The sequence below is a fragment of the Tasmannia lanceolata genome, unplaced genomic scaffold, assembly GCF_043159265.1.
Source record: "Tasmannia lanceolata isolate RefF3 unplaced genomic scaffold, GAP_Taslan_0.1 ptg000008l, whole genome shotgun sequence".
Taxonomy (NCBI): domain Eukaryota; kingdom Viridiplantae; phylum Streptophyta; class Magnoliopsida; order Canellales; family Winteraceae; genus Tasmannia; species Tasmannia lanceolata.
In genome coordinates this window covers 11,648,649-11,720,737 of record NW_027518685.1, presented here as the reverse complement: position 1 = coordinate 11,720,737, position 72,089 = coordinate 11,648,649, and the positions used below count along the sequence as shown (strand labels likewise).

Here is a 72,089-nt window from a genome sequence, read left to right as displayed (position 1 = left end):
AAAGGGTGCACAACAGCCCACACGAAGGCTCCAAAACAGCCCACACACAACCTACACAACTGCCCACACAAAGGCTGAAAAACAGCCCACACAGGTTATGCGGTAGTCTGAAGCTCCATCGTCTATGTAGGCTCCGAATCAGGCTACCCATAGGCTACACGACAGCTTACACAAAGGTTTTGAAATATCCCACACAAAGGCTTCACAAAAACCACACTAAGGCATAATAGTCTTCACAGTGAGGCATAGTAGCACACAGAAATGATTCAGTCTCTATACATCAAGACTGTACCATAGTTCACAAGGAAGGCTTCACAATAATCCAAGATAGCTCACACAACTTCATAGTCCACATAGGACAGCACAACCAACCCAATTTTCAGTAGATCAGCCACAAATAGTGAATAGGGCAGCACACTAGCTACTCCACACGAAGCCACAAACTAGGGCAGAAAGATAACATCACCTCAAGAGAGGCAGCCATTGCTCACGGTAGCACAATAGTCTACACAAATGCACAGTAGCCTTACAATCCACAAGAATAGTAGCTGTCCAAACGAAAGAAAGCAGTCAAGAAAGAAGTGCTTAGAATCCACACTCTGCCATCAAGAAAGAGCACAACCCTTCTCACAATTCCCTCCAAGCTTGGTGATCTATTGGATTGTCTTGGGTGTTTCCCTCCAAGCTTGGTGACCTATTGGACACAATAGTCTACACAAATGCACAGTAGCATTACAATCCACAAGAATAGTAGCTGTCCAAACGAAAGAAAGCAGTCCAGAAAGAAGTGCTTAGAATCCACACTCTGCCATCAAGAAAGAGCACAACCCTTCTCACAATTCCCTCCAAGCTTGTTGATCTATTGGATTGGCTTGGGTGTTTCTCTCCAAGCTTGGTGATCTATTGGAATTGGATTGATGGTCCTTGGTCCCATGGCGTAAGAAAGGGAGGATCCTCTGAAACGTGGTTCTGCTAGCCACACTGTGGGTCTTATGGAAGGAGAGGAACCTAAGAATCTTCAGAGGCAGTGTAAAAAGTGGCCATTATATTTTCTTGATAGTTATAGCTCTAATCATTTCATTGGTTAGGATCCTCCCAAGCTTCAGGTTTGTAGCTGCTTACGATCTATCAAATGGTAGGAAGGAGATCTGCAATAGTGCAGAGTAGGGGATAACGATCTCTCAGGAATGGGTTCCTCCAGATACAGGTCACCTGAAGCTCAACTTTGACGGGTCTAGTATGGGTAATATGGGGCCAGCTGGAGTCGGGGGTGTTCTTAGAGATGATAATGGTGCGACATCATGGGCATTTTCGGGACCCATTGGGATCAATTACTCCAATGAGGCAGAGGTTAGAGCAGTTCTACAAGTCATTAGATTGTTGAAGAGGAACCTTACGGACTTCGTGGTGGTAGAGGGCGACTCCCTTAACGTCATTTGGTGGCTTGAGGGGTCTCAAGCCTCCTATTGGAGATTTGCCTCTCCTGGATGAAATTCAGGACTAGGTTACAGGTTCTTCTATTCCTTTTAATCATGTAAGGAGATCGGTAAATAGTGTCGCCGATAGGCTTTCCAGGGCTGGGGTCTCTAAGGAGGGCCTAGAATTGTTTGATTATCTCCCCCCTTGATTACGATTTGGCACTTGGATTTTTCGACTCCTTTTTTTCCAGAACCTTATATCTTGTTTGTTTTACCTTTTACTATTTGTATTGACCTCGGTCGCAGGCTCCCCTGCTTTGCTCCTTTAATAAAATTGTTTGCCGTTGAGAAACAAAAAGGAATTAAGATATTGATAATTGAATGAATTGGATGTTTGCGTTTGATAAATTATTAAAACTTGTAGGTCCTTTCCTGGTTTTGAATCAAAACAATTGAGTTCCTACATCAAAAATGTGATTCTAGAGTGGATAGAGATATCTAGGCTGCATCATCCTTTTCCTTTTGGTCTGCAGTGCAAGAGGTGTTAAGCATTTCTATATCAACACGGCAGTACAAAAGCAGTTATTTATTCTGAAAACCTCCTTTGTTTTATTTTTTATTCTAGGCTTCAGTATTATGCTGAATATTCTAAAAGCACTACAGTTGGGTTCACATTCTCAGTTTAGGCACATGCTAGGTTACAAGTATTTGTACAGCTGTACAGGTGAATAGCTCCAAGATATTCTTAATTTTTATTTTTGCGCATGTTCATTTCGTGGGTAGTACCAGTATCTCATGGTAAACCCTACAAATATTGTGAAGATTTCATCATCTTTGTGGAAATTATTGCAAAAATGTCATGTGTATGGTATTATTATGGATCCACAAGCTGTCAATCTTGTCATACAATTTCAGCTGTGAGACGTGGATTATTTGATTATTCTGCTCACTTACCTTCAACGCTGAAGCCATACCAGTATCTCTTAGTAATCCCTACAAATATTGTGAAGATTTCAATGTATTTGAGAAATTTCTTGCAAAAGTGTCCATGTGTATGGTACTACCAACCCACAAGCTTTGAAGCTTTTCGTTCAGTTTAAGCAGTCAGACCTGTATTATTTTAGGTTTCTGCTCACATTCCTGTAACCATTCACCTTCAATATTGAAACCATACTTGTGGGATATCCATTGTACTTTCAATGTTCTGTTCTTCAGTTCTTCCGTTATTAGGGAAATTTCAATTTGCATTATCTAATATTTTTCTGATTTTCCATCTTTTACATTTCAGGATATCTCAGTGGATCCATCTGGTCACATCACTCATGATGAAAGAGACCACAGGCCTACTGATCGGGTTCATTACTTTTCCAGAAACTTGGATTCTTCTCGTCAAATTCAACCTGCTTATTCGAGTTTATCATTCTCTCTCTCAAGATTCAGTTCTGAAACCAATGCTTCTGACTGTCTTGATAGTGGACTCTCATCCGACATTATCAAATGTGATCCACCATGGAATCCAGCAGATCTGGAAAACTCTCATTCTGAAGCCAGAGGAAATGCTATGATGAGGTACAAGGAAAAGAAGAAGGTCCGCATGTAAGTACCACACTTCCCTCTTAACCTATGCTTTTGCCAGAATCGTAGAACCCTCTCTGAATTGAAAGCCAACAACTACCACTAAATGTCTTACATAGTACTGTTTATGAATGATGATAATATTAAAAGGACGCAACAAGACCGAGGAGTTCTTGTTGTTTCTCTGTTCTGCCCCTTTGAGGAGTGTTGTATTGCTGTTTCTCTATTCTGTTACTGGAGTTTATTTGAATTACTGAATTCTATTTGTCACCAAGATTTTATGAGGCAAAACTATTCCTTATTTGCCAACCCAGGAAGTACTTGGGATGATTGAAATTGCAAAACTTTCACTGTTGCAACATGATTTTAAGTTCCTTCACCAAGGACTTGGTTTTGTTTCGAGTTTTATGGTTTAAATCAAAGTCTTAACTTCATTTACTCTCGGTTTCTCACAACAGAAGAAACCTTGTCTAATAAAGGATACTCCCAAGTTTACAAAAATGAATATTTCCTTATCTTGGATAGTTAGAAGTAGGACAGAAGATCAATGCGGAAAAAAGCATAGTGAAATAATGACCTCATGAGTAGAAATCTTCGTCATGATAACAGTTTCTTAATGTGTTTGACTGAATTTATGCATATCTTCATAAATTATATACGTTTTATTTTCTTGCGGAATTGAAATGGGCTTTTACTAGATTTTAGTATCTTTCTGGTCATTTCCTTAGAAACCTCACTTATATAAGGTTTTCAATACTCCTAGTATTAAGATGTCAGGCCAATGCCAAAGGATATCACAAGCCCAAAAGTGAGGCTGCATTATACCACAACAGTCTTGCTACTACAACATAACAGGTAACCATTTGTAAGGACTGATGTAGTGAGATTAATGCTCACTTGCTTTGTTTATTTGTCTTCTATTTCAGTTGCAACTTTCATGGTTTTGACTTTTGAGTATCTCCTTCTCATGGTATGTCCGTTTCCATGAAAGAAACCTGGATCACTTCCAGCAAAAAATAGAAGGAACCAAGACTAAGGATGCCAGGATGGTGGTCTTCCCACATGCACCTTCTAAATTATCTCTTTCTATGTAGTAGCTATCAGTAGACATGCGTGAGGCATGAGAGAAGTTCTGAAATGACTTTCTAAATTTTAGTGACAGGCCTTCTTAAGGAATCTGTGGATATTAGTGACAGGCCTTCTTAGTATGTATCCTGCAAGACTGATTTTTTTTTTTTTTTTTTTTTTTTGAGAATGGTAACTGATATATTTGCATTAAAAATAGCCAAAACATTTGCAAGGAGAAAAAGCGTCCTTCCATACAAATGTAAGCTACTGATCCCACCCTGCTAGCCTTAGTTCGTAATTACATGGCATTTCTACATGCCCGCCCAAACAGCTTCAATGTTAGATAAGAATGGTTTCCATCACAGTCTTTTCTGCTCCGGCCTTTCCAAACCTGTCCACTTGGTTATTAGCTGATCGCTTCATATTCACGAACTCGGGATGAATGACCAAGCAAAAATCAATTCTGAATGCAAGACAGATTTCACTACAAAAAATAATATCTTTGGTATACACATATATAATGATCATTGCAGTGGAGAACATGTACTCTAGTCATTTCACAGTGATCTGAACTATCATTCGAATTTTTGAAATGTCAGTTATTTCAGTAGTTTCAATATGAGATGTACGCATGTATGTGTCTCTCTCATTCAGAACTCATCTAATGATGATTTGCATCTCCCTCTATTTTTAGGTATGATAAAAGAATCCGCTATGCTTCTCGTAAAGCCAGAGCTGATGTACGGAAGCGTGTGAAAGGCCGTTTTGTCAAGGCAGAGGGAGGGTACGAATCCGACGCCATAGAAGTAGCCAGAAGCAATTGAATAATTTCATCCCTTCTTTGATTTCCTCCTCAAGTTTGTATCGTACATAATCTATATTTAATTATCATCCCTTCCTCTTTCGTGTCGTATATAATCTACTCAACATTGATCAGCCGCAGTTTAATTGGTTTAGTTGATCTGCGCTCTATTTTATAACTGCAAGTCATCTTAATTATTTTTATTTTTGCCTTTACATACATATAATCGATGATATTCTTCTAATGTAAACTGTTGCAGAGTGAAAGGCTGCTTCTTAATAAAACATAGTGTATTCGAGTGTTTTAAGGGAAGCTAGAATTGCTTGAGCTCTAATTGTACGTACATCTTCAAGAACGCACTTCTATACTGGATCTCTAAACAATGATTCAAGGTTAGGAAATTAAACTTGTGCAATGTCCTTTTTAAAGGAGTTAACCTTGGAACGACCAATGGCTTTTTACCACAGAGTCCGGATTGCATTAGTAATGTCGAGGATTGTTTTTCAATTTTGAGGATTGATTGTAAGTCCAAAACTGATTATTGGTCTCAAAATTAAGCATAAATTCAAGTATAGTAGTCAGTTTTTGGACTCAAAATCCAAAACAAACAGGGCCTTAATTTTGAATCCTATAATCAGTTTTGGTCTCAATGCATACTCAAAATCCAAAACTCAGTTGGGCCATGCTAGTCTAATCCAAGAGCCAAACGGGTGCCTAATTTGAACAGGTTTTGTGATCATCGAGAGGATATATCCATGAAATTAAAAATCTTAATCTTGATCTTGTAGAGCATCATAAGGCAACACACATTGTCTTTATCCCATCCTGAACAGATGATGCATGGAGAAAACATGATTAGAAAGATCAAGGGTACAAGTTTTCTTGGAGGAACTTTAAATGAGGGTGGATGGATGAGTTAGGACCATCCGATCAAGGTGTTCTTAACAGCATTTGGCAGGACTTATTTTTGCGGTTCAGATCAACAGATCTAATCATCTACACGAGGCAGAAATGGACCCCATTGATCTCTTTAAGAAAGGAAAATAGTAATCCCCATTTCCTTTAGCATTTCCCATATGATCAATGCCATTGTCAATTTCTTCTTGGAAATTGACAATAAATCAGCCCACAAAGTTCCAAAAGAAAATCTCTGAGGCCCCACACCTTGTTAGGGTGTGTCATTATTGTGTCTTCAGTTGATTCAGTGAGCCATTTCAAGTATGGGCTACACTAATGTCCCTGTGGAAGGATTAATTATCTGAAATGCTTAATTATAAAGCTGGGGCTCTAGTCATGTCCCATGGAATACTTACCATTGCCATTCACAATCAATGATTAGATGACTAAGATCGTCTTTGATTATGCGTCCAATAAGTGTCGTCTAGGGTCAAGGGAGGAGCGTAAAGATGACCCTTATAAAAAAAAATTATAAGAATAGTATTTTAAGGGGAGTGATAAATCGACTCCCCATGTGTCTATCTCTCTGTAACCCAGAGGAGAGAGAAAGACACATGGGGAGTCGATTTATCAATTTGGGGAGTCGATTTATCACAGCCCTATTTTAATTAAGAATAAAGAGTTCATGGTAAACACCCAATTAGTGATTATATGTAAAATGATTGATAGTTGTTAGTTTAGTTTTGATACACCAAACACTTGAGATTTCATGGAATTGATGGGAGAGCTGTATGAGTTAGTTATAGTTTTGACAAGGAAGCAACTTTCTCCTTTTCTCTAGACATGATAGCCCTCCAAAGTAGAGAGAGAGCATGAATACAAGCCTTAAAAAACCATCTCTTAAATCTCATCATAGCAAGAGAGGAACCACCACACCACCATCCAACCTTCCAAGCAAAGCAAACAAAACCATTTCCTCTTTCTTTCTTTCTTTCTTTCTAACCGAAGACTCACGTGTGCCCTCACCTTTTCAATTTACAAAACTGAATTTCAGACAAATAGAAAACAAAGAAGAGAGAATGGCAAAATAATAAAATAAAATAAAATTTCCACTGTAACTTTTTAGATTTTCCAAATTGACATTCTAAAGGATGAGGCTATCACCAATTCACCCCATTATTGGAATGACCAAACTAACCTCGACAATGACAACTATTACTATAATTTGATTTTGTTTTTTTGGAATGTGGGTCAGGTTTAGACCAACCCTAACCCCACTCAAGGTAGGATTACCTCAACCTGACTCAACCCAAGCCTTGCGTCGAGGAGGGTCAACCTTAACCAACCTACCTATAAGTCTCTCAACCCTAGCCCAACTCGTCTAACTAACCCGAGTTTTCATATCGGGTCGGGTTGAGTTCAGGCTGGCCCAGAGCAAAAACACATAAGAATACGATAAAATTAGGGAGACAGAGTTGGTTTCGAGTTGGGGTTGCCCGTATCTTAACCCCCAACCCAACCTGAAATTAAATTGGGTTGGCTTTTCTCAAACCTAATTAACCCCAGCCCAAGCTAAGGAATTCCAACAGAAAACAATGAGAAATCAAGCTGACCCTGGGTACAAAAATCAACGACTTGAAGACATCTTGGATGTGTTTTTTGACATGCTTGATCAAAGGTCTAGAATCATCCATTCGGAGTGGGGCCAAGTGAAACATGCCACATTTGTGCCACCAAAAAACATTCATGGACCCAGTCACCCTGCAGCCGTTTTGGTAACTCAGGCTCTTTATCTCTTAACACTATCACATGCCCGTGGAATGTGATCCTCGGACAGGTCCTTTTGTTACGATTTTATTTCATTGATTTTAGGTCCTACGTGGCTACTACCCTGATTCTAAATATATTTTTCCTCTGCCTCGCCCATGTGCACGTTAAAGCAAGAGAAAAAATACACCCACAGTTTCGATTAATTACAAAACCACCACACAGAATTTTCCATAGACCATATAGTGGACTATTTTCAAAATGTACTATACTGCCTGCACCATAGGATGATCCAAACCGTCCATTTGATTGGCTACAACATAAGTAGGCCGTACCCAAAAAATCATTTCCATAGGATGGTCCTAGCCGTTCAATCTATTTAGGAGGGTTAGGATCATCCTATGGAAATATTTTATTGGGCACAACCTATTTATGTTGTAATCCATCAAATGGATGGTTTGGATCATCCTATGGTGTAGCCATACAGTTTTTTTTCGAAAAATACTAAACCATAAGCATTCGGGCTTACACCGTATAAAGACTCATTAAATTGGTGTCTCATGATCAGAGTGAGAGTGAGGGTGCCACTATCAAAATAAAGGAGTTCCTATATCCTTCATTTCAACGGTTTTTCTCGAAAATAGTCACTTTAACTGACCATAATGCCCTCAGTAAATCATCTCAAGAGCATGTAAGAAGGAAGGGGTATTAATGGAAAGAAAGGAAGTATTCCATTGGTACAGTTAGTTACACCATGTCAGACAAGTGCCACGTCAGCTCGAGTCGTGCCTGACGCTCCTATTCCGTTAGAATTTTTGAACTGTTTTTAAGTCCGGTTTCCTTTTACGCGAGTAGGGTTTCTTCCTCTGCATATAAAAAGCCAACACAAGTTACATTTCATGAATCTCTTTCTCTCTCTATCTTCTTTCTCTCCTTCTCCCCGCTCTCTTTCTCTCTCTAAACAAGCAAACGCCTCTTCTTTGTTTCTTGATTCAGGTAAGATTTGGAAAATCTCTATACATAAGCTTCTTCATTACTCTTTTTGATTTAAGATTACTTATCTTCTTCATTCTAGCTTATTTTCATTGCCTCTGCATTGTAAATGTAATGTGACATTAAACATTTCCTTGAGTATACTGAAAACCTAGATCTAAACGTTATTTCTGTAGTCTTTTCAAAGATTACTAGTTCAATGTAATGTATCACATAACTAGCATTTCCTTGAATTTGAATGTATATATCCTGAAATTTTAGATCTAAACTTGTCTGTTGTAGTGCATTTTTCTGTAAAGAGAAGATATTTTTTTCTTGAATCGTGGCTCTGTCTATAGATAATTCTAGCTCATTTACGGAATCTTAGATTGCAGTGTTAATCAGCTGAATCGGAAAACATTTAATTCCGTCTTGTGTATCTGAATTCCTCCAAATGAAATGTCTTGATTGTTTTATTGAAATTAGATGTATTAGTTTTCGTCGACTTTGATTAGCTTTTGATAATCTCACTGGATCTGTTTTTGCAAATATTATTAGAGAGATCTACTAAATTTTAACAAATTCCTTTGATTTAGGTTATTTCCTTTCATTACGAACTGAAAAAAAAATGAGATGTCATATTTCTACTTATTTTTTCTTTGATTTTATGTCGCTTTCAGGAACAAATGCAGAACGAGAACGGCTTCAGCAATGGAGGTACTGGTATCTCAACAGCAATGCTGTCTCAAAATCAACGGATCACATTATTACCTCAAATGATCTCCAGCGGCAGCGATCTCACCAGTCTCTATTCCTCAATCTTCGCTCAGAAAGAATCACTTCCTAACTCGGAATCGATTTCTCTAACACCGTCTTCATGCTCCTGTGACGAAGAAAACGCAAAGGATACAGAGAATAGCCTCTATCTTGCTCGAATAAGTTTGCAGTACAAGGAAATGGTAGAACGATACGGGATCTGCCTTTCTCATCTCCGCCAAACGGAGCAAGAAGCCGAGGCTCTCCGAGAGGAGAACGCGAAGCTTCGAATTGCAAACGTAGATCTCAGCAAGAGATTGAGCCTCTTGTCAATATCTGGAAAGCAAAGCTCTCTTCAGAACCGTATTGGATCTGCAAGTTTTCCGGCGCCTCTGTCGGTCATGAACGATTACCGGCGTTTCTGCATGAGAGATGTAAGACAAAATGACCGGCTTTCGTCGGAGCTTTCGGAGACGAGTCCTACTAGTGTCCTTGGTTTTGAAGAGAATCGGTTTGAAAGGAGGAATGTGGATCGGATTTCATTGCCGAAAAGTATATCTATTCGCTCGAGTGGGTTTCTGAAGGGCGGTCTCTCTGCCGGGAACAAAGCGAGCTCCAGTCGGACTAGTACTCGCCTCCGAGAAGCAAGTCCGGTAACCCTCGCATTTGTTAGCTTATTTATTTAAAGTTTATATTTGCGCCTAGTTATTTTAGGCTATTGATTTTTATTTCTACTATCATGTTTAGATATTTAGACAAACGCGTCTTTCTCTTTCCTTTTTTAATTTGCTACTGAGAGCTATTGATTAGTTAATAGGAGAGAAGGTGAGTTAGTGTCATTATCAAAACATGGCAGTGGCAATATCAGTATACTTTTTTCGGTTAAATTTCAAGCTTTGTATTTCTTCATTTTCTTGTGATCTATTTCGGTTAATATCCTTTTTCTACTGTTTTTTGTGTTTTGTAAGAGAGGATTAATGTATTCTAATTCTCCTTTTAAATATAATACACTGTAGCAACGTGTGTGTGTTCCTGGGGTGAAGAAAGAGGAAGAGGCTCTGGAGTTCGAGGTTTACAATCAAGGAATGATCAAGACCGAACTGTGCAACAAGTGGCAGGAAACCGGCACGTGTCCCTACGGAGAACACTGCCAGTTCGCACACGGCATCGGAGAGCTTCGGCCGGTGATTCGCCACCCGCGCTACAAGACCGAGGTCTGCCGGATGGTTCTCGCCGGCGACATGTGTCCTTACGGCCACCGTTGCCACTTCCGCCACGCCCTCACCGAGCAAGAGAAATTCGTGGGCCCTCAATAAATAAATTGCCTATTATTTTCCATGCTTCTGTGAATATAAAGAGAGAAAGGGAGAAGAAAAAGGGAGTAAGTTGGTAAGTTGCTGTGTATATAATACTAATAAGGTAGGAGGTGGATAGAGTCAGTGTCGTCAGGTAGAAGATATATCATCCCTCCAAATCCCAATTCCTGTTTCTTTGTTTTGATATAATATTTCTGATCTGATTCCTGAAGAGGGTAGGAGAGAGAGTGATGGCAGGGTCTGTCTCACTCACCTGCTTTTCTCGTTGCTTTTGTAATGAATGATGGTATTTGATACGGACACCTTAAGTAACATTCGATTGGAGAGGGAATCATTTCACATCTTTGCTCTCCCTATTATTTTATTCTAATGTTTTCTCCGTGTTTTGTTACGAGACTATAAGTAGTTGGTGCGGTGTGTGTTGGTGATGAGGGTGGAGATTGTGGGACCTACATTATTTAAAATATGAGCTCAAATGGTGGGCCTCAAGTGGTGTCGGTGGGACTGATCAGCCCATAAAAACGTGGTGTAAAATATAGGGTCCCCCATCCTAAGCATGGATTTGGGTGGAGATGGCCTGTGGGCCCACTCATAGGTGTAAACTGGTAGGCCTCATGTACATGCATGGGTTTGGGTAGGGATGGTTGGCCTTAACATATGCTACATACGCATGTTGTAAAATGATGGGCCTCACCTCATCAAAACTTGTGTTGTAAAATAGTAGGGGCCCCTATGCTATGCATGACGTGTTGAAAAATTCAGCAATTGATCCAAAAGTCAATTTTCCAAAATGGCAAAGTGATATATATTCAACCCCTGTTTTCCCAGGGTCAGCCCCCTCTAGTGTATTTATAACTACCATTTTACACTACAAGCAGGTGCCCCAAGGAAGACACAGGGGCGATTATAACATTTCCCTTTCCAAAATTGCTATATCTTGCCGCCATACATATAGAGGGTCGCGGATGGGCCTAGACCAAATTGGCTAACCAGACACAAATTTTAAATTGTAATCAAGCTGAGACGAATTTCAAGCCCATTTATTCTATGACAAAGTTGTCACCTGATTTCAATCATAATTGAGTGCTTTAGTATTGTAATATCATGGTTTTTCAATAAAAAAAATCAGGGTTTATTTATAAGGAAGTTTAGTTCAGCCTTCCATATTGTCATAAGTCATAAGTCATAACAGAGGAATAGTTCAATATGGTGCGACATCATTGTAAGACATTGGGAACCACTCCATACGACCCAGATCTCACCTTTGGATGATCCTAAAGGGCTGATTTTTCGGTATACACCCTATCCATGGAAGAGCCTTCCAAATGAATGCTTTGGATCCCCCAAAAATGTGATCCCCCATGATTTGTTCAGCCATGCACATATAGCTTATCTGTGCAGCTACACACAAACTATTTCCTCCATGTGTGTATATGTGTATGTATGTATATATGTACACATACATACATATCTATACTCTCTATACACACACGCACACTGACACACATTTTAAATATATAATTATATAAGGAACAACATCAACTTATTTTCGAGCCACACTAATGGGGATTTTCCAATTTTGTTCTAAAAGAGTGGTGAGTTAGTTGAATGGTACAAGGTGCAGAGAAGAATTTATTATAGATTAGTATGCAAAGCTTTCAACTCCATTATGTAGATGATAATTATTATTTGAGTAAGAGTAACCGTGTCTTGCAAAAGCAATACCAAAAATGAGCCATGTGGGTTCGGCTCTAAAAACCCGAACGCTTGTCCTGGGATAATTTCTCGTAGCGTAGGGTTCTAGAAAACACGACACGTCCTACCTGAGATAGTTTCTTAGGGAGGATGGGTTTTATGCAATTAGAAGGAAAAAGCAAGGTATGAGCGTGGGATATGCAATTCGATGCCTTTCAAGATTCCAATATATAGCGGAAGAACGACTACCAAGAATGTGCCCAACGAGAGAGAGAGAGAGAGAGAGAGAGAGAGAGAGAGAGAGAGAGAGAGAGAGAGAGAGAGAGAGGAAGGGGAGGGGAGGGAGGGGGGAAACTTTACACCCTTGCACTGATTCCGGCATACCAGGGGAGAGAATACGACGGCTTTTCAGTTTTGGACGCAACGACTAGGGTTTCCTAAGAGAAGAAGAAGGCGAGGAAGATTCATCGAGTTTTTTCTTATTGATCAGCGTGATTTTAGTCTTTTCCTCTCCAATTTAATGGATTTTTCAGTCCAAAAAAGTTCATTGTACACGACAGTTCAGCGGATTCCACGTCAGCGTCCCCATTTTCCGAAGTTATGCAACAAAATGCACAGAATTTCGAACTAAACCCTAAACCCTAACCGTGGAAAACCACCTATTTCCTTCCCCCCAAAAGTTAAGCAAATGAAAGCACCCTTAGTAAATCGGTTAGTAGGAAAGTAGTGAACTGTGAATCCAAATATTAACCAAGCGAACTGATGAACATGGTAACTATTCGAGCGAGCAAGCCCGCGCGTGTGTGTGTGTGAGAGAGAGAGAGAGAGGTTGTTAAAAATAGTAAAGAGCATTGAAGAGAGGGGAAGCTTTTTACCTGGATTTTAGCGCGAGGGTTGTCACTACAACATAGGAGAAGTTAAAGAGGGTAAAGAATATGGAATATGCTGACATGGTGCAGGCCATGCATGGTGTTGTTGACCACCAGTAACGCCACTTTTTCTTACTTGGCTGTTGCTCTTAAATGCCCTTTCCTATCTTTCCTACCCTCCCTTTTCAAACAAACTTCCTTTTTTAAGGTTACCATCTCTCTCTCTCTCTCTCTCTCTCTCTCTCTCTCTCTCTCTCTCTCTCTCTCTCTATCTATTTAAGGACTACCTTCTAACGTTTGTACGTTCATATGAGTAGAACCCTGTTTTCTCTTTTCTTCCTCTCCGTCCAAGAACAGCACTAGGAAAGAGTGATGGATCCAAACTACGCGCTGGGTTTCTCATCTTCTTCATCTTCTTTCACGTACATGCACAACTTCATGAATGTACCACTTCCCATGTTTCCCATACATAGCCACGAGGTGAGGCCCCTGTGAGAGAGAGAGAGAGAGATTTGGGAATTATAAATAGGAAAATGATATATTTGGCCCCATTTTTCTACTTGGGACAGCCCCCTCTAGTGTATTTATGACTACTCTTTTACACTAGGTGGGTCTGTCCGAAGTGAAAACGCGAGGGGAGGGGGGGGAATGTACCACTTCCCTTATAATTCGGAGAAATTTTATCATGAACGTATTCATCGTATGATGAAAGTACCCTTGATATTTGATCCCACAGCATCATCTTAAAAATTGTGCTGCCGTTGGATCAAATATCAAGGGCCGGATGATGAACCACTCGTTCATCGTACAATTTCTCAATCAATAAATGGTACACTGTTTTTGTGACAATGTATTATTCGTTTGCTTTCTTTTGTAACTGTTGAGTTCAATTTCTATTTTCAGTTTGGAGGGAGGGCTGCGAATTGTCGCATTAACATGATGGAGTTTGAAAGACAGTATATGCAGATGTTCTGGCAACATCAAATGGTAGAAGTGGATCGAATCTCAGGTTTTCCTTTTTATTAACATCTTTTGGCCATTTTTGAAATAAATTTTGGATTTTTTCCTATTATTAGGAGCATGCTTGATGATTTCTATAGAAAACATTAGCACTTTTCTATTTATTTTTTATTCCAAATAAGATGCAAGCTTACTATTTAATCCGAAATCCACAAACCGTAAATTTTTCCCTTTTGTCTTCTCAACCTTAGGAAAGTCCAATTTGCGGGGAAATAAACTAAGGTGGAGATTGTTGGGATAGTGTCATTTCCTACGCATGTGGGATTCTTCATGACTTGGGCATGGACTATTTTATTGTTAATTTCATAGTTGAATTAGGAAATAAGAAGAGAGTTTTGCCACTTGTATCCTAGTTTTGGACTAGAAAAGAGGAAAATTAGATCAGGTTTTCTAGTTAGACTAAAAGAGAGATGGAGAGTAGGTGAAGTGTCTTGGTTGTATCTTTTTTGGGTAAGATGGGATCAAACCTAGGACCTTAAGATTGAGATACAAAGCCTCCTCAACAATTGAGCTAGAGGCCCAACCCCTAGCTGTCTCCTAATCTGAATAGGAGAGATAGATAGACCTAACTCTAGAAAAGGAGAGCAAAACCCACGACCATGTGATTGGTGGGCGGTGAGAGAAAAAAGAGAGTTTTCCTTGGGAATTTCTCATGTGGTGAGAAATTGAGAGAGGCCGGGGTCTCTCTGTATGCTTTTATGTATGGTCTTGGCACAGGGAAAAGAGAAAAGGTTGTGGTTTGTGGGTTTCGCGTTAATCTGTTATAATCCTTGTATTTTGCTTTTTGCTCGTAAAGATCATGATCTCGCTTGTGGATGCGGGCATCTTGCCAAAACCACTTGGTGTATGCATTTTGTTCTTTGTTTCTTTCTACTATTCCGTTTCTTTGTGTGAGCGACCAAATCAGATATTGCCTGGTGAATTTCCTAATAGTATGTATGTGTAGGTCTTATAGTATCAATTATCTCAAGCTGCTTGTAAACAGGACTATTTTCTCATAATTCATGGAATTACAACAATACTGTAATATAGTGAAGTATGATAGAAATTTAAAACAATTTTCTCATACCAGAAGAAAAAAGAAGAAAAGAAAGGATATGATCATTTGAAGATTTTGGACCTAAGTCATGTCCCCGTTTGGATACAACTTGGATTTGGATTTGGAATGAAGTTGAATTTGAATTTCTAAATTCAAATCAAATTTGGATTTTAGCCGACACATTAATTCCAAATCATTCAAGTTAGTATAAGTTTTTTATTTATAAATTCATTTTGATAGAGGTTATTTATAAATTTAAATCCAACCTGTAATGAGTGAAAATGACAAAAATATCCCTAAGTTGTGGAAAATGACTAAAATACCCACATGATATAAAAATGATCAAAGTGTGCCATATCGGGTAAAATGACCAGAATACCCTTGAGTCATGAAAAATGACTAAAATACCCCCATGACATAAAAATGATCGAAATACGCCAATTAGGTAAAAATGACTCGGATACCTTGCATCATGGAAAATGACCGAAATACCCTTATATCAAGTAAAAATAACCAAAATACCCCTAAGTCATAGAAAGTGACTAAAATACCCTTATGACATCAAAATTGATAAAATATCATATAGGGTAAAAATTACTAGAATTCCCCGAGTCATGGAAATATTGGGTTAAAAATTACCAAAATACCAGTCATGGAAAATAAATAAAATATCCCCATGATATAAAAATGATCAAAATAGCTCATATCGTGTAAAAATGACCAGAATACCCCTAAGTCATGAAAAATGACCAAAATGCCCCTAGTCATGGAAAATGGCTAAAATACCCTCGTAACATAAAATGATCCAAATAACACATATCGCGTCATAATGACCGAATAATCCTAAGTCATGGAAAATGACAAAAAATACCCCTTATATTAGGTAAAATGACCAAATGCCCTTGAGTCGGCAAAAATGACTAAAATACCCCTATAACATAAATATGATCAAAATACCGCATATTGGGTTAAAATGACAAGAATACCCTGGGTCGTTGAAAATGACTAAAATATCACTTTGGTATAACTATCTAAATACCGCATATCGGGTAAAAATGACCAACATACCACTAGTCATCGAAAATAACTAAAATATCCCCATGACATAAAAATGATCAAATACCATATAATGGGTAAAACTGACCAGACCCTTGAGGTATGGAAAATAACTTAAATACCCCCATATATCGGGTAATTTGCGAAAAATACCCCGAGTCATGTGAAATGACTAACATACCTCTATGGTATAAAAAATGATTAAAATACAATATATCAGGTAAAAAAACAAAATACCACTGTGTCATGAAAAATGACCAAAATATCCCTAGTCATGGAAAATGATTAAATACCCCAAGACATAAAATTGAGCAAAATATGCCAATCGTGTAAAATGAGAGGAATAGCCCTTAGTCATGAAAAATGACTAAAATAACCCCCATGACATAAAAAAGATCAAAATACACTCACATCGGTTAAAATTACATAAATAACCCTAAGTTATGAAAAATGACTGAAATACCCCTATATCGGCTAAAGAATGTCCAAAATACCCTTGACTCATGGAAAATGACCTAAATTCCCCCATGATATAAAAAACGATCAAAATATGCCATATCAGGTAAAATGACCAAAATATCCCTAACATGAAAATGACCAAAATGCCCCTAGTTAAGAAAAATGACTAAAGTACCCGTGACATAAAAATGATCAAAATACCATTCATCAAGTCAAAATGACCAAAATACCCCTATAATAGGTAAAAATAACCAAAATACCCCTAAGTCGTGGACAATGAATAAAATACCCTCATAACTAGGGGAGGACATGGTTCCGGTTCGAACCGAGGAACCGAACCGAACCGGCACATATGGTTCGGTTCGGTTCCATATTTATATGGTTCGGTTCCGGTTATGATATCCTGGAACCGATGGAAATTCGGTTCGGTTCTGGGTTTGGGATCCCAGAACTGAAAACCGAACCGAGAACCGACCCTCACCTTAAAACCCAATGCCTCATCGCTTGATAAAATCACCCCACCCCCTTTTAATTCACCCCTCTTTAACGTGTTGCTTTGCCTTTAAATTTTTAATTCACCCCCCAAATTTGTGCTTGATTATTCCAATTTGTGCATGTTTGTAGGTCATATATAATTTTTGCATTGCCCAAATTTGTGCAAATTTGTGCCTGATTATTCCAAATTCGTGCATGTTAGTCTTTGTAGTTTATATATAAACAGGACCGAACCGATCATAAATACGATTAGGCAAAATATCTACATTTGGTGAAGGTTGGGTAAACCCAGAACCGAACCGATTATATATGGTTCTGGTTCGGTTCGGTTCCAAACATATATGGTTCGGTTCTGGTTCCAATTTCAGGGAACCGATTATATATGGTTCGGTTATGGGTATACCCCAAAACCGAACCGAACCATGTCCACCCCTACTCATAACATTAAAATGATTAAAATATCTCATATCGGGTACAATGACCAGATTACCCCTAGTTCGTGGGAAATGACTAAAATACTCCTATGGTATGAAAATGATCAAAATATGCCATTGGATTTGTGTTGGGCATATTTTAGTAATTTTTCATAGGGGCATCTTGGATTTGTAAGACTACAAATCCAAATCCAAAGAGCATCCAAACAAGAGATTTTTTAAATTTAGATTTGAAATCCAAATCTTTACATGGTCATCCAAACGGACTACTTATAAATTTGTAAATTTTAAATTTTGGATTTCGAATCCACAAATTTTTAAAATTCAAATGCAATTCCAAATCCAAATCCAAGATGTATCCAAACTGGCCTTAAGAGTTTAGACTAATCAAACTGATTTTGCATGTATTATTCTACAGAGTTTAGGCAGCATCAACTTCCACTTGCAAGGATCAAGAGGGTAATGAAAGCTGACGAAGATGTCAAGGTTTGTTTTGATGCATATAATTTTCGAGAGAGGGGTAACACGTGAGGGGGAGTGTTGTAGTATAAATGATTAAATAACACCAACTCTACCAGCTTAAGCTTTTAGACTAATTGGTTGTTTAAACATAGTATCAGAGCTAATGCCTCAAGGCAGGTCCTGAGTTCAAAACAGAACAACTCCTTGATTTTAAAAATCCATGTGTACTACCAACTCAAGAATAGGAGACACAGATGAGGGGGAGTGTTGAAGTATAAATAATTAAATAACACGATCTCTAACAGCTTTAAGCTTTTGGAGTAATTCGTCGTTTCATAGTTTTCTCTGACTATACATTGAGAGGGGTTTCATTGGGATCATTTTGGGCAAGTTTGGCAACCATGGAAAAATCTTCCAAGGAATATTAGTGGCAGGAGATGTTAGAAACGGGTGGAGAGATAGAGACTTGGGGGAGTGGGAGCGAGGGAAGCATAGAAAAATTGAAAAAATACATTTTTTCACTATTTTTTAGGGATTTCACATGCGCTCTCTCTCTCCTTACTTTCTTCACTCCTGTCCTCTCAAGACTCTCCTCTCCAGCTCACCTATAATTGGGCGGCCAACAAATATTCCACAAAATATTTTTTTTTCATGATAGCCAAACATGCTCTTGGCCCTTAGGCCATGTTTGGCAAGAATGAAATTCTTTTTCATGGAAGGGAGGGTGGAGGAGTAACTTGAGAGGGCATGACAGAGGAGAGTGTGAGAAGTAGCTAAAAAACGGGGAGAAAAAATTTACATTTTGAGTAGTCTTTTATCTATCTTGTTTTTTCAGCCTTTTCTTGCCCTCTTCTCACTCAGTCCCTCTCAGATCTCCCCCTCTCACACCATTCCTTACCATTGGGCAAGCTAACATTTCATGGGAAAAATTCATGGTTTCCAGACATTGGCTTAAAGTAAAATACTAATCCTTCTATTTGTTATATTATGGCTCAAAAATTTTCCATCAATAGATGATAAGCGCAGACGCGCCTGTTCTATTCTCGAAATCATGTGAGCTTTTTATTATGGACCTCACACTAAGATCATGGTTCCATGCGGAAGAAAAGAAGAGGCGAACTCTCCAAAGAAGCGATATTGCAACCACCATAAGCCGTGCAGTGGTTCTAGATTTCTTGCTCGACGTCGTTCCAATGGATGATGAAATTATGGTATATTCTATTTTCGTAACTCTTTGTTGTTAATCTTCTCTACTCTAATGCCACATATTAGATTAAAAAGAAATCCATCTAATAAAAAACATACGATAACTAACGAATAGTAGGAAAGATTATGGAGTCCACTATTCTATGAAATTAATTAAGAAGGCAACTAGAATTACAACAATTTAATGAGGATATTTTTTGGGAAGTGATACATCCGCCCCTTTTTTTTACTTGGGACAGCCACCTCTGGTGTATCTATGACTGCAGAGGAGTTTATTTACTTCACATGAGAAGGATCAAACGGCCTTGATCACCATGTACACTGGATTTGGCCGTCCCATGTAAAAAAGGGCGAGTTTATCATTTCCCTATTTTTTCGGTAGAAAATTCTTACTTCAAGGCTCCGTTTCGTTCATCGAAAATGTGCGTAGAATGAATGCTGTGCTCTGTTTTATACACACATTTTACGTCGAAAGCAACAGAGCTTAACTCGAATTACTAAAATTTAAGAAGTATATATATTTTTATGAACCTTAGAAATTCATACTTTAACTGGAATTAGTAAAATTTAATAAGGATTTTTTTAACCTTAGAAAATTCATCCTTTAACTGAAGCATATTGTCAATTACTGACCAATGGCGTAATGGATTATCTCAGAATGAAGAGGAGCTTCAAGGAAATTGGGTAGGGCATGAGTCTCTCCCTTGCAATGGAATGCATTTCAACGTGATGCATCCAAACCCCTTCAACCAAACTCTTCATGAGGTGAGTGCTCAACCCATATCAAGAAACTAAAGTTATAACATCATTTCTCAAAATCAATGGGCAGTTTCAAACAATTAGGCAGGAGAAGGGAATTGTAACAATTTGCAGAAATAAAAGATGCTATGGGATCTTTTGTTAAGGCCCTGTTTATTTGGATTTTGAGAAGCGATTGTGAGTCCGAAACTGATTGTTGAACCCACAATCGACTATCAAAATCCAAAGCAACCAAAATACCCTTATCTATTATAAGAGTCACAGCATTGAATCAAGTGTTCGATCACCCACCAACAACTAGTGAATAACTTAAGTTAATATATTTAAGATCAATAATTGGTACAGTACAAAGATGCTATGTATAGCATATCTTGTTAGCCTATATAATCAAATTGTATTTGGAAAATGATCTACCTCCGGCCATGATGGTCAGATTGACGATGCTTTGTGAACCACTTGATCCGACCGTTGAAGATGCTCCATTTTAGCATTGGACGTCGATTACTCGAAGGATCTTCCAATCTAGCCCTGTTTGCATGCTTAGATCAATGGGATCTTGGGTTTCACTTGGTAGATCAGAGACCAAGCAAAGAACCCCAATTCTACAATCTCTCCTTAATTCTCTTGCGCTTTAAGCAAAGACATGTATAGATTGAGATTAGGGTTAGTCTCCCAATGCAACACACTCTTGTTAAGTATGGACTTTTAATAGGACTTTAGATAATTTTAGATTAGCTAAAGGTGGCAATGCGGGCCACCTTAAGAGAGATATATCTAACATATCTATGATCTACAAATACACGAAATACATGGTGTAAATTTCAAATAATCTTATTGAAGTACATTCATTATCTTTTCAGGATAATGTGAGTAGGCAAACAGAAACTTCTCACCAGTTCATGGTTCAGCAGTCATTCTCCTCCTCCCATCACAGCTATGGAACTCCACAGGTGACTTTCAACATCCTTCACCAATGATGACTTATAAATGAATGAAATTTAATTCTTTGAGAGCTTTATTTGTCATGATATTTTGCAGTGATTAAGCAACCATAAATGATGGGATTCGAACGTGACTTCCTACCTCAAAGTGAAGAAATGGTTAGCCTTTCCAAGTGACCTAAAACTATCCTAAGAAACTCTTTGCAATAAGAAGCATAATGTTCATTTAGGAAGCTTTTTGCTATATAGACTTTTTTAAACTTATGGAAATGACAAATTCTGTGAAAGTATCAGTATGGATAAATAGTGTCTTAGTGTGTGTGTGTGTCTGTGTGTGTGTGTGAGAGAGAGAGAGAGAGAGAGAGAGAGAGAGAGAGAGAGAGAGAGAGAGAGAGAGAGAGAGAGAGAGATAGGGGTGGCAAAATTGGCCGAACCGAACCGGAACCGAGCTGAAACCTAACCGAAAATTTGGTTTCGGTTTGGTTAAACTAAACTGATTCAAATATTTCCAATGATTATGAGTTAGGGGTGGCAAAATTGGCCGAACTGAACCGAAACCGAACTGAAAATTCGGTTTCAGTTTGGTAAAACCAAACCGATTCAAATTTCAGTTCGGTTCAATTTCGGTTGGGGTCGAACCGAAACCGAACCATTGCCACCCCTCACGAGAGAGAGAGAGAGAGAGAGAGAGAGAGAGAGAGAGAGAGAGAGACATATTTTAAGTACGGTTGAGAATTGGTCTTCGATGACCTGACCATCTCCTTTGATGGAGAAATTCTTGATTTTATAAGGAAATAAGAAGTAATCGTTGAATCCACATGAAAAAGGTTCCACAAGGAAAAGATAAAAAAAATTGAAACTCATAATATCAATCAATAAAAGATGTAACTTTGATAACACTGCCTGACTTGTAATCCAAGGATAAACTGTATATCAAATCAAACTCTATCTTTAATCAAACTCTTATGTAGAATAACTAAGACCCTAATTTAAGTCAATTTAATATTACAAAAGGAATCTAAAAATCCAATAAACTCTTCTATATCAATGTTCTAGAAATAATTCTCCAAAATCCAAATCTTTTGATTCTTAACTATTATTTAAAACATATTGAGGACATTTTGTTAAAAAAAAGAAGAAGGGAAATGATATCTGCGCCAAGTGTTTCAATAAATATGCGCTCTACTTGTTTGTCGTGTAGTATTTAAAGGATTTAAAGAGGTTTTTCAGAACCGGAATATCCTCTGAAATCCCTTTAAATACTACACGACAAACAAGTGGAGCCCTTGTTTATCAAAACACCTTCGCGCAGATATCATTTCCCAAAAAAAATAAAGGGGGATAAAAGAGAGAAAAGCAAAACATAAAAGAAGGTGAAACAAACCTCTTTTGAAAAGGGCAAGTTAGTCAACCATTCCAGCCCTGAGTGCTCTTTTCTAAAACGAAAAAAGAAAAACGCAATGACCACTTCCAAAAGTAACTGGACATTTCGTACACCTCTTAAGCTCTTTCCTTATCAAATAGGAAAACTACGACAGCTTTTATGATACGATCCTTTCTTTTGCATGGTAAAATAATGAAGGGGAGCTGCTCATGTGTACAACCCTTTTGTATTGAAAGATAAAAGCCGCTTTTCTTTATTTTGAACTATTCATTGGCTTCAAACTTGTATCATTGGGAAATGCAGTATCCAATGACCAAGTTTAGAATAGAGGGGGTGTATCTACAAAAAGAAGAGGTATAGTAAGGGAAATCCCAACTAGGTTTTAGTAAGGGGGTCAACGGATACACTTCGGATCGGATCCATCTATGTCTTAGCCACCACTGATCCGTCCGGATCCCTCATCGGTCAAATCCTTTCTGATCTCTTATCGATCAGATCCTTTTTTGGAGTGGAGTCGTTTTTGCATCCTACTTTTGGAGTCTAGGTAACGACCTATTTTTTAATCGGACCTCCATCGGTAGGACTATTTTTTAATCGGACCTCCATCGGAGTGTCCTAACCCTACGTATGTTGTACACATTTAGGGATTAGGGTTAGGGAGGGAAAAGAGAAGAAACTCGAATGGAGATTCGTCATCAATCCTAAAGAAAAGAAAGAAAATAAAATATAATTGTCATTTTGAGTAAGGTTTTTTAATATTATGACAGTACACAAATATGAAGGACACATTTGGCTACCATGATTTTTTATTTTCATGACAAAATAAACTAGTGTATCTAAGTGGTGAGAAACGAGTAGTGCGGGTGAAGTGGCTAAAAAACACGAAAGAAAAATCAGGAAACTATTGTCTCCAAGTGGTGAGAAGTAGGATTGCAACTCGGGTCGGGCTTTTTGAACCCTACCTGACCCGAGATCAAGTCGGGCTTTTTATGAAAAAACCCAAGATTCATAAACCCAACCCTGCTCGATATAGTTTCTCATGTTGGGACTGGTTAGGTTGGGTATGTAATATTAGCTTAGTGTAGTGACTAATTTTCAAGGTTGTAGAACACAACAAATCTTCACAAACAAAATCCCTAAATGACATAATTTTAAGTCATCGAGTGCATATATTTAAGAAGGAAAATACTTTTTCATATAACAAACTTAATTAACTTAATGAAAGCAATTATATCAATATTATAGAAAATAATTTGGTATGCTATCCAAGAGATATTTAAGAATTTTATAATATGCCTACAAGAGTAGGGTCGGGTTACGGGTTTTTTTTTTTCTTTAAACCCAACTCGACTAGGGGTGAAACTCGGGTAGGCTTTGATCAGGTTGAGGCCAACCCTAGCCCAACCCGACATAGCATTCTCTCAACCCTAACCCAGCGCAACCCAACCCGAAGCGTCGGGTTGAGGATGGTCAACCCTAACCCAACCAACCTCTAAATCTCTCAACCCTAGCCCAACCAACTAACCCAAATCGGGTCGGGTTGAGTCAGGTTGGGTTCGGGTTCACCTAGGACCAAACAGAAAAATACAAGAAAAAAATGTAACCCAAAGAAAATGAAGATAAAATTAGAGGACGGAGGTCGAGTTGCCAAGGCCTGGTCCCTACCCCAACTTGAAATTAAATCAGGTTGACTTTCCCCAACCCTAACCCAATCCAACCCAAGGAAATGCCAGCCCGAGCCAAAATTGGGTTGAACCCGTCAGGTTCGGGGTTGAGCCCGACCCAAGTTGCACTCCTAGACTTGACCAGAGATTGGGTCGGGTTTTTCATCTCGAAACCTGACCCAACCCAAGATCCATGATTTCTAAACCCATTCCAAGTTATTTTCGGGTCAGGTTGGTGCGGTTTACCTGAACCAAGTTGCAACCCTAGTGAGAACTAGCTAAAAATCAAGAAACAAAATTTTTTTATCCAAAATAGGATCTACTTTTCCTGATTTTAAGCCACTTCTCACCCTCATCTCAACGTTGCCCTCTCAAATCACCACGTGGAAACAGTGACAAACCGAAATTAGTCTAGGTCACAATCCGAAACGCATTAAAATTCAGATCCTTTGATTTAGGGGAGCAACTTAAATGGGTCGATTTTTTGGAATTCCGGTTAAGCTTTTACCATAAAATCGGGTTAAGTCTGGGTTGACTCCAATTCTTTTTTTTTAGCAAGGGCTCAACCCAACCCGACCCGACCCAAGTAGCAGCCCTTCTTTGATTCCGATATGGGTCCTTCTAGGACCATCGACATCTCTGGACTCTGGGTAGGTTTTACAATTGCCCACGCTTCTGCATAATGTGATCATTCCACTTTGACTGGAGAAGATGATTGCTGAAGAACCCACCACCCCCTACTCGTACAGACTTTATTTTGACAACTTTCAATAGTAGTGGGTCCCAATACTCTAATCTTCCCCCAATCAGAATCCGACGGGCTTTCAAAATCACACATTATAGAATCTCGATGGGGGCGTTTCACATATAGCATTTATTAGTTCAACTTAGGACAAATATAATCGAGCCTTATAGTATCCAAAATTCATCATGAACTTTATAATATGAAAGACAGAAGCAAAATCTCAGCTACTTTCAAGGAATTATATTAAGGTGCATGGTATCCTTACAACTCGTAGAAGAAGCAAATACATGACACATGTAAGTAATGCATTCCCAGCAGCATGAAACATTGCAAAAACTAAGACGAGTCTGGACCTAACTGTGGCCACGAATGCGTCTCTTACATCTCATGTCTAATGAAACCAAAAACATAGGGGAAAAAAAAAACAAGAAGAAGATAAAACAACCCTTAATAAAAAGCATTTTTTTGTTTCTAGAATTGAAATCGGACCATCTTCCCTCTATTCCCCGCTACGCAATGTCGCTCTCCCGTTCCTTTCCAGCAGTAAACAGGAGAGCACCATTACAAAGCATGTTTCTTTTGAGCCTCAACGTTCCCAATATTTACGATATAACCGACCTCTTCTTCCTTTGTACCCATCACCCGAATGAGCAAACTTTTTCCGGTTAAGCTCCATCTTCACAGCCGGAAAATCTGACCCACAAGAGGAAATGAGGGTAAAAAGGAAGAGGAGAGTATTGGGAGGGGAAGGGAGAGGATACATGTAGATGTAGCCATCCATGTAGGGTCATATTTAAAGGTATAAGCGCTTTGCTTTTTGGTCTGTGTGTGTGGATTTTCAATGTTTGTGGGTAATACAAATCCCACTCACTCGGTTTTCAAACCACTTGTTGGGGAGAGATTCGAAGCCATTTTCAGGATTTTTAATTTGAACGCTGTAGACAAAAAGTTCCCATCGATCACCTCACTGTTACTGAATGTCTCTGATGGGGTATAAAAACAGCAGCCTATTAGCTGTCGACACGTGGCCCAATGATGGCCTACCGCAGACCCCGCGTCAGCAGGGGTAGTTTGGTAATTACAGCAGAGTAGGTGAGTTCGAACCTATCGCTGGCCGACACCTGCCCTGGAGTAATAACTCCTCAACTACCCCCGTTTTCCCCTATAAAAGGGCTTCCAAAGCTCATAAACAGGGTGATAACTTCTCACCCACCACTCTTAAACTCGCTCTGTACTCCTGCTCATACTGACTTGAGTGTCGAAGGGCCTGTCCGGAGTAACACTCCGGGTTGGTCTTCTGACCTCGTTTGCTCTTTACGCAGGGCTCAGCCACTCAGCTCCTTCACCTCGGTCTCTCGGGTCCTCTAGCTCAGCTCTTATATCACTATCATATCTGTTACCGATTTTAGGCCTAACAGTCTCTTTACAAACGCTTCACATTCAACGACTAATATTTAAGAGATTCAAAGTAAGGGCTGTCAAATGAACGGTTCAGATCTATAAGAAAGTTGGACCCACTATTATGTGTAATTTTTTTTTTTTTGTTGTTAAATAAGAACCGTCTATGTTCAAATAGGAAATTTACACGCTATTGGATGGTATGATCAGATGTTTTTTTGTGATATGAGATTCAAAGCAAGATCTATCTAATTGAAGGTTCAGATGTATCAAAGGTATGGTGGGATCCAGTGGGGTCCGCTTCTACATATTACCGAGTGTACGTCAGGGCAACGTCTCAATTGCGTCAAAATAAATCCCACTAAAATCTCAATTTCCAGTAAGAAGAGGAAATTGAAGCACCTCGTACATGACAAGAAATATGTAAAGAGATATATTCACCCGTTTTTTTTTACTTAGGACAGCTCCCTCTCTTCACTAGAGGGGGCTGTCCCAACTAGAAAATGGGGCGAACAGATCATTTACGATAAAATTCAACGCCGGCCTGTTGACGAGCAACTTGTGGGCCGTGGTGCATGCTTTGTCATAGGATCCCGTTTCGGTTGGGGTGGGTCAGTGGGGGTGAGAATGGGCTATCCACAAATAACTTGGACATAGTGAAAAAAGGAGATTTTATATGTCCAAGATTTTTCAAAAAATTCTGTACGGTCCACACCACAGGATGATCCAAACCGTCCATTTGAGGAATATGACACTTGGAAGCATGACTTGACTGTACTGTTTTGAAGAGACAGTTGTTTGTGGGGTGAGCCCACCTAGACTTAGAGGCAGAGCCGCAAAGCCAAGGGGCGCGCCCTGAGATTTGATATATTCACATTACTTAGAGATGATATATGCGTAGTTTAGTTTTGTTTCCATAAAATTGCCCTCCTAAACTCTCAGGAATTATTTTTCCCTAAACGTGAAGTATTTTTTTTCTTTTTCTGATGGGTAAGCTGGGGGTTTGGCGGAGACCTTATGGATTTATTTGATAAAGAGAAAGATGATACAATAACAGGCACATAAACCATCCCTAACTTGGAATATGTGAGAGAGGGAGGACCAAGACTCGGCACATAAGCCTAAGAAAAGGTGTGGCTCATGTTTTCACTTTTGTAGCAGAAGCTGTTTGTTGAGAATGTTGACAAAGTTTATGATAATATCAAAACACAGTTCTTTAATTTTTTTTTTATTGAGAAAGCAAAATCTAACCATTCTCTACCTCCCTAGAGCAAATTCCTAGCTCCACCCCTGCCCAGACCAGTGAAAGGACTGAAAGGCTACAAGAAACAAGCAACTAGAGTGAGAGTGGTGACACAAGGGCCACCCACAGAAGAGACGCCTATGGAAATGGTAACTTGGAACAAATAGAGTGAAATTTATGATACAGTAGGACCCAGAGCGTGGTGGGTTGTTAATCATGATCCTAATTAATTGGCTCAAAGGGCCTAGCCTTGTTCCACCGGTCCTAGGGCTTTTGATATATCGACCAGGTAACTAACGTTTGGTATCAAAGCCAAGATCACCTCTTGTGTTTGAGTCATGAAAGGGGTGACCTATGACAAGCGAAACGCAGTACGACTAGGGTGAGAGTGCCACATAGTGGAGCAGCTTAGGCAACATGGGAAAATACAATTGATGCGGAGGGACTTAACTTATAAGGACTTGGACACCCTCCCCTTAACGGCTAGCTGTTAATGGTGACTTCTACTTGAGTCCCTTGCGATAGGGTCCATTGATCTGGTAAGAAAACAAGCATAGCCCATTGCCATAAGTTCCACGTGATCCGATGATCCTAGTCCCAGAAAGCATCTTTAGGCAGCATCGATGTTTGTAGGCATTGACCTTGCCGATGAGGTGCCAATTCAGCATGAGACCAATACTATATGGGTTGCCCCATGATTGCCCTACATATCAACCGTTTGGATCACCCACATGAGTGCAATCTTGGACCCAAGGTTGATCAATAAGATTAATCCTGATGGTTATCAGTCACATACTCGATCCTATTATAATGTGTGTTAAAGTATAAAAGATTAAATAACGATCGATATCTCCAACAGCTTAAGCTTTTGGAGTAATTGGGTCCTTTCACATGTTATCAAAGCAATTGTCTTGGCTCAAAACTCCTTCATATTAAAAATCCATATGTAATGGCCAGCTCAAAAGAGGGGCCACATGTGACACTCCGTGGGCCAACCCTACAAAGAGGGATCACACATGAGGGGGAGTGTTAAAGTATAAAATATTAAATAACATGGCGATGATTTGTTCACTTGATTTGACGTCAAAAAGCATTAAAGTCTACCATGATTCACGTGACAAGGGGGCACATAATCTTATAGGGGAGACAGAAAAATCAACTCTTTAAATAATGCCATCTCCAACAGTTTAAGATTTTGGAGTAATTGGTTGTTTCACAATGTTCCGGTTTTCGGGCCCACAAATATGGCTGGCCACCACAAATCGGGCCTATTGCCCTTCACCCTACTCTTATCAGGTGAATCATCCTTCAACCTAGCAAGATGAAAGAGATGGAGAAGACGTCTTGGGCCCTTCAAGGCCAGTGAGCCCATTTTAAGATGAACTAAAATAAACACACACACCGGCGTCCGGTCTTCCCTTTTGCCCTCTTTTGTTGTTCCGTTCCAAAGAAAAAGCAAATTCGTATGAAAAAATCCGCAAATGATAGGAGCTTTTTTCTTTTTCTATGCTAGAGGGGAAAGTTTAACATATATTACTAACATAATTTAAAAGAATAACATAGGAGACACAACTGGAAAACCCTATCACATGATTGGCAGGCGCAAATGAGGTGAAGTCATGGACTCGGGAGCCGATGACCAGGGCTCGAATTTGCACTAGCCGTTGGCGCGGGTGGGGTGAACCGTGGCTCTCTTCCCACTAACACTCTAGGAACCCTATCTTCATCTGCAATTCAATCACCTACCAACATCAATTTCTATATCAAAACATAGAATCCAAGCTATCAATTAAGGAAAGAAGAACAAAACAAAGGAAAAAAAGAAAGATAACTAACCCTTTTGGAGATCTTCCACTACTATGTTTCTTGATTCGGTATAACACAGGAGTAGAGCAAAGAACAAGAGAGAGACAGCTGCCAAATTAATGGCCTTTGAAGAGCCCTTCATTTTTCTTTAGTGGTTTAGTACAAAGGATATGAGCTACACCATTTTATAGATCACAAAGTCGCATATAGCTGTTGTAAATGGGGCGTGCAATAACTTTGAAATCATTTTCACAAATGAATTTGATTTACAATCATAGCTTTGACATGGCCAATGGGCGTTATCTAGTAGTTTATGAACTTTCCAACAAGCAGGTGGGATGGTTGTGGAATTTATCTCTATGAAGAGGACAGACCATTGGCGTATGGACTGAGTATTCCTTTTAAGTGTGAAACCAAGAATGTTTGAACGAGGGATATGACTGAGAAACATCTAGAGGATTCGATGATTATCAAAATTGGGTGCAAGCAATTTTTAGACATGGCCCACCTTCCATGAGTAAATATTAATTTGTTACTCTTGTATACACTAGAGTGGGCCCACCCAAGGAGGGGCGAATATACCACTTCCCTTTTGTATTGCCTATTGTTGTCGGCACCGTAACTCAGAATCAGTTATCAAAATCCAAAACAAACAGGGGTCATTTTTTCAAAAATGATAAATTTTAGGGATACCATCATGAATTAAAGGTCCCTGTTAAATTAGTATTAGAGAGAGTCTGAGGGAGGGAAAAGTACGAAGGCAATCAAAATCCCGTGATTGAAGGGATAATTATAGATTTCAATAATCTCTTGATTGCAGGATAATTATAGATTTCAATAATCCCTTGATTGAAGGGATAATTATAGATTTCAATAATCTCTTCATTGCAGGATAATTACAAAGAGTGCGGCTAGGGAAACCAGTTACCTAACCTAGAGTGGAACCAAACAAATCCCTACATGCCACATGGCATCGGTGGGGCAGTTTTGTCATTTTAAGAAAAAAAGTAAAAAACAAAGGAACTAAGATAAAGCCAACTACTTGTTAAAGCCCTTAATTGCAGGGTTAATTAGCATTTATATCCAGAATTTATCCCTTGGTTGGAGAGATAATCAAAGCCTTTGATTACAAGCTAATTATAGCCTTTATTACAAAAAGATAAGGCAATGCCATTGCTCACCACTTACACATTATCTTTACCTCTGTTGTGTTATAGCATCACATATACCTAAATCATTCGCCCTATGTATAGTGGTGCCAATATCAAGTTGCCATTCAAGATCATATGGGTCTCTGATGAAGAGACTAGAGACTGGCACACAGAATAGAAATCATGTTCAAATCGATGTTAAGAGTCCATTTTCGTATGGTTCCTTTTGCCACATATTTTGATAGAACACCGTTCTATCAAAAAAGAAAAATAGGGAATAAGATGATAAGAAAATAGGGATAGAATGAGTTAATTCGAAGAAACTTAGGCCTCGAAGATGCAAACTGCACTAAATTTGATTATTCCTTGCTTAAAAAGCCATACGTCATCTACATTATATAGAAATTAGGGAAAGCAAAATATGGAAATAGAAATCAACAGAATAGGAAAAAGAAAATAAGGAAACCTAATATAAGATAGCAATAACATAAATAAGGAAAGCATCTTTGGAACTTTCCAAATTTCTTCTCTTTTCTCCTTTTCTTTCTTCTTACTCCCTCTTTTTTGCCTTTGTTTTTTGTCTTGTAATTAGTCACCATCATCAAGGGTTGAGGCCACTTCAATTGCAAACCGATCCCATCATGTCGTTCATCAAAGCTTCTTTGATGTATTTTTTTAGATTGATTCACGGATGGTTTCATGCGAGAATCTTTTCTATAGCGTTGAAAAGGTTGAGAGGCATGACAAATTTTTCGGAGTCGACGTTGTTGGACCCCTTTCTTTTTTGGCTTTTTTGGTTTTTCTTCTATCCGCCTTTTGATAAGTATTCCCGCCTGTTGGTAATTCACACGTAATTTTGATAAGTATTACGTTGGATTACGTTGGAAACTAGCCACTACGTTGGAATTCACACATAAAAGACAATTCCCCGGCAACGGTGCCAAAGACTTGTTTGTGATATTTTAAATAACCGCAAGTGCACGGATCGCGTGCAGATACGGGTCGAACTCAGGGAAGAGAATTGTAATTTCTTCCCCTATATTATTCGAAAAATAAACTTACGATATATTATTGCTTGGCATATACTCAGGATTTTTGTGGACAAAAACCTCGGAACCAACAATATATTGTAAATTTATTAACTAAATAGATATAATGGTCGAAAATAATGTAAAAAGGATTACCAAATTAACTCTTATATTTAGGCAAAGTGCACTAAGGTTCTAATGATCTCTTTTAACTACTTGTCTAATCTAATTAAAAAACTAAAATTCTAAGGGCTTAAGTTATTGAAAAAATTGTAAAAGTAATTTGAATAATGTAAAAACCTTAATTCAATATAAAAGATTACTTAGGGTTAGAATCCACCATGGGTTTTGGAATAGATTATTAATCAAACCAATTTTTGTATTGGATAGTGTATTTAATAAATCAAGTAAATGGGGAATAAGATCTATAAAATGTCATTGCCCATGAGTGAGTGATCAAATATACTACTCAATTTTGTATATTATATAATAAATTATATTTGTTTATCGACAATTACTTATACGGCAGGGGAAAGCCAGTGGCATAAGTGATTGAGATCCAACAAATACAAACCCTTACATAAGTTGTCATATAAGCTACTGGTTTTAATTACTTCTCTTTCTCCTTCCCCATGGCTTCATCTAAACCCTAAGTACAGTGGGTTTAGCTACTCATGGAGAAGGGGAAATAAACAAAGAAAAAGAAAGAGAGAGAGCCATTGAGAGAAAGTGAGAGAAGGGAGATGAAACAAAAATAACTCTCTTGAATTGAAACAAAAGTACATAAAGTTGGAACTAAAATAAAAGAAAACTTAGTCTTTTTCTCCTCAAGCTTTGGTCGAATCCTTGTCTCCTTCTTCAAGCTTTGTTGTCACCTTTGGATTAAATCTTAGACGGTGGATCGAGCCTTGGTTGAGAGGGAGAAAAAGAACTTGAAAAGAGAGCAAGAGAGAGTGTGCAGAGAACAAGAGAGCATAAAGAGAGTAGCGAGAGAGAGTAAAAGAGCCCAAGACAGAGTGTAAGAGGGGGTATATAAAAGAATGAGAGGTTGAAAAGAATTTCCAAATTTAGGCTTAGAGAAGCAAGGGTTGAATAGATAAGTTTTTGGAATCCAATTAGAGGGCGAGATGAAAAAGGTGCTAGAATGTTCTCTTCTCCTTGGATGGCCACACATTTTAAAACTTGGTTAGCAAGAGTTCTCAAATGAGCATTTTCCTAATTAAAGAATCACCAACGAGCATTCTTTCCTTCATGGTAAAAAAAATCACCAACATATATCAACGAGATGAGGGTAGTTGCTAAAAATAAGGAAATTGCAACTTATACATGCAGTCACTTTCTTTGTAATAGCAGGTTTCCAAGGTATCCATCTTAAAATAAGAAAGTCTACATGCATAGCGTTTCCTAAAAAAAATCCTAGAGAGAAAAAGTAGCAGGTTTCCATTCCACTTGCAATACCTGTTGATGGGGTGTGAAAACACCAGCCTCTCACAGGCCGCCACCTGTCCCAGAGTAGGTGAGCTGCAGCCTCTCACAGGCCGCCACCTATCCCAGAGTAGGTGAGCTGCAACCTCTCACAGGCCGCCACCTGTCCCAGAGTAGGTGAGCTGCAGCCACTCATAGGCCGCCACCTGTCCCAGAGTAGGTGAGCTGTAGCCTCTCACAGGCCGCCACCTGTCTCAGAGTAGGTGAGCTGCAGCCTCTCACAGGCCGCCACCTGTCCAGGACACCTCACCAGATTTTCCCTATAAATAGGGGATCAAAGCTCAGACCAATGGGTAATGAAAAATCCCTTCTCTCCCTAAAAACTCTTAGACATCTCCCCTTCACTCCTGCTCATACTGACTTGAGTGTCGAAGGGCTTGTCCGGAGTAAAACCCGGTCTGGTCTTCTGACCTCGCTTGCCTTGTGCAGGACTCAGCCCTCATAGCAGGACTCGTTCTCGACCACCTCACTCCTCGTTCATTCCGGTCCCTCAGGACTCAGCTCCCCTAGTCATCCAGCTCAGCTCTTACGTCACTGCTGTACCTGTTACCGATTTTAGGTCTAACAGATTGGCGCCATCCGTGGGACCCCAAAACTAAAAGCTGTCCTTACACATCCCACTCACAAAAATGGCAGGACGTAAGAGTACGCGGATGCCTACTGCGCGGGCGCGGACTACCCAAACCGCGCTACCCCGCAGGACCCAGAGCGAGCGAATTGCATCACTAGTAGTAGCAGCTTCTGCTACAGCAGAGCAGAGCCCGGCTCGCTCAGAACACCTGAACCCCCTGCCCACTCCGGAGCAAGTTCAAGCTCTATTTCAACAGATGACAGCTCTCGTCGGGCAGTACCAGCAACTGCTTCAGACGCCTTCACAACCTCCCCCAGAGGCTCCGCGATCTGTCCAAGGAAGGCCAGACGTCCACAGGGGAGAGTCGTCGCGCCATGGTGAGGATCGAACTCACCACTCCACTAGACAAGTCCATCACCCCACAGCGAGGCATGCCCAAACAGAGCCTCGTCACCGTGAAAGGTCGCGGTCCCGCTCCGCACAGAGGCGCCGTGCTCATGAAGATCGTGCGCCACCAGCGAAACGTCGACCTCGTCGTAGGAGTCGGGAGAGCCAATCCGGCTCCGCGGCGAGCCAGTCTGTGGAAAGGATCAGGTCCTTGGACCACAGGACGGATCCGCTACTACAGAGAATGGAGGAGATGGATCATCGGATAGAGGAACTGGCGAAGGACCAGAGCCGGCCCGTCTCCAGGGCGTTCTCAAGCAGGACGCCGTTCACTGATGATGTTCTGGGTGCCCCAGCACCCAGAGGGTTTAAAATGCCCGCCGTCCCTCAGTATGACGGCACTACAGACCCCGTGGACCACTTGGAGACATTCAGAACAATGATGCTCCTCCACGGAGCTTCCAATGGCTTTCTTTGCAGAGCATTTCCAACGACGCTAACTGGCGCGGCGAGAGACTGGTACTCTAGGATCAAACCGAACTCCATCAGTAATTTCGATGATTTCGGAGAGGATCTGGTACGCCACTTAATGAGCAGTCGCAAGCCGAAGAAAACGACAGCATCTCTGATGGCTTTGCGACAGGACGACAATGAGCCTCTGAAAGTGTTCGTCCGCCGTTTCAACAGGGAGGCACTTCAGGTGCCCAATCTAGATCCCTCAGCAGCTATGAATGCGCTCCTCGCGGGTGCCAGATCTAATGACTTCCGTCGGGCCGTAGCCCCGACAAAATCCGCACTCACTGGCAGATCTCATGGCCGGTGCAGAAGAGTACATAACGGTGGAACAAACACTGGCAGCTCTTAATTCAAATCGGAGGATAACCTCTGAAGAGAAGAATCTCCCTAAGCAGCGCAGGGAGGATAAACCTCCCAGGAGAGAGAAGTCTCCGCCTCCTCAGAGAAGAGAAGAAAACTTCACGCCTCTCAACACCTCCAGAAAGCACATACTGGCGGCGATCAGCGAAGAGGAGTTCGTGAAGTGGCCTGCGAGAATGATCTCCAAAGGGAATCGAAGAGATCCCTCAAAATACTGTCGCTTGCACAAGGACCACGGCCACGACACGGATGAGTGTTGGCAGCTCAAAGAGGAAATTGAGCAGCTGATCGGCCGCGGTTATTTGAAGAAGTACATTCGAACTGATGGCCGCAAACAAGAACGAAGAGAGAAGAGCCCCCGAGGCCGCAGTCCTCGAAGATCACAGCCGCCCCCTGCTCGCAACAAAACTCCTCAGCCGCCCAGTACGCAGCAGGAGGCACCCCGATCTCAGCCAAGGGGGGGTCATCGGTACAATAATGGGTGGACCAGCCGCCGGGGGCACATCCTCTGCCGCTCGCAAAGCATATGCACGGCGAGTTAACGCCGTGCACACAACCAGCAAAAAGACGAGAACGGAGAATGAGATCTCCTTCTCAGATGCGGATCTGGATAATCTTATCCTGCCCCACGACAATGCACTGGTTTTAACCATGCTCGTTGCCAACTGGGAGGTGAAGAAAATCCTCGTAGACAATGGGAGTTCAGCGGACATTCTATACTACCACGCCTTTGAGAAAATGATGATAGGCGATGACCGTCTGAAGCCGGCGAACTCAGATTTATTTGGCTTCTCCAGAGAGGTCGTGAAAGTAGTGGGGCAGATCAAGCTCCATGTTCTTGTCAGAGACCCACCTTGTCAAGCTTTCGCCATGGTCAACTTTCTGGTAGTAAGGGCCACTTCGGTCTATAATGCTATCTTGGGACGGCCTGGCCAGAACCTGATCCGTGCAGTAGCCTCGGCCTACCACCAAAAAATGAAGTTTATAACCCCCAATGGTGTGGGGGAAGTTCGAGGAGATCAGCCTCAATCCAGAGAGTGCTACGCAATGGCACTCAAAGGCAAAAATGCAGTGGAATCACTGCCAATTGAACTGCTCGATGTAAGGGACGAGCTCAGAGGGACTCAACCTGCTGAAGACCTCCTCTCCATCCCACTGTGCCCGGAGGACAGTGAGAAAGTCGCTCTGATCGGTTCCTCCCTCAGCAGCAGCATTCAACACCAGCTCACCAATTTTCTCCAGGACAATGCAGATGTCTTTGCATGGGTTCCTGCCGATATGCCCGGCATTGATCCAGAGATCAGCACACACAGGCTTGGTGTTGATTCAACCTGTAAACCGGTGAAGCAGAAGAGACGACATTTCGCTTTCGAAAGGCGGCAGGCAATAAAAGAAGAAGTGGAGAGGCTTCTGAAGGCTGACTTCATTCGCGAGATTCGATACCCGGACTGGTTGGCAAACGTAGTCCTAGTCAAGAAGACTAATGGAAAATGGAGGACCTGCGTTAACTTCACCGATCTGAACAAGGCTTGTCCTAAGGACAGCTATCCACTCCTGAAGATCGACCAACTCATTGACGCCACAGCGGGTCATGAACTGTTGAGCTTCATGGACGCCTTCTCCGGATATAATCAGATCAGGATGTACGAGTCGGATATACCAAAGACCTCCTTCTTCACAGATCAGGGGACTTACTGCTACCGAGTTATGCCCTTCGGCGTCAAAAACGCAGGAGCTACTTACCAAAGGCTTGTGAACAGACTTTTTCAGAACCAGATCGGCCGTATCATGGAAGTCTATGTGGACGATATGCTGGTCAAAAGTCGGAGTGCGCAGGACCATGTGTCTGATCTCAGAGAAACATTCCAGGTCCTGAAGAAGCACAACATGAAACTTAACCCCACCAAGTGCACCTTTGGTGTCACCTCGGGGAAGTTCTTAGGATTCATGGTGAGCCAGCGAGGGATAGAAGCAAACCCAGAAAAGATCAGAGCCGTGATGGAGCTTACTGCTCCAAAAACCATCAGGGAAGTCCAGCGGCTCACGGGAATGATAGCGGCATTGGGTTGCTTTATCTCCAAATCAGCGGAGAGGTGCCTGCCCTTTTTCAGCGCGGTCAAGGGACTCAAGACTGCGCCCTGGACGGAAGAATGCCAGATCGCATTCGAAGAGCTGAAAAGGTATCTGTCCTCCCCGCCATTATTAACAAAGCCGGAGCCGGGCGAGGAGCTATTTTTGTATCTCTCCATCAGCTCCACGGCTCTGGCAGCTGTCCTCGTCCGTGAAAAGCACCGCCAGCAAAAACCTATTTACTATGTCAGCAAGGTTCTTCACGACGCAGAAACAAGGTACCAGCGGGTCGAGAAATTGGCTTATGCGCTGGTAATGGCCGCCAGGAAGTTAAGGCCGTATTTCCAAGCTCACACTGTAAAGGTCTTGACTGATCAGCCACTTCGACAAGTTCTCCATCGACCAGATATCTCCGGGCGACTTGTGAAATGGGCCGTAGAGCTAAGCGAGTTCGATATTCAGTACGCACTCAGGCCAGCTATCAAGGCCCAAGTACTGGCAGATTTTGTAGCCGAGTGCACCATCCCCCAGCCGGTCGCCGACCCTGAAGCAGTGCAGCTCCCAGTTGTAGAGAAAGCAACTCCTGAAGAATGTATAGCAGAGGAAATTCAGACAGAAATTAGGCCACCGTCAGCCGAGCAGGACTCCATAACCAGCACACCGACTTGGGAAGTATATGTCGACGGATCTTCAAATAAAAACGGCTGTGGAGCCGGCCTCATCCTCACTGGGCCCAATGAGTTCACTGCGGATTACGCCCTGAGATTCGGATTCCGTGCATCAAACAATGAGGCAGAATATGAAGCCCTCCTTGCCGAAATGAGCCTAGCAATTCAGACTGGCGCCCAAAAATTAAAAGCATACTGCGACTCGCAGTTGGTAGCAAACCAGATCCAAGGGGTCTACGAAGCCCGAGACGAGCGTATGATTAAATACCTCGCCAAGGTTCGCCAACTTTCCAGCCGGTTTGCAAGTTTCGAGGTCATCAGAGTACCAAGAACAGAAAATGCCAAAGCTGACGTGCTGTCAAAACTAGCTGCCTCTGGATATACTACTCTCGGAAGCATACACATGGAGTTTCTACAAAGGTCCAGCATCGACAGTAAAGCCATGGAAGTCATGCAGGTGGAAGATGAGTCGTGCTGGATGGATGAGATCATGGGTTATCTGCGCGATGCTAGACTCCCGGAGGATAAGAAGGAAGCTCGTAAGGTGATACAGAGAGCTGCCCGATTCTCCCTCAGTGGTGACAATCTATACAAAAGGTCATATACTCTCCCATATCTGAAGTGTCTGAGGCCGAGCAACGCCGCGTATGCACTACAGGAGACTCATGAAGGAATTTGCGGAGAACATTTGGGGGGCAAAGCTCTGGCGATAAAGGTGCTGCTCAGAGGACTGTATTGGCCTACTATCAGGCAGGATGCCCTGGATCTGGTTAAAAGGTGTGAGAGGTGTCAGAAGTTCTCTCCTACCATCCACCAGCCCGCCGTAGCAATGGCTCCAATTATTAGTCCGCTCCCCTTCGCAGTATGGGGGATGGACATCCTGGGCCATTTCCCACCGGCTTCTGGAAAGCGCATGTTCGTGGTAGTGGCGATCGACTATTTCACTAAGTGGGTGGAGGCAGAACCTCTAGCCCAGATCACTGAGCAGAATGTGCAGAACTTCTTCTGGAGGGCAGTAGTCTGTAGATTTGGGATTCCCCGTGCCTTAATCACAGACAACGGCAAACAGTTCGACTGCCGGAACTTTCGCAAGTTCTGCTCGGACCTAAAGATTGAACAGAGATTCACTTCGGTTGCTCACCCCCAGACCAATGGGCAAACGGAAGTAACTAATAGAATCCTGCTTCAGGGGATAAAGAAGAGGCTGGATGAAAAAGCTGGCCGATGGGCAGATGAGCTCTATCACGTTCTGTGGGCTTACCGCACTACTCCTCGCACGATGACTGGTGAATCGCCGTTCAACCTCTCCTTTGGTACTGAGGCTGTGATACCAGTCGATATAGGCGCTCCGTCTCCCATAATCAGCAGCTTCAACGAGCAGCTTAACGGCGACGGGCTCCGTGCCAATCTCGACTTACTAGAAGAAATCCGGGAAGAATCTTGAATCCGGGTCGCCGCTTATAAGCAGAGGGTATCAAATTATCACAACTCCAAGATTCGCCCCAGAGAATTCAGGACAGGAGATTTGGTCCTGAGAAAGGCAGCCGTCTCCCAACCGACAAAAGTCGGGAAACTCTCCCCGACTTGGGAAGGGCCATATCGAGTGAAAGAAGTTATCCGGCCAGGAAGCTACAAGCTAGAGACACTGGAGGAGCACTTATTACCTCACGCATGGAACTCCAAAAATCTCAGGAGATATTATCAATAAACAAAATGTCCTGCGTAAAAAGGTGACTTTGTAAATTTGTAAATTTGTTATTATTATGAATAAATAATGTTTTTTGCAGACTTAGTTTCACCCTTACTCATTGGAAACCCAGTTCACAAAACTCGGGTACTCATTGGAAACCCAGTTCTTAAACTTGGGTACTCATTGGAAATCCAGTTCTTAAACTTGGGTACTCATTGGAAACCCAGTTCACAAAACTTGGGTACTCATTGGAAACCCAGTTCTTAAACTTGGGTACTCATTGGAAACCCAGTTCACAAAACTCGGGTACTCATTGGAAACCCAGTTCTTAAACTTGGGTACTCATTGGAAACCCAGTTCTTAAACTTGGGTACTCATTGGAAACCCAGTTCACAAAACTTGGGTACTCATTGGAAACCCAGTTCTTAAACTTGGGTACTCATTGGAAACCCAGTTCACAAAACTCGGGTACTCATTGGAAACCCAGTTCTTAAACTTGGGTACTCATTGGAAACCCAGTTCATAAAACTTGGGTACTCATTGGAAACCCAGTTCTTAAACTTGGGTACTCATTGGAAACCCAGTTCACAAAACTTGGGTACTCATTGGAAACCCAGTTCTTAAACTTGGGTACTCATTGGAAACCCAGTTCTTAAACTTGGGTACTCATTGGAAACCCAGTTCTTAAACTTGGGTACTCACTGGAAACCCAGTTCTTAAATTCGGGTGCTCACTGGAAACCCAGTTCAGCAACAGCCTTGGTCCCAGGTTATCAAAATTAAAAAGACAAGTGAGCAAATCACTCAGTTGAGAAATATCAGAGACAAAGAAGGACAAATGTGATTTCATTGATCAGAATATGTGGGGCCTCGAGGGCCATTACAAAATTCATTTTAAAGAGGCTGCTAAGAGCTGTAGGGTCTCAAGGACCATTACAAAATGAGGTCAAAATGAAAACAGAAAAATACTAAGCGTCTGGAAGAGAGGTGATGTCAGCAGGAGCATCAGTAGGAGCATCTGGCTCCTCATCAGTAATCTTTGGCCTGGCAGGGAGAGTCATATTCTGCATCACTAAGTTTGGATTGCAGGCCTGGAGCTCCTGGAGGCAGTCGTAGTATCCGAGACTATAAGCCTCACTCGATAGGCTGAAGAGCTCGGCCTCTTTTTCTTCTACAGCCGCCTTCACTGCGACGTTCTGCCTCTCCTTGGCTCTTTCTCTCTGGGCGCTCATAGCCTTGGCAGCCTTATCCAGCTTCTTCTTCTCTGAGGCCAGATCCTCCATCAACAACTTCTTCTCCTCCTGTACTCGCCCGATGCTCGTTTGAAGCTCCTGGACCTCACGGGCCAGCTTCCCGTTCTCCTCTTCGGATTCGGTAATTGCTTCAGAGAATTTCTTGCTCTTCTCCTTGAGATCATTATAGTAGAGCAAGATCTGCAGACAGAAACAGGCATCAGTATGGTCAAAGGAAGAAATGGGCAGAAAGTTAGCAAACTGATCACCTCTTCCTTACCTGGTAAGCTGAGGATAACACAGCCTCCTCTCCTGTAGCTGGCGGCTCGCGAAGGACCTATTGCTTGTCCTTCCGCAGCAGACACTTGCTCATGATCTCTACTGCTACCCGGCTCTCGCCTAGGGCAGTATCATCCTTCAGAACAGCCCAATTGGGCCGAAAAACGTTCTCATTTAGTCCCGTAGGAGGACAGGCTCCAGAGCCGGTTCCAGTAGAAGCACCACCGGACTTAGAAGAGCCACCACCCTGAGCAAAGGGGCCTATTAGCTTCACCGTAGTCTTGGCCCTCTGAGATGGGGGTGGAGGAGAGCCTTGTGATGGGGCCGGACTCGCCAATACAGTCGTCTTTCTCTTCTGGCGCTCCTGTTGTGCCTGTGCAGCACCCTCCTGTGCCCGTGGCTGGGCTCCCTGTCTTATCTTCTCAACGGTCGATTGTTTCTTCATTTCTGCAAGACAAGCGAGCAGTCAGAAGCAAGCATATAAAAATAAACAAATTCTAAAGACAGGTCTAGCTACATACGTTCTGGAGTCGCGGCACTCACGCCCAGTCCAACTAGCATCTCCTCTCCTGAGAACTCTGCACAGCGGATAAGGCCTGATTGCTCAATCTCCTTCCGCATCAAGGCGAAAGTCTCTCTGTCCTCACTCTCGAGGAGCGGCTTTCGACTTAATTTGGAAGTGTCCGGAGTGTCCCACACTAGAGGGACAGGCCAGGGCTCACTGGCCTCCTTATCCTCGACGTAGAAGAACCTATTCTTCCATGAATGTATTGACGAGGGGATGCCGGTAATGATTTTTAGCTCAGGGCGCTGGCTGATGTAGATCCAGCCCCCTTCCTTATGCCTCTTCAGATGTGCACAAGCACGGAATAGCGACAAGCTCACGCTCCTCTCTAACCGGCCGTGGACGAGATACAAGAACCCAGTCAGTAGTCTCCATGAGTTCGGAGCTACTTGAGCTGGGGCCAGTCCGTAGTATCGAAGCACCGCTGTGAAAAATGGGTGCAAAGGAAATCGGAGTCCCGCCCTCATCGACTCCTCATAGATACAGAGATCCCGGCTCTCGTTACAGGCTCTGTCTCCCTCTATAGCTGCCCTCAGTTCAAATCTTGGAGGCACGCAGTACTTATCCCTAATGTCCCCCAGCATGGACCTGGTGAGGTAGTTCTCCTCGACTAGAGCTCGCAGGTTGTATTTTGGGTTGGCATCCATCCGCGCTCTAGCGATCACCTCCACCGCCCGGCCAGGAAGGAATGTTGTAGACGCCTCAGCAACGTCACTTTCAACACTCCCTTCTGCTCGGGGGAGACTACCAGTGGGGAGTGGAGTGGCGTTCAAGTCTAAAAACACCTCATCCCTGTCCTCTCCGTCGTCGCTATCTACAAGATCTATCCTAGCGGACGTCCTAGCCATTACAGGCTCCTGCGGCGGCCTAAATTCTGAACTACTGCTAGTGGAGGACTCCGTACCGGACTCGGAACTCGAATTACTATCAGACATGCAGTAAAGAGAAGGGCTGAGAGGAATACCGGTGAGTGGAGCTCGTCAAGTCCTTGCGCAACTCCCACTGCGAACTGAGAACTGAGAAGTCGAAGCTCCCAGAGCAAGAATAGAAGAAAAGATGAAAAATAAAAAGTAAAAAAATGAAAGGGGGTAAACCTCCTTTTATAGCTTTTCAGAGGCGGTGGGGCAATAAATGCGACACACGCATCTCGAGGACACTCGAATGGCGCCACGTGTCCCATATTTAGACGGACACATTCTCCCACTCAAAAATACGATCAAGCACGCGCGTGTTCCTACGCGCATGAAAATTCACATCTCCACTCCGCACTCCGTGCTCCGTACTCCGTACTGGATCTTTAAAGCCGAACTGGATATAACGCGTTTCAACAAAACGACAAAAATCAGTCCGGTCCGAACCGGACTGGCCGCAAGACGACAAAAATCAGTCCGGCAAAAGCCGAACTGGATATAACGCATTTCAACAAAACGACAAAAATCAGTCCGGTCCGAACCGGACTGGCCGCAAGACGACAAAAATCAGTCCGGCAAAAGCCGAACTGGATATAACGCGTTTCAACAAAACGACAAAAATCAGTCCGGTCCGAACCGGACTGGTCGCAAGACGACAAAAGCCAGTCCGGTTGAAGCCGTACTCCGGACTCCGAGCTCTGAACTCCGAACTCCGAACTGAATATGACGCGTCCTATACCGCGCCAAAAGCCAGTCCGGTTGAAGCCGAGCTCCGGACTCCTAGCTCCGGACTGAATATGACGCGTCCTATACCGCGCCAAAAGCCATTCCGGTTGAAGCCGTACTCCGGACTCCGAGCTCCGAACTCCGAACTCCGGACTGAATATGACGCGTCCTATACCGCGCCAAAAGCCAGTCCGGTTGAAGCCGTACTCCGGACTCCGAGCTCCGAACTCCGAACTCCAGACTGAATATGACGCGTCCTATAAAGCATCAAAAACCAGTCCGGTTGAAGCCGTACTCCGAACTCCGAACTCCGGACTGGATCTCCAGAATGAATTCCCCGATTCACTTTCAAACAACGTCTGCCCATCCAGAATAACGAGTGATCACACTTTACCAAGTCTCTCAATGACTTGGAAAACTGGGGGGCAACTGATGGGGTGTGAAAACACCAGCCTCTCACAGGCCGCCACCTGTCCCAGAGTAGGTGAGCTGCAGCCTCTCACAGGCCGCCACCTGTCCCAGAGTAGGTGAGCTGCAACCTCTCACAGGCCGCCACCTGTCCCAGAGTAGGTGAGCTGCAGCCTCTCACAGGCCGCCACCTGTCCCAGAGTAGGTGAGCTGCAGCCTCTCACAGGCCGCCACCTGTCTCAGAGTAGGTGAGCTGCAGCCTCTCACAGGCCGCCACCTGTCCAGGACACCTCACCAGATTTTCCCTATAAATAAGGGATCAAAGCTCAGACCAATGGGTAATGAAAAATCCCTTCTCTCCCTAAAAACTCTTAGACATCTCCCCTTCACTCCTGCTCATACTGACTTGAGTGTCGAAGGGCCTGTCCGGAGTAAAACCCGGTCTGGTCTTCTGACCTCGCTTGCCTTGTGCATGACTCAGCCCTCATAGCAGGACTCGTTCTCGACCACCTCACTCCTCGTTCACTCCGGTCCCTCAGGACTCAGCTCCCCTAGTCATCCAGCTCAGCTCTTACGTCACTGCTGTACCTGTTACCGATTTTAGGTCTAACACCTGCTATTAATTGAATGATGCACCAAGCTACCAGAAAGAAACGCCTCTTGTAGACAATTTTGGCCGAACTACATTTGCATAAAATATCCAACTTGCCAATAGTGGGCCATCCATGCAATGAGTCATTATGTGACATTCTTTTAGAAATGATGGAGTTAACTCAAAGTAAGCCCTACTTTCAACAAATTCTATATTGAATTACACCCAACACAGTAACAATATAGATTTCTACTTACCATATAGATTGAAACCCATGAGCCGAATCCCACTTACCAAATTTGTGAGACTTTCCAATATAAGAATCATGGAAAGTAAGAAAATTCAAACGTTGTAATTTTCTCCAGATTCAATAAAAAGTAATGAACGTGGCCTTGCTATTGCTATGTCACAAATTGATGGGATGGAAAGAAACTATATACGTGTAAATCATGTAGGGCCCACTTTCTATTTCTTTAGAATTCTTTCTGCCAACGTTACTGGCTTGCATGTATATGCTTGATTTTTTTATCCTTGAAAAATTCCCATGTAACATTCCTATGTTTAGGAATTACCAATTCATGATATGTAAACTAGTGGACCTCACTTTCTTTTTCACCAAAACGTTTTTTTTTTTTTATATATATATATGCACGCCCATTCCAGCTAGGTGATCAAAATGTTCATTTGCAAGGCCATTGAATACGTTAAAGCATGGACACACGATATTGTAATATTGTGTACTTCTCACCTGAATTTAGTAAGAATAACCCATATTTCCAATTCCGACAAAGAAAACATGCCAATTAGTAATTCTTTCTTTCTTTCTTTAATGGCAACTCCTCACTTGAGATTATGGGACCCATAATAGCCTTGCACAATCGGCAACTCTCACACACTTTGACGAAATTGTATCGAAACAATGTGGGGCCCACTAAATCATTTCCAATTTGTGATCTAAACGGTTCTCATTGGATAATCTAGCCCGTCCAAATGATATGTTGCATCTAAACGAGACGTGCCCTGTAAATTATTTCCATGAGTTGATCTTGACCATCCATTTTAGTATCCACTATTTAAATTAATTGGTGCTTCCAATTCCATCCCATGAAATGATCGTAATCATCTACTTGATGGGCGACAATGTATAGTAATAGTGCCCCTCAAATCATTTCCCAAAGCCGATCCATGCCGCTCATTTGATGAGCAATTGGTTGAATTTTTCATACCCCCACAAATTGCTTTCATGTCACAGCCGTAGGACAATCCAAAGTCTCCAATTGATAAGCCACAATGGGCGGTGCAAAAATATTAGTGGGAGCTTACCTGTCCGGATATTTCAACAAATCCAATGGTTGGGTTACCCAATGAATGGTCCGGATCATCATATTTTTGTGCCACGAGATAATTGGGCTTGTGTATAATTCAGCCACCTTGGTCTCTTGTGAAATTCAATCAATATTGGAAATTGGTTGTTTCTCTTCAAAATTTCATCTTTTAGCTTAAATTCTTTCAAAATTACAATTAGAACCCTGAAACACCAAAAACACACAAAATACCTTAGTAGTACCGCTCTAAATGATAAAAAATGCATATTTTTCTTTCCTACAACTCACACATAAATGTGCTCATCAGATTCCCCCATACTTAAGCTTTGCTTGTCCTCGAGTAAACAAAAATAAAATAAACAAAAATAAAAATCAAAACAAAAATAAAATTCTAACTCACTTTCCTAGGAATCACAATTGTACTTAGCACGTGCAACAAGCCTTTAAACCGCTAGGTTACCCTAGTGGACGAGTTGTGTCTCGTGAGTATTTGCAATGAATATACACACAAACAAAATTCCAAAACTAACTTCAAAAATTGAAAACTTAAATCGCAAACCCCTAATATGGAATAAAGCCAAATATAACACCTCTCTTTGCCTTAATATTTTACCCAAGATAGAAACTTCTAGAATACCCCCATACTTAATCTTTGTTATCACATTCTAAATTGTGAAATTCGACATATATCTTAATTAAGGAATCCTCCTTTATATATTTCACACTTTTGTCCTCATAGATGAGCTTCTAGTGTTATCTATTTTACAAAAGAATTTGAATCGAAAATTTGATAGAAAATTGAACAATTATATGGTTCCACCTTTCTTTCCACTTTTTTCATTATTTCTAAAAAATTGAACTCAATTTATTCCTCTACTGCCGTTGGCGTGAATGACATGCAGGGCTTGCACCAGACACCCAAGTTACTAAGCAGTGTCGGAATTACTTTTGCATATATCTTTAGAAATTGATGCAGTAAGGATTCTAAAATTTTGATCCGTGCAATGTCTTGACCTCTTAAGCTTTCTAGATGACCCATGTAACGAGCTTTTGGTCAGTTACTCTCAAACTAGATAGCTTTAAGGGACTAGGTGTATAACACCCCTCGAACTTACTTGCTCGAGTAAAAAAGGATACAAGTCAAGACTAAATAAAAAACAATACTTTTTTTCTTTTTTTTTCTTTCAACCTTTCTTTTCTTTTTCACTTACCATATAAGAGCCAACATTCTAATTTTGTTTCTAATCAAACCTTTTATAAGCAAGATTCCAAAAGAAACCTAACCTATAAGTAGAAAATGCTCTTTTTAGTTTCTCAAATTTCAAAATTAAAATATAGACTAATTTTCTTTCTAAAAACGGGATAAAAAGTTCTTTCCAAAAATATCTAGTTTTTTCTTTCTTTTGTAAAAATACTAAAACAAAGAAAAAGAAAATATTTTACTTTAAATCATAAAAAGAAACTTACAAATAAGTTTTCCATCCCCCATACTTAAACCATGCAGTGTCCTCAATGCATGCAAAAATAAAACACGACAATAAAGTGAAGAGAGGGGCGCACTGTTATCTTTTAGGCAAGATTTGAATAAAGAGGCTCATGGAGATCCATGACCTCTTCTAAATTAGATGACGATGGTAATTCAACAAAAGGCTTCAAACGTTGTCCATTCACTTTAAATATCTCACCATTCTTTGGATTTAAAACTTCAATCGCACCATGGGAGAATACTTTGTTTACCAAGTATGGACAATCCCAACGGGATCTTAACTTACCTGGAAAGATATGCAATCTTGAATTGTAGAGAAGAACTTTTTCACCTTCATGAAACATTTTTCTCAAAATGTGCTTGTCATGAAAGGCTATTGTCTTCTCTTTGTAAATCTTTGCATTCTCGTAAGCATCATTCTGCAACTCCTCCAATTCAGCAAGTTGAAGTCTTCTTTGATTACCTGCATCAGACAAATCAAAATTTAGTTTCTTAATTGCCCAAAAAGCTTTATGTTCTAATTCAACTCGGAGATGACAAGCTTTTTCCATACACAATGCGGTAAGGAGACTGACCAAGATCAGTCTTGAATGCCGTCCTATGAACCCACAAAGCATCCACTAATCTAATGGATCAATCCTTGCGATTAGGATTAACTGTCTTCCCTAAAATTTGCTTAATTTGCCTATTCGAAACCTCCACTTGGCCACTCGTTTGGGGATGATAAGAGATAGCTAACTTATGAGTAATCCCATATTTCTTCATAAGAGCTTCAAAGGGTCTATTACAAAAGTGTTTTTCCCTATCACTAATGGTTGCACGAGGAGTACCAAAGCGAGAAAAGATATTTTCTTTCAAAAACTTGACCACCACCCTGTGGTCATTGGATTTGCAAGCAAGCAAGCAATGGTTACTTGCAAATCCACTTGGACACATAATCTACTCCTAATAAAATATACAAATTACCAAAAGAATTAGATAATTGACCCATGATTTCTACCACTAAGATCGGGTTGAGGGGCATCATATTTCTGTTTGTGACTCTACCTAACAACTGACAAGATCTACAAGCCTTACAAAAATCAAAAGCATCCCTAAAAAGACTTGGCCAATAGAAACCACATCGAAGAAATTTGTGGGCGGTTTTCTTTGCACTAAAATGACTACCACAGGCTTGATCATGGCAAAAAGATAGAATCGATTGTTACTCATGATCAAACACACAACGTCGGCAACTTGATCCGAACAAGTCTTGAACAAATAAGGGTCATCCCAAAAGAAATACTTTACCTGTGAGTGAAACTGGTATTTGTCTTGGGTGGACCAATGATCCGGTATCGCACCTATAACCAAATAATTCACAATATCCGCATACCAAGGCTCACTGTAAATAGCAAACAATTGCTCATCCGAAAAATTCTCATTAATAGGACATTTGTCATCCTTTGCATTAGGTAGTTGTGGACCCCGATCCGAGAGAGGCGGCGGGGGACGTGCCCCACGCGCGAAGTCTCTATGGATCATCCACGTGAATGGAGAGCTCTACCAAAGAACTCTCAAAAGAATGTGCCTCTCACAGCATGAGTGGCGATAAAAGGTGAGATACCTCTCGATTCGGGGACTAGCCCAGATTCGAGGCGTATCTTAAACAAAGAAGAGTCGTCATCCAAGGAAGTGGGCCAAGGATCCCATACTATGCTCTGTTGCAACGGATAACCAGAGATATAAAAGAAGGTTCGTGCCTGGTTACGAATTCGGAAGGTCTAAAGAGCACCTCATCCGCCCAAGTGCAAACACCTGGTCTCTTATGCCATTTATTTATTAATTTTGAAGAGTTTTGGGCGAAAGTCAAATGAAATGGGAACGAATATCTCTGAGAAGACGTCTATCTAATCATGCATGTCTCGGAGATGAATAATAAGCACACACAAAAGAAATAAAATAAGTGTCACCTAGAGGTAGCTAGATTCTGAGTGACAAGCCTAAAAAGCTAAGTTATGAGTGTCATACCTAATTGGTGCCTGAATTCTGGTGTGCAAACACATGCATGCTACAGCTAAAGGTATATGATCTGTACATGAAAGTAAGAAAACACAACAAAACATATAACACAAAACAATCATATATATGACAGGACAAGACAAATCCTAACTCTAATGCGACTTGACTCGGGCCAAGATGGCCGTCCATCCCAGCTGCTCTACGTATCCCGGCCTCGGGAAGAATCAGAGTCAACGTAGTTCGATGACCTAATCTAACTACGATGCCTAACCATCTAGAACCGCTATCCTAGACTCGATCCACTAGACTCGACTGATTTTTTTAAAGCTTTTTTGTACGATCACTTAAATTCATGTGAATTGCAATTTTTAGGACTTTCTATATGTCCTAACTAATGCAAGTTGATTAGCCTTAAACTAATGTAGGTGGGCCCTATATCCTATGTGTAACTAGGCTGTGCAACCTAAAGAAAACCATGGGCTGACTATATGCTTCCTAGTCTAGCCATCAGTTCGACTGAATGTCTAACCGATCGACTTGAGGCCTCCTAACTCTAGGGACACTCACACAACAGGACACATCATATCAACAAATCAGTACAGACTCCTAACTCTAAAACACCCCAAACAGCTACGACAGACTCCTAACTCTGGGGGAAGATCTTTTTGAAAAAGGTTTTCAATATTTTTTGTATTTTTTTTTGAATATTTGAAATGTTTATTTTTGAAAGTTTGGCTGGACTTGGGATATGGATCCCAAGCTGCACTACGTACCCTGTGGAGAGGGATCAAGCCAACGTAGTTCGGAAACAGAAATCCTAACTACTCTCCTATGACTCAAAATTTTTGAGAATTTTTTGTTTTTAGATGTTTTTTGAATTTTCAAGTGTTTTTGACATGTTTTTGTTGTTTTGACACAAGAGGACTGAATCCTATCATCATAAGAGTATGACAGACTCCTGATATCCCGCAAAGGTTGGACAGCATCCTATGCTTTGCGGGGGAATGAACAGAATAACAACTCTGCAAGGGTTGGACGGCATCCTATACCTTGCAGGAGCGGATAAAAATCACATGATTTGATGAGAGGATGGATAGAATCCTAACCCTTATGATGATAGGACAGACTCCTGAACTGAAGGACTGACTCCTATGCTAAAGAACTGACTCCTAGATTAGTGACTCTAAGAGAGATGCTAATGAGACAAGGCATGTCTCCTAAAAGAAAAAGAGATAAAGAAGGGTGCTAGTGAGACTATACAAATCTCCTAGACACAGAGGTGAGATAGAGAAAAATGCTAGCAAGACTGGGCAAGTCTCCTAGGATGGGCTTGGGCTATCGCCTTCATCACCTTTGCAATGAGAGGGGATTCTAGTATCTAAAGAAATGTAACAAAAATCTATAAGACTATGTTAGTCCATCAAAGAGAGAAGAAAAGGCTACCAGATAATCGCAAATTCCATTCTATTCTTATAAAAATAAATCATGTGCTAAACAAAGAAGAGTTTTCAATATAAAAAATACACAATCTATAGCAATCATAAAATGATAAACAACATTAATTAGTCCAGACCAGCCGCTGGATAGCCTAATAAAGTAAAAGAAAAACAATATCAAACACTTCTATGCCCAACCACAAACACCACCCCAATATGGGGATGAAATCAGATGATGCTAAAGTAATCATCTGATATCATATACACATGATAATATTTCTATATCCCGCCTTGAAATCAGACAGTACTCATGTCGATAATATCGAATAGAGTAGTCATCTGATCTCCTTCTTCTTATTAAACAATTTATTTAAATAAAAAAAAAAGAATGAGTATAATAAGCTTTGAGATAATCTCACCTGAACAACCCATTTATCTTCAGAATCTAACTCAAAACTTAAGATAAAAGAAAAGTAATAAATTCTCAATATTTTATACAAATTTTTCCAATGATATTTCTAATCTATACAAAGTATAAATTAAAAGAGGCATTTATTTAATATATGTAAGCAGCGAAGTATAACTAAATCTAAAAATATGATATTTGCTATTGTCAGGGTGAAATAAGGCTGTTAATATCAAAAAGGAAATGGCTACCACTATTAAGGTGTGAGAGGGAAAATTCTAAGACTTACTAAAGGCTGGATAAGCCTAAAAATGAAAAGGGGAGCGCTATTCAGACTATGTAAGTCCTCTAATAATGGGCTTGGGCTATCGCCTTCATCGCCCTACACTTAAGTGATAACAAATAAGCTAAAGAGGTAAACTAAAAATGTGAATAAGGATAACAGAACTAAAATACATAAAACTAAAATTTATAGAATAAGAACAAGTCATAGCCTTGATATGTAAGCTGAAGCTATAAATTGGATATTGAATAAAAAGAAAGAGCCAAGAATAAAATAACCAGGTTATAAGCATTTTGATTAACAGCAGATGATTTGGACACACTCTTCCAATATAAGGCAAACATCCAACAAGGGGATCCAAAATCTAATGAAATATTGCTCATTATACTCATATCAAAATGTCATACCACTGTAAAAATATAGTGCCATTATTAATATCATTACCAAAAGCAGTGGCATGAATATCTATTCAAGAGGAATTAATATTATTATAAACATGTCCCTGTAAGTGCTATACTATCCCAAAAAAAATGACATCATCATCATGATATTTTAATCACCAACACATTCGAGCTTTATGGTAGTGAGATCTAGGAAATGAGGTGGTGGGGGTTAGTTATGCTAGCTGGACTAAGGTAATAGTGGCTGGATTTCAATGGCTGGCCGCAAGAAAATTGACTTGTAGATATCAACTTATAAATAAGCAAAGAAACACTCACTGTAAAATTATTACGGTATTACAACCAATGACAAACCGATGACTTGGATATCTGAAGAGGTAGAATATCTTATTGAATTCTCAGAAAAAAAAATCATTTTAAGTTTGAAAATAATAGTTTAAACCAATAAAATATAGCAATATTTACAACAGCTGCAAGAGAAGATAAAAATGGACAAAATATCACTTTATGTTAAGACTATCTCATTTTTATTTTTATTTTTTTACAAACATCTTCTAATCAAAACAAATAACCAACTGATTCAAAGCCCCCTTTTTTAAAAAAAATAAATAATAAAAAAAATAAAATTAATGATATTACTTTTTGAAAGAATGACCAGGCTAAACTATTGGCAAAGCAATGACACTAAATTAATTGTTCATTCTAATCCAAACATACCATCGAGCACCTGAAACAAATTCATAACCTTAAAACATCAATAATTCAATTTTATCCCTAAGGAACAAATTGTAATCATATTACATACAACAAATTGTAAGCAGACCTACAATATCCGAGTTTTTGCATTTACTGGAAATAAGCGTACTCAGTTTTATACCAACTAGAAATAAACCTATTCAAATTCAAATGAAACAAGGCTATACAGAATTACTCTTGATAGATATGCTTTAAATAGAACATAATAATTCTGATATATTTCAAATCTTTATAACATTAAGGAAAATAACAATTATATTAACCTAAAATGAAAATTCATCTGCCCAATTAAAGTGATGGCAATAAGAACATCAACAGCAATTGTGAATTGAAAAGAGCCACTGAATATTATATATAATAATAGCTTAAAGGTTATATCATTATCTCCAGGTCTAATGATGAGTACTGAATTACATATACATGCTAAGACTGAAACACAAATCAATGGGCTATTGTTCTGTTGATTGGAATCTAAATGATCAGGTCTATATTGTGATCCTAAAATAATCCAAGTGATAGAGCTAATAATTTTGAAGTAACCGTACTGATAACCTTTGTCAATACTGATTCATATATGAAGCAAAACAAATATCCAATTTGATGAGACCGTAGGAGACTTCATTTCAACAAAAGATCAATCTAAAATTTAAAAATAAAGAGCATCATTCTATTTAGTCACACCAAGCTACTAGAAATACATCACAGATCATTAATAAATAAATAAAAAAAATTACAAAGCATGTTTCCAACAAAATAAATCGAGCATTACAAAGCATCACAGGTCAGGAATAGAGAAATCAAAGTTTTCACTTAATAAAGAAATACGAGGATTCAATCTCTCAAATTGCCTGGATTTGCATTTGAATTATAAAATAAAGAAGAAAAAATGACTTACCTGATATGAGGAAATATCTTCTTGCTGGAATTGATGGTGATGAGTGATGGCCGCGAGCTTGATATCCTAAACCCTCTTCTTTTTTCTTTTTTTTCTTTTCAGCTCCCAAAACCTTACAACCTCAGCTTCATAGCTACTGTTTAGATCTCCTCTACATATGAAATAGGGTTCATGATTCAAATCAGAGATTATCCATCGTTCCAGGTTCCAGATTCATCAAAACGGCATAGGAAACAAATCTCCCACAGCTAGCCTCATTATAGTAGACATTAAACCTCTCAAGTTACAGATCTGAGTCTCCAAAGTATCTCCCTATAGCATCTACGCTATGATCGGCACAGATCACCTCCCAGAACTTGGCTCCGATCAGGTTCCCGCATTAGCCGCCCTGGATATGCGAGATTTCTCGCATTTTCGCTAGATCTAGGGTTGAAATGCAAAGAGATCGATGGAGAAAAAGGGGATTTGGAGTTATAAGCATGAGAGGATGGAGATCTGGTTTATGGAAATGGAATAATAAAGGAAATGTAAGATTAAAGGTACAAACAGGGGAAAAAATGAGAGATCTAGAGTTTAAACACTTGCAAATAAGGTTTACAAGGTTTAATTTGAGAGCAAAGGGGAAAAGACTAAAGTAGAAGATATTGGAGGAAGAAAATCCGACGAAAAGCTGGCCGGAATCCGGCAAGAGTTGGTCGGAGAAGATGAAATCCCAATCGGAAAAAAGGATTTGGGTTTTTGTGAGACTCGAAAAACGTAAAGAAAGAAAAGAAAAACTAGTAAGATGATGAAATAAGGTGCTTGAAGCTACTTGCCGATGGAAAGATGGCCGGATTCCGGTCAGATCTACCGGAGAAGATGGGAAAATGAGATTAGGGTTTCAGGTTTTCTCTTTCTTTCTTTTCTTTGATTTTTTTTTTCAAACGAAAATTTTCCTCCTCCTCCCTTCTGTTTTACAGATTTTTTTTTAATAGAAAATGATGGTGCTGATATTGGCACTACTCCCCTTTGATTGGCGCGCGATTTTGCGCGTCCCATTCGGATAAAAAATTACACCATTCCAGAACAAAATCGCCCCCCTCTCAGGATAAACACGCCCCCCTTTCTGATTTACACTACGAACACCTCTTTGGCTCGTTTGCTAGGCAAACGCGCTCGGATTTTGACGAAATTTTGCAGGAACCTAGCTGGGACCCTAAGCTACCTTGAGGTGAAATTTAGGACCCTAGTTCATTCATTTGATGGGGTTTTTCTCAAACTTGGAGGGTTTAGGGCACGGTCAAAATGGGGTGTCTACAGTAGTCTAGACAAGTGATCGGCAACCAAGTTTTCCGTACCTTTCTTATCTCTAATTTCCAGATCAAATTCTTAAAGGAGTAAAACCCACCTAATGAGGTGAGCTTTTGCATCTTTCTTTCCTAAGAGGTACTTGATTGCCGAATGATCGATATAAATTATCACATGTGATCCAATCAAGTAGGACCGAAACTACTCAAGTGCAAACACAACCGCTCAAAATTCTTTTTCTGTAGTTGTGTAGTTGAATTGTGCATCATTGAGAGTCCTACTTGCATAATAGATTACATGCAGTAATTTATTAATTTGTTAGCCCAAAACTGCTCCTATTGCAAAGTCAGAAGCATCACACATTATTTCAAATGATTCGGTCCAAATGGGTGCTTGGATAATAGGAGTCGTAGTTAACTCATTTTTCAAACACTCAAATGAATCCAAACATTCTTTTGAAAACTCAATTTTTTAATCTTTAGCCAACAAATTGGTTAGAGGCCTAGCAATTTTAGAAAAATCTTTTATAAAACGCCGGTAAAAGCCTGCATGGCCCAAAAATGATCGGATATCCTTCACACATTTTGGCAATGGAAGATGAACAATGAAATCCACTTTGGCTTTATCAACCTTAATTCCCTCTTTTGAAATCACATGACCTAGAACTATGCCCTCTTTTACCATAAAATGATATTTTTTTCAATTAAGGACCGAGTTCTTTTCCTTACTCTTTTCTAAGACTAACTTCAAGTGATGTAAACATTTGACATAGGTGGAGCCATGAATAGAAAAATTGTCCATAAAAACCTCAAGAAAGGTCTCCACCATATCGGAAAAGATACTCATCATGCATCTTTGGAAGGTTGCCGGTGCATTGGATAACCCAAAAGGCATGCGTCTATAAGCAAACGTCCAAAGGGACATGTGAATGTCATTTTCTCTTGATCTTCAGGAGCTATGGGAATTTGGTTGTAACCGGAATAACCATCTAGAAAACAGTAATACTCATGACCCGCTAACCTTTCTAACATTTGATCAATAAAAGGCAAAAGAAAGTGATCATTCCAAGTAGCAGCATTAAGCTTTCGGTAGTTAATACAAACCCGCCACCCCATTTGAATATGAGTTGGAATAAGTTCATTGGTGGCGGATTGTATAACTGTGACTCACGACTTCTTAGTCACTACTTGAACAGGACTCACCCATTGGCTATCCGAGATGGGGTATATGATCCCATTATGTAGGTATTTTAAGATCTCTTTTTTATGGCTTCCTTCATCACAGGATTAGCCCTTCTTTGAGTTTCCCTTGAAGGTTTGGAACCCTCAATGAGGTGGATGTGATGTTGCACAATCAAAGGGTTAATTCCTTTGATGTTTGCCATTGTCCAACCTATGGCCTCCTTATTATCTTTTAGCAATTTAATGAGTTCATCCTCTTGAGTGGAGGTTAGGTCCACGGCAATTATTACAGGCAAAGTACAATTATCACCCAAAAAAGCATAACGTAAAAGTAGAAGGCAAAGGCTTCAACTCCAGCTGTGGAGCCTCTTCAATCGAAGGCTTTGGAAGCGATGTTGCTAATGATCCCACAGGCTCCACGTTTTGAATGGCAAAAGCTTTGGAAAAGAAGTCATATCCTGCATCAAAATCGATTTCAAAATTAGTAATAATATCTTCACGAAAGGAATGCAACATATTAATTTCTTCATGAAAATTGGGTTGCTTACCTAATTGAAAAATATTGAAATCTACTGATGTATTCCCAAAAGACAATTTCATTAGGGATTACGTTGGATCCGTGCTAAAGAGTTAATTCGAGGCGGGTTGCTTACGTTGGATCCCAAAAGACAATTTCATTAACCCCTTGCATCACAAGATTAGTCCCACAAACTTAGTGGCTAGTTTTTTGCGCCGTTGCAAGAAACTCCAGAGTAGAATGAGTTAATTCGAGGAAACTCAGGCCTCCAATGAGTTAATTCGAGGAAACTCAACCTCCAAGATGCAAACTGCACTAAATTTGATTATTCCTTGCTCAAAAAGCCATACGGCATCTACATTATATAGAAATCAGGGGAAAGCAAAATAAGGAAACATAAATCAGCAGAATCGGAAAAGGAAAATAAGGAGACCCTAAATATGGCAATAACCTAAATAAAGAAGACAATCTAAATTAGCAAAATCAGAAAAAGGAAAATTGATTCTAACATTCCCCCGTTGTCCCCAAGGTTGGAGATTGATCTTGTGCAAGACTTTCCAAATTTCTTCTCTCTTCTCTTTTTTTTTTTCTTTCTCCCTCCTCCTTGCCTATTCTTTGTCTTGTAATTAGTCACGATTTTGCCTGTTATCATAGAGAGTTGAGGCCGCTCCAATTGTAAATTGATCCTACCATGCCGTTCATCAAAGCTTCTTTGATGTATTTTTTTAGATTTATTCACAGATGGTTTCAGGTGAGGATCTTTTCTATGGCGTTGGAAAGGTTGAGAGGTATGACAGATTTTTTGGCGTCGACGTTGTTGAACTCGAGAACGCTGATAATCATTAATTGTGGCTTTTTTGCTTTTTCTTCAATCTGATTTCTTTCTCTCTCTTTTTTGTTTCGTCTTTTCTTTTTTATTGTGTAAGCCTTCTTGACGGCGATCTTGCTAAACCCTTCACCTAGAGGCTCTCCTAGCTTCACGCCAGGTGACGGTCGTGTTTGCAGAAGAAGGTCCATGATCTTTTGCAATGCGTCTCAATGTTGTTGAACCGTGCCTGATAAAGCGCATCGAGTTCTTCTCTGATTTCAGCTTTCAAGGCATCCGTCATGGAATAGATTTGGAGGTCGGTGATGCCGGAAAACTCTTTCTGATGGCGAGTTAGCACCATGCACCAGAAAAGTGCTTTCATACCAAGTTGATAGAACACCGTCCTATCAGAAGAGAAAATAGGAAAGAAGATGATAGAAAAGGGGGGAAATGATGAGTTAATTCAAGGAAACTCAGGCCTCCAATGAGTTAATTCGAGGAAACTTGACCTCCAATCTGCAAACTGCACTTAATTTGATTATTTCTTACTGAATAGCCATACGGCATCTACATTATATAGAAATCAGAGGAAAGCAAAATAAGGAAACATAAATCTAGGAGAATGTGAAAAGGAAAATAAGGAAACCCTAAATATGGCAATAACCTAAATAAAGAAGACAGTCTAAATTAGCAGAATAGGAAAAAGGAAAACTGATTCTAACATATTTGATAATCGTCTGGGTTTCATAATGAGCGATTTGAAGAAGAGGATCAGTTTAATGATCCAGGTAAACCTTAGTTGATGTATTCCTTTCCATTGTTTTTGGTAAAATGCTAGTCGATTGTTGATCCGATTTGAATTAATGAAAAATCTTATGTTGACAATCATTAATCTTAGATCAACGGTCTAGATTGGAAAGTGAGATAATTGAGAAATCCACCGTGTGTGTGAGAGAGACTGACTCATGTACACCATGGGGGTCAATAGAGATCCACCATAGAGCCATTAACTTCTTTAATTCTCATTTTCTTCTACATTATATACGAAGGAGATTTTATATGGTGAGTGTGCATGAGGTCCAGTACTTTTCACAAAGCACAGTGGGCCAACTTCATAAGATGATCTAAATTGTTCACTTGGCCATAGCGTAAATAGGCTAGCTTACCCCCTTAGATCATCTCCACAGGATGATCCTAACCCCCAGAGGATTGCCTTTTAATTTTTGAAGGAAAATGCTAAAACCAAGCATAGGATATTCCTTCGGGTTGGGACCAAGAGGTTCTCATTTTCAATCATCCATTTACAAGTCACAAATCAAACGGCTAGGATCATTCGGTGAGAGAGTTCTTCTACACATACGGGATGTACTGATGAACAGTTTGGATCACCAAACAATTGAACCTGACCGTTACTTTCCCCAACCTTGTTTTCTATGTAACAAATCACAACCTATCGAAGGTAGTAAGATGAGATAATGCATTGGAGCAAAGAGAAGAAATGATTCCACACTCCCAACTCTCAAAGCAGCAATTTAACTCTTACTTCCTTAATTAAGAAGAGATTTTCTATGGTGTGCGCTTGTGAAGTCCAGTGTTATTCAAAAAAATACTATGGCAGGACCGCAAAAAAATAGGGTGTACCCCTAAAATCATTTCCGTAAGATGATACTAACCCCTGATCTGTAGAGGGACTACACATTATAGAAACCTCTATAGATCAAACGGTTAGGATCATCATGTGGAAATGATTTTGGGGGTACAACCTATTTATGTTGTGTCCCAACAGATGAACGGTTTAGATCATCGTATAAGGTAGGCCCCACTGTATTTTTTTGACAAATAATTTGGGATGCAACTCGGGTCGGGTTCAACCCGGAAAAAAGTCTGGTCGGGTTAGGTTTAGTTCGGTTCGGGTTCGGTTTGAATTTCCCCAACCCAGGATGAGTTCAGGTCGGGTTTGGCAACCCGACCCGAGTGAAACCCAACAACTCAAGTTGGGTCGGGTTGAACTTGAGTCGGGTCGGGGTCGGGTTGGAAAAAAAGGATTACTCAGGTCAGGTCGGGTCGACCTCAACCCGACCCGAGTTGCATCCCTACAAATAATGGACCTCACTGGCACACATCATATAAATAAAATCTCAATGAAAAATTATTCAAAGGTCTAAAGAGAGCTATTTTGAAAAAAAAAAGGTCATATAGATTGTTCCATTCCCTTGGTCAGTCAGCAAAAGAAGGGGTTGACGAGAGCAAGCCAAGGCCAATCATGGAGCAAATATTATGGCGTTGGTCATCTTCCCGCCCCACGAATTCTCCACATGTGCACAGAGAAACTAATTGTTCAGCCGTCTGACTTCTAATCAAGGTCATACATTGCTGCTATTCACAAAAAGAGGGAGAATCAATCTTAGCCTAGATTTAGTTTTGACAAATGACCAAAATACCCTAGTACTTGGACAATCAAGTCTACCCATATCAAGCCTTCACATTTTAATCCAAAAAAAATCTAGAAGTGTCAATGGCGATTTGCTAGCGTCCATCGCAGAAGGCATTTCACGGATGGGCTTTTGCACGTGAGACCAGCCACATAGGCTCACTTTTCGGCAAAGCATGTCTTCATTCTTGAGGTGGCTGATCTCACATGCGCGAAATGCCTTTTGCGATGGACCCTAGCAAATCCCACATTATTCAAATCTCACATTGTTACAATTATTTTTATTGTAAATGAAGGGAGATGATTATAAAAGAGGGGCGCATAATCCTACATGGGCAGTGAAAAAACCATCGCCTAAATAAATTCTTAATATCTTTCTTTCTCCATGGACTTGGGCACTCGACAAAGAACTAAGATTGGCTTAAATCTATGCAACTCCAATTCAAGACCATATATGTTACGAAAATACGTAGTAACGCGATTGGCTGTTTTTGGTACTTAACACCCATCTCTTCTGTTTCCAAGTAGTGAATATGTCACAAAAAATAAACAAATTAGATAGGTGGAAAGTACCATAAAAAAGTGGGTGAAAATGCCAGCTACAATTCATGAGGAAAAGCTTCTCTTCGACCTTTTCAACTCGATCGAGTTATTAATTAGTTTCAATGTTGAACGAAAAAACGCCTTGGACCCTTTCACATTATTCAAATATATAACATCTCTTCTTCTGCATCGGTCTCTATATGACATACAAGTGCCTCATTAGTGCAACTTACCTTCCCATCACAACAACATGAACAAGCTTCGTGTATCCACCAACATTCAGCTTGCAATCATGTTGCTTATTTTGGCCTCCATTCTCTCCACAAGATCACTTGCTCAAGCTACAATGAATGAAAATGGTCAGAAAGGTTCGTCTTTTTTTTACAATGAAAAGGGCCAAATTACACCCAAATAGCTCTCTGGGTGTAAAATCCAAACTATTCGTTTCTTTTTCCCCTTTCTTTCGCTATACTTTGGATACAAACATATATCAATGTGGCCATCTGAGAGTGATGCTGGTTTTCTTTTGTTTTTTCAGGTAATGACGTGACTATATTTATGAGGAGAGCGGCTATCCTGAGAAGTGGGGGTGGGAGTCCTCCTGCTCCAAGAGGCAGCACCCCAAACAGACCAGGGGGTCCTCCTGCAGTATAATATAAGCCTATTGAAAACCCTATGCTTTGTATTCTGAGAATGATAATAATGTTCCCCCTATAAAGGGAACTTGTATGGCAAATTGAATTTTAATAATTGATATGTGCTCTTTAATCAACCATGACTACTGTTGCGTCTCAGCAGAAGGTAACAGTGTACCCGGATTCATTAGCTATTGAAACTTGTTTATCTCCAATTAATCGATTCCAAGTATCATATACTTTGAGATCTTACTATATCATTCCTCGTAGCCTTTTCTTTTCTTTTCTTTTTGTCACCCCTTTGAATGACTATTATCTCTTATAATGACTCTCTTTTAGAGTTTGTTCCAACATGGTTTTTTTTAGGGTCATGATGAATTTGCAATCCCTGTAGGATAATTTACGCCCCTTTAACGTGAATTGACATCAAAAAGCGTTAAGTCTGCCACATACCCTCCTTTAGAGGGCTGCGAATTATCCTAGGGGGGTCCGAATTTATCATCGCCCTTTTTTTATGGGAAATGATTTATACGCTCCATTGTTTTGATAAACATGCGCTCCACTTCTTTGTCGTGTAGTATTTAAAGGGATGTCAGAGGATATTACGGTTCTCAAAAATCTCTTAAAGCCCTTTAAATACTACAAGACAAACAAGTGAGCGCATGTTTATCAAAACATTGGAGCGCTGAAATCATTTCCCTTTTTTATTGGTACATAATTGAATTAATAGAGAAAAATAACATAGGGAGAACTCTGGCGATCGAGATAATCAAATAGTACAAGGAAACCAAAAAAAATACATACAAAACACAACAGTCAATTGTTGAAGTATAAACGATTAAATAACACCAACTCTAAAAGCTTAAGCTTTTGGAGTAATCGGTTGTTTCACATGGTATCAGATCCATTGCCTCATGGTCCTGGGTTCAAAACCCAACTCCTTGATATTAAAAATCCATGTATATGGCCAACCCAAAAGAGGGGCATTATGTGCAACGTGTACGGCCAACCCCCAAAAAAGAGGAACCACACGAGAGAGGGGGTGTTGAAGTTTAAATGATTAAATGACACCACCTCTAAAGCTTAAGCTTTTAGAGTAACTAGGTCTTTCACTCTAATCAAAGAGGGAGAAAGTCAACAACTTTCAACTCCAGCCTTGAAGCTCCTCCCTAGCTAGACGATCAGCCTTACTATGCGCCGATCTTCTCACGTGGTGAAATGAAATGGACGTTCCTACCACTCGGTTGTCTTTGAAGCATTACATTCATGATCTTCTGGACGAAAGGAAAAAGGAAACTAGTCCTCACACCAAATGAGCCTCACTTCCCTTCAACCATCTAATTACGTTCAAAGAGTCACCCTCTACTACGACCTTGTCTAGAAGCTCTTTTCTTTTCTTTTTTTACTTGATTATTTTGTGCACCGCTTTAATCTCCGCCGCATTAGAGTCAGCAGTCCCAATGAATTCCGAATACGCCCATAATGTAATCCCGCTTTCATCTCTAAGAAGGCCGCCTACCCCTGCCTGCCCTTGATTCCCTAAACTATAGCCATCAAACTTCAACTTTAGAAAGCGTCTGCTTGGCAGCTCCCAATCCGGGTTTATGACCGACCTCATTTCCCTGCTAGTACACACCTCAGCCCATCCATGCCAAAGTTTATGAGCCGATACAACTAAGCATGGTTTAATAACTTGGAATTATGACTCAAAACTGGCTCGAGTTGAGTCAATTCATCCGAGTCATCTGCAACAGAAGTGCATGTTGTCTTCATATAATAGATTTTTCACAAGATAATTAACCAATGATAATGCAAAGTGCAGTGATGGATCATTTGGTTGTTAATGGTTTCAAGTCCAACGTTGGATCGAAGTCCTAGAAACAGTTCTATGCTTTTCCGTTCTATCAAATTTTGGACGAGTCGCTAATTTTGTTGGTGAGCCGAGTCAACTCGGACAAGTCGAAATCATGGGCCTATAAATGAATGGTTGAAAAAAAAAAATGTGCACAAAATAGGCAGACGTTGGATTCAAGGGGGAAATAGATCTAATATTTAGAGTGAAAAAATGTATCCCATTCTTAATCGTAATAAAAAATTTAACTAAAATAGGGGAAATTCAAAATTGATCATTTGTTTATTTCATATATTGAAAGAAGACTTCTCTAAAATGAATGAATTTAAAATCATCTAGATCAGCTAAGAATTTAATTTACTAAAGATAATAAAATAAACTAAAAGGTAAGATATATTTATCTTCTTAGGCTCGTAGCAAGCTAACTCTCAATCTCGCACATCGAGATTGATTCGTGTACAATTCATTGAGTTAATTATAGGGCAGTGATAAATCGACCCCCCAAGATGATATATCGACTCCCCATGTGTCTATCTCTCTCCTCTTTCTCTCTCTAACCCAGAGGAGAGAGAAAGACACATGGGGAGTCGATTTATCACTCCCCTGATTATAATGGTATGCTATAACCTTGGGATTGATTTTGTATGTGGTACGAGCGGCAAAAAAAAGGGACAGGAAAATTTGAGTTTAAAATAGTATTGGCCCAAAAAAACATAAAAAAATGGTCAAGTATATGAAAATATGAAAAACCATGTTTAAATTGGGAAATGATATATGCCCCAATGTGTTTCGATAAACAAGCGCTCCACTTGTTTGTAGTGTAGTATTTAAATTAAGGGATTTCAGAGGATATTACGGTTCTCAAAAAGCTCTTTAAACCCTTTAAATACTACACGACAAACAAGTGGAGCGCATGTTTATTGAAACACTTGGCACAAATATCATTTCCCTTAAAATTTTGTCAAACAACATGTTTAATGTGTTAAAATGTAAAGTGCGTTTTAAACATTTTCCTTTAAAAATGAAGTTTTTTTGTCGAAAAAAGTTATATTTTCAAATATTTCACCATCCGTTTCTTCATGAAATCGGAAAATACTTCATTTGTGTACGATAACTTCTAGTAAAGGAGATAAACTATTGCAAACAAACCAATATACTCAACTCAACTCAACTCAGCCTTTGTCCCAAACTAGTTTGGGTCGGCTAAATGAATCCTTTAGAAAAATTTCATGAATAAGGTGGAATCTACCCGGCTCTATTCCTGGCTCTAGTTGGGTTCTTCTACTTGGATCATTTTCTTTCATTCTATCCTATCCAAGGTTCTGTTCTATGTTATGTACCTAGCTATCAAGTATTTCCTCACCGTTTCTACCCAAGTTGTTTTCGGTTTGCCCCTACCTCTTTTTACTCCATCAACTTGGCACGAGTCGCCTCTTCTCAGTGGAGCATCCAAAGGCCTACGTTAGATATGTCCAAACCATCTTAAGCGGTGCTCTCTCATCTTCTCCTCAATTGGTGACACCCCCACCTTTTTACGAATGTCTTCATTTTTAATTCTATACCGTCCCAACACAAGGCAAACCTGTCCATTCATCGGGCTAACACTTTGATTCATGAAGGCAAGTCGGAAAGTCGAGCAAGGAAGAGATAGCTAGCTTTGGGCTTCCTCTATCTAACCTTGTGTGGACGCACATCCGTCTAAGCATTCGCATCTCCGCTACACTCATCTTATGCACATACTGCTTCTTGGTGGCCCAACATTCCGAGGGTACAGCATGGCTAGCCTCACAGCTGTCTTATAAAACTTTTCCTTCAACTTGGTTGGGATCATAGTTAGCAAAAAAAAAAAAACGTGTTTTATTGGTGTGCCGTTTAAAACTTTCACAACGAATAAAACTCCGTTTTTTTAGGCAAACGTTTAAAATGCGTTTTAAACACGTTTTTTTGGGCCAACTTTCCAATTTTACCCCCACCATATTTTGTAAATGACAAAATTCTAAAACTCATTTTCTTGTGTTTCCGTTTTTTTGGTTACATTTTTTTTTAACCAATATCGTATTAAACTCGAATTTTTGCCGTTCCGTTTTTTTGGCGAATCACATTTTGCTAACTAAGGTTGGGATTTTACGGTCGTATAGAACTCTTGAGGCAAGCTTCCACTTCAACCAACCTGCTCTTATTCTATGGTTAACATCCTATTCAATCTCTCCTTCCTTATGGAGAATTGAACCAAGATAGCTAAAGATATCCCTCTTGGGTACCTCCTATCCAGTCATATTTACTACATCCTTGTCCTGCCTCCTTACATTTCTAAAGTTGCACTCCATTGCAAACAAACCAATATACAAACAAAAAATAAACACAATAGATTTTCACAATTTATCAAGTGTAAATGAGAAGTTTTTGGGATTTCTACCAAAAAAAACAAAGAAAATAACTTGTGGAAAGGGAGAAATGTGAGGGTGTTTAGAGGCTTAGTAAAGTCCCCGCATTTCTTTTTTGTAAAGACAATCACATTAACCATCGCTTGGGTTAGAGCCTTGGCCAACTTCCGATTTATGTCATCTTATGACCTACGGAATGGATGGTCAGAGATATTACAATAGAGAGGCACAGACAGTAATAACTCATGTCTGGGAACCTCCTAGCATCCGATTATTCAAGATGAATTTAGTGTCATGAATTTAGGCCGCAAACAACCCACAATGATGACCCGTTAACGATCCAAACACAAAAGTGTGTTTCTGATTTTGTGTGTTAACGATATGCAATGTTTCTAAAATTGATTTGCAAGAACAAAAGTAAAAAGTGCAAGGTAAACAAAAATAAAGCGCACCAGGTAGACGTGGTTCACCACGGTATGTGGCTACATGAGAGAAGGCTTCAAAAGATTTCACTATGTGGAGAATAAAAGGATTACAAGAAGCACTCACCGGATTACAGAAGCACAAAACTCCATTTGGATTACACAAGACACAAAAAGGATTCAAGCATCAACGCTCCCTAAAATAAATATCAGAGCTATTGTAGGTCATAAGTTGTCGTTGCTATAGCTCAGTATTTTGTCTCTGCGGAAGAATGGGAACCGGTATTTTGTTTCTTAGTTTTCCATGAAATTGAAGAATAGCCAAGAAAAATACAACAGCCGGTAATAGACCGCCTAGTCACAGGACAACCGGCCTTATGAGTCACATGTAGTGAGCTCTTCGAAGAAAAATACATTAGCCTCTAACTGTTAGCCAACAGTGAAGTGATAATTTGATATTACAATAATTCAATCTGCTTTAATTTTAAATGTGCACCAGGTCTTCAAGAGAACATCAGCATACTTTGGAAAGGTTCCATTGACAATTTGACTGAGGAATATCTTCTTTTGCTGACCGTGAATTGGTTGGTCATGTGTTAGCCGCCCCTACCAATACGAATCGGTTCAGCTTTTTATGCTTTGACCCACTTGCCATGAAGCATATCACAGACCGACTTAGCGTGCATTTCTGCTTGCATTTTGAATCAAACGTTCATGTTCTTGACCACATGGATGAATAATCACTTTCGATTTTCAGTCCTAAAATACACAAGCTTCTCTCAACAGATTAATATAGACCACCTGATAGAGTTATGTTGACTCCCACTAGGTTACATCTCAGTAATACTGATCACTAACTACTTCCAAGATCAGGTAGATTGGATAAACAAATGCAATAAATAAAAGTAGTAGACAAATCTTTTTTTTCTTTATTCCTTTATTATTTCGTTTGATGATTAGGGTGCACCTTAATTTTGGCAAAAAATTTGAGTCGTTTACTTTAGTTATTAGAAGTAAGGATTATACTTGTGAGGTCCGAGGTTACAAAGCAGATTGTCAGGCTGAGAAAGACTTCTAAATATGACTGAATGACAGTAAATCTTAATTAGTGTAAAACAAGTATAAATGATTAAATAACATCATCTCTTAACAAGTTAAGCTTTTCAAGCAATTGGTTGTTTCACATGGTATCAGAGCTATTGCCTCACGGTCCTGGTTCAACCACACCAATCCATCCCGAACTTGGTGGTTAAACTCTATTGCGGTGAGCCGGTGACAATATTGTAGGGGAGGTCCTGCGGAAAAATAGGTCGACGCCTGTATGATAAAAAGCTTAACACCTCCCAGACCTTGCGTCTTCCTTTGCTGGCTAGATGCGAAAGTGAAGCTTCACGCTTGGGCCCTTGACGAGTACTTTTTTTTAGTTAGACCAAAGGTGCTAATTAAAGGGCGTTAAGCCATGAAAGTTCTAGCTAAAGTGCGATATCCGCCCTTCTTCTGCGCTAAAGCAAGAGAAGTTCAGGTATACAAATCAAAGAGCTTATTAATGGAGCTAAGATTTGCACCCACAATTGCAACCTAGCTTGCTATATCATAAGATATATTTTATTTTGCACAAGAGTGGAAATTATATTTGACAAATATTGTATTGTAATTGCATCCTATATAGTTTTTAAATGAAAAGTGATCTGGTAGCATCTAAGCAAATCAGTTAATGTTCATTCATGGGATTTCACACACACAACTTCAGTGTTTCCCAATTGACGAAGAGAAGACAAATCAAGTTCAGCTGGTAAATCCAAGGTAATAGAACCAATGGCATGGTTGTATTAGGAAACAGTTAACTACATCGACACAAATAAAAAATTATAAACTAGGGCGGAAAGAACTTCAATATCATTTCAACATGTAAGTAGATCGGCTAATAGTGAGGCCGTCAGGCTAGCAAGGGAGGGTGCATCCAGGGCGGAGTTCAAAGTCTTTTATTTCCTCCCGTGTTGATGTTTCGTTCCCATTCAAAAAAAAAAAAAAAAAGAAGAAGAAGAAGAAGAAATACAAGGCCCATGCCCTGAAACAGCCACTCACACAATTAGCAAGGGTACATAGAAACACTTGTAACCATAACTAGGGTTTACAATTATGCGGCGCTTTCCCATGTTTCATCAACTTTGTTCCATCTGATCTGCAGCAAAGAGAAATTTTACAAATCAGATCAATAAATGTTTATCAGAAACACATTCCATATACCTTAAAAAAGAACATATATTAACAAATTAAGAATAGGTTGGGGAGGGGCTGAAGGTGATGACAGAAGCATAGAGAGCACAAAGGAGTAAGATGCAGACCATTGCATTTTATCATCTGTGCTCTCTATCTTCTGTCAACAACATCACACACGCCTCCTCTACCCCTTCAAAATAGGGAAGAAAGATGAATATGGAAAATAGGACACTTTTAAGAGAAGGGAAACGAGGAAACATCATTTGTGAACGATTAAACAAGGACTCCTCCCCCTCCTATTTATAGTAGTTGTGGGGTTTCACACTACCCAAGTCATAATCAAAAGTACCCCAAGTGACATCTCTGGCGAGATAGGCCAGGAAAAAGCTAGAAAATTCTACTTCCTCTATTATTGGAACGAAAAGATATCAAAAAAGGTTATGAGATGCAGTGTCTTAAAAGATCACAACCCTCCATTTTATTCTAACCATCAGGTTGTTATCATCCGACGACCAAATGGTTCAAATGGAACCCTAAACCCCACCTAGCAAACATGCCACTATGTAAAATCAACTTGGATTGGAATAATTTCGCTATGACCAACCATTTTGAATCCCCCAAATGGACAATTAGGAATAGTGTCTTAAAATGTGGACGCAGGCCAAAATGCTACCAAAGTAAATCCTAGTCGACTCGGAGGAGCTTGGCTGACTCAGTCATAACTCGGGAGAGTCAAAGGAGTTTTGATTGACTGTAGGGCAAAATGATGACTCGGACCAGAACACGGCTAAGATAAAAGGGAGGGACACGGGGGAGTTTTGAAGGTATGGTTAGAAATGTAGTAGCACTAGTGTAATTTTTAAAAGGGGCTTGAGACTCCATGTCACTCTATGATACAGTGTTCATCATGATCTAATCACTTGCTGATAAAGTAAATCTATCCCATCATGAATCCAACAGTAACAGAGTCCCAGAATTATTCTTTCGGTTGACAAAATGACATTTCCAGTCTCATTCTCTCAGTACTTGTATTCACTTTTCTTTGTCTTTTCCTAAAACAAAGTCTTTAGAAATGCTGTAATTCTTCACCAGACACAATGGAAAGCTTGTAGGAGTCACAAAGAAGGTATAAACTTTTTTATATGGTGGAAATATCGTTTTCGTTTTCCCTATTTAATTAAAGTAGTGTTTGTACCTTGGCTTGCATGAAATCCCGTCTTTTTCAAAAAGTGCAGTGGAGCCTATTTCATAGGATGATCCAAACCATTCATTTGTTGGACCACAAAGTAAATAGGCTGTACCCCGTAAATCATCTCTATAGGATGATGCTAACCCTCCGATCTATAGAGGGACTGCATAGAAACCTCTATAGATAACCTCTATAGATTGAATTGTTAGGATCACCCAATGAAAATGATTTACGGAGTACAACCTTATTACATTGTGGCCCAACATATGAACCATCCTGATCATCCTATGAAATGGGCTCCACTGTACTTTTTGAAAAAATTGTTGGACTTCATCCTCACACAAGATCAAATCTCCACAAAGAGAACCAGGAGAATCTAAGTTTGGGAGTTTTTATATGGTGTAAGCCCGTATAGTCGTGTATTTTTTCAAAAAGTACTTACAAGCCACACCATATATAAGATAATCCAAAATGTCCATTTGATGGGCCTCATTGTAAATAAGTTGTGCCCAATCATTTTCATATAGGATGATCCTAGACCTACGATCTATATAGTTACCGCATATTATGAAAACCTCTATAAATCGAGGGTTGTGATCATCCTATGGAAATTATTTTTGGGCGACAACCTATCAAGTTCATTCCTTTTTGGTGAATGGCTGACATTAGAAACATACATTTTAATCTAAGACCTTGGTGGAAAAACTTAGGGCTGATTTCGCAAAGGTGAAACCCTCTCAAGAAAAAAAAAAAAAAATGTAAAATTAGGGTTAGAATATAATTCTATCTGGAGATGAGGAAAAATGAGGGGAATTGAATGAGGAGTTAAGTATACGTGCAAGTTGCAGCTTGGCAGGGAACATGGAGAAGAGAAATAAAACTCGTACCCAATCACATATACCTTATCCTTTCAAACACGGATATGCAACTTTGGGATTGGACCGTTACTCTCATCCTCCACGTATCAACACCCCATGGTTGCTTCTGCATCTAAAACAACAATCTCTAGTGGTCCCACCAGATAAATAAATATCACTACGAATGGAGGTGGGAGGGCCCACTCTTACCGTTTTTGGAACGTAGCTTTTACGAATGGAAGCGCTTTATGGAATCTCTTTTCTTAGTTTTGCACTTTTTCAAGGACTTCTTTGATCTTTATCCCTTGCTTTTTATTATTTTATTATATTTATATTCACCATTATTTCTCTTGAGGACTTTATATGGTGTGGGTGGTTGCACCATATCATGACGGAGGGCCCCACAAATGTGCACCCCAACAGTTGGCTTAGCCTAATCCAGAATGAAAGTTCAAATTGGATGGAGTCAAAGGCCAATGATCTAACGGTAGGGATCGAGTTTGAAGGGAAAGCCTGACTGTTTTTTTTTAATTATTATGGAGCCCTAGAATTTGGGTGTGGTAGTTCTAAAATAGCAAGCTGTAGTTGTACCATATAAGTATTAATACGAGAGATGGGAAGGACGAAGTTTCGGGAAGGACCTAACATTGGATAGAGTCAAGATTGTTAATAAGTTCATCAGCAAAAGTCAAGATTTGTGACCGGTGGTTGTCACGTACAATTATTAGTGGGAAGGAGAATTATTATACTTGGACAGTGAGGAGACGAAGCCTTGTTTGGTTGTTGAGTGGTAGGCGTTGTCGTTACGAGTAGAGGGGAAGAACGAAAAAAAGGAAGAGATAAAGGATTATTTCCAATAAAATTTTTGGATTTTACTTTACTTTTGGTAAGTTCCTTGGATTTTACTAGTAAGAGCGGACAAGCATGCCATGTCTCCAGAGACGAGCATTAGTAAAGCAGGAGATATGGTAGGGAGTCTTTGAAGATTTCAAAACTATTTAGGCAACCAAACAATGATTTTTTTTTGTTAAGGTGGCCCCCAAACCTAGGAAAACCCTTATAGGCTCCTGATTTTTTGCAACCAAACATAACCTCGTTTGGTTACAGGTGAAAAAAAATCCATTGAATTTTTGTGGAAAAAGGATGGAGACAAGGGAGGGGACAAGCATTTATTAGACAATGGTGTCATTATGAGTGAAGAGAAAGCATCATTCACTAGAAAATTACATGAGAGACTTTCAAGGTAATGCTGATGTTACCTCTCTTTTTCTACAAAAATCCATTACTAGCAACCAAACGAAGCATAAAGTCAAGGAAAATATAAATTAATATAGAGCAAAAGATCGAGCACAGTTATTGTTTTTTATAATGGCCTATCTAGCACAATAATTTTGATATGAGAAATGCTAGGGAAACAAGTTATAGGAATCAACAACCCCCTCCCTCAATTTAAGTTAAATTTAAGTTAAATGAGTAATTTTTTTAGTACATGTGGTAAATGTTGATTGCTGGGTTCCGAGCTCAGTCTTAGGTTCGGTTACCATATGATTTTCCTTATGATATTATTGTACTGAGATCAAGGAATCTGTCTAAAGAGGAAGTGTGAATATGATGTGACGTAGTTTTGAACTTTTGATGATTGTTCCTACTTTAATATATACTTCCCAGTTTCAAGCCTATCGTATAACAATATATCCTTTTTTATATTCCATCACCCTTTCCTGAATTTAGCTCCTTTGGTCTCAACTTGACCAGAATTCTGGTGTTGGCTCTCACCCATTTGATTGGAACATTGGCCACTTGGTCAACTTGTAGAGTTGGAGGATGGGCCATATTTCTAGTCTTGGATAAGCCATAGCCCACAACCTAGAATTAAGTAGCCAGTGACAAACTGATAATGAATAAAACATCAACAGCAGATAAGCTCTATCCCAGCAAGTGGAATCAATGTCGGCAACGAAATAGTTAGTATAAGCAAATTGAATGGGGCAAGTTAAATACATATATTAGCGGAATCCCTAATTAACCTTAAGAGATAAATAAGAAAGCTACTGATATCCACACGACTATGTTTTGATAGACAAAATTATATGATGAAAGGCCTTATAAACACGTAAATAAACACGTAAAGGTACGTGGTACGACAGAAGTATCACCCTTGATATTTGATCCAACACCAGCTCCTCCAAAAGTGATCGAGCTGCTGTCGGATCAAATATCAAAGATGGGATGATGGGTACGTATTTATATGGCCCTTCATCATATAATTTCTCGTTTTGATAATAGGGCGATCCAACTTATCGGTCTCCTTCCCTCGTGGTACAAGGACAATATATATGGGTTGAATCCTGATGGTCTACAAGATAAACGATCTCAGCCGCACATGCAAGTCCCTCATGTTTGATCCAAAAATGGATCATTAGGATTGATCCAGATGGAAACTGCCTGCCTAGTTGGATCAGAAAAGGCATGTGACCCCTGCGTAGTTAAAATCCAATTGGATGAAGTGAAGGAACCCACAAACCGTTCCCCACTACTAAAACAAATATGAAGCAGTATGGAACGATTTGATTTTTTTGGCCACCAATATCAGCACTACCATGTTTTGATAATTTCCCTAACTCATCTTGTCTTTTATAATTTAAACAACTGTCAAAGGTTATTACAGTTCCCAGAAAAGCTCTCAGAAGCCAATTAAAGAAGAAAAGACAAAGCTAAGTTGTGCAATTATTAAAACAGAGTGGTGCCAAGATCAGTAGCATTTTTCGTTTTGTATTGTATTTTGTAAGAGGAATGATAGAATGAAGGGCGCCCTTGCGAAAATCAGCTTCAAGGGCTCCCCTCATGCTATATGTGCCTCCGCCCCTGACTTGTGATATTGTGGCGAGAA

The 72,089-nt window shown here is 40.1% G+C and overlaps 3 protein-coding genes and 2 long non-coding RNA genes across 9 annotated transcripts in view; 3 read left to right on the top strand and 2 right to left on the bottom strand.

The window, feature by feature from the left end:
- LOC143884363 (zinc finger protein CONSTANS-LIKE 9-like) overlaps nt 1–5,190 on the top strand; it is a 13,650-nt gene extending 8,460 nt beyond the window's left edge. For 3 of the 4 annotated variants that reach the window (XM_077387881.1, XM_077387880.1, XM_077387879.1), the window contains exons 5-6: nt 2,707–3,014; nt 4,756–5,190. In XM_077387881.1, the coding sequence (XP_077243996.1) occupies nt 2,707–3,014; nt 4,756–4,885 (438 nt within the window). In that variant the 3' untranslated portion in view covers nt 4,886–5,190. Of the gene's footprint in view, nt 1–2,706; nt 3,015–3,756; nt 3,849–4,755 lie in introns of all 4 variants that reach the window. The other variant, XM_077387882.1, reaches the window with a different exon arrangement.
- A 3,251-nt stretch (nt 5,191–8,441) lies between these two features.
- On the top strand, nt 8,442–10,913 carry LOC143882943 (zinc finger CCCH domain-containing protein 14-like). The gene is made up of 3 exons (XM_077386321.1): nt 8,442–8,523; nt 9,180–9,908; nt 10,272–10,913. The coding sequence occupies exons 2-3, from the start codon at nt 9,186–9,188 to the stop codon at nt 10,569–10,571; spliced, it is 1,023 nt and encodes a 340-aa protein (XP_077242436.1). The 5' UTR covers nt 8,442–8,523; nt 9,180–9,185; the 3' UTR covers nt 10,572–10,913.
- Nucleotides 10,914–13,387: 2,474 nt separating this feature from the next.
- Nucleotides 13,388–21,315, top strand: LOC143882941 (nuclear transcription factor Y subunit C-3-like). 2 transcript variants are annotated; one of them, XM_077386319.1, is made up of 7 exons: nt 13,388–13,615; nt 14,039–14,144; nt 18,057–18,124; nt 19,210–19,311; nt 19,964–20,071; nt 20,926–21,015; nt 21,104–21,315. In XM_077386319.1, exons 1-7 carry the CDS (start codon nt 13,508–13,510, stop codon nt 21,104–21,106), a joined length of 585 nt encoding a protein of 194 aa, XP_077242434.1. In that variant the 5' UTR covers nt 13,388–13,507; the 3' UTR covers nt 21,107–21,315. The 2 variants fall into 2 exon arrangements, with proteins under 2 accessions (XP_077242434.1, XP_077242433.1); XM_077386318.1 differs by having other exon boundaries at nt 13,389–13,615; nt 19,114–19,311.
- A 7,268-nt stretch (nt 21,316–28,583) lies between these two features.
- On the bottom strand, nt 28,584–29,639 carry LOC143882939 (uncharacterized). Its single transcript, XR_013252327.1, has 2 exons — nt 29,277–29,639; nt 28,584–29,167 (listed from the first exon to the last, which is right to left on the bottom strand). It is a non-coding gene; the product is annotated as an uncharacterized LOC143882939 (long non-coding RNA).
- Nucleotides 29,640–39,994: 10,355 nt separating this feature from the next.
- LOC143882936 (uncharacterized) lies at nt 39,995–40,818 on the bottom strand. The gene is made up of 2 exons (XR_013252326.1): nt 40,684–40,818; nt 39,995–40,604 (listed from the first exon to the last, which is right to left on the bottom strand). It is a non-coding gene; the product is annotated as an uncharacterized LOC143882936 (long non-coding RNA).
- Nucleotides 40,819–72,089: the final 31,271 nt, after the last annotated feature.

What these genes read in the sequence shown, in the direction of transcription:
- LOC143882941 (XM_077386318.1), top strand. Translation starts at nt 13,508, where the DNA reads ATGGATCCAAACTACGCGCTGGGTTTCTCATCTTCTTCATCTTCTTTC. An exon ending in AAGCTGACGAAGATGTCAAG is followed by an intron (nt 18,125 to 19,113) that starts GTTTGTTTTGAT and finishes TTCCATCAATAG; the next exon opens with ATGATAAGCGCAGACGCGCC. An exon ending in TCAACCAAACTCTTCATGAG is followed by an intron (nt 20,072 to 20,925) that starts GTGAGTGCTCAA and finishes TTATCTTTTCAG; the next exon opens with GATAATGTGAGTAGGCAAAC.
- LOC143882943 (XM_077386321.1), top strand. Translation starts at nt 9,186, where the DNA reads ATGCAGAACGAGAACGGCTTCAGCAATGGAGGTACTGGTATCTCAACA. An exon ending in GCCTCCGAGAAGCAAGTCCG is followed by an intron (nt 9,909 to 10,271) that starts GTAACCCTCGCA and finishes AATACACTGTAG; the next exon opens with CAACGTGTGTGTGTTCCTGG.